The 71,329-nt window shown below is 43.1% G+C and overlaps 2 protein-coding genes across 13 annotated transcripts; one reads left to right on the top strand and one right to left on the bottom strand.

The window, feature by feature from the left end:
- Positions 1 to 22,087: 22,087 nt before the first annotated feature.
- On the bottom strand, positions 22,088 to 29,378 carry HNRNPDL (heterogeneous nuclear ribonucleoprotein D like). 10 transcript variants are annotated; one of them, XR_001444761.3, is made up of 9 exons: positions 28,163 to 29,378; positions 27,197 to 27,365; positions 26,937 to 27,098; positions 26,333 to 26,464; positions 26,051 to 26,165; positions 25,335 to 25,505; positions 24,901 to 24,993; positions 24,430 to 24,534; positions 23,492 to 23,747 (listed from the first exon to the last, which is right to left on the bottom strand). XR_001444761.3 is itself a non-coding variant. In NM_001260709.1 (8 exon segments), coding segments are annotated over 7 exon segments (1,263 nt in total). In that variant the 5' UTR covers positions 28,606 to 29,130; the 3' UTR covers positions 22,088 to 23,747; positions 24,901 to 24,922.
- Positions 29,379 to 29,523: 145 nt separating this feature from the next.
- ENOPH1 (enolase-phosphatase 1) lies at positions 29,524 to 69,919 on the top strand. 3 transcript variants are annotated; one of them, XM_028848464.2, is made up of 6 exons: positions 29,524 to 29,828; positions 53,108 to 53,209; positions 55,954 to 56,156; positions 60,232 to 60,364; positions 62,806 to 62,929; positions 68,831 to 69,919. In XM_028848464.2, exons 1-6 carry the CDS (start codon positions 29,745 to 29,747, stop codon positions 68,968 to 68,970), a joined length of 786 nt encoding a protein of 261 aa, XP_028704297.2. In that variant the 5' UTR covers positions 29,524 to 29,744; the 3' UTR covers positions 68,971 to 69,919. The 3 variants fall into 3 exon arrangements, with proteins under 3 accessions (XP_028704297.2, XP_077859578.1, XP_077859579.1); XM_078003452.1 differs by having other exon boundaries at positions 68,126 to 69,919; XM_078003453.1 differs by lacking the exon at positions 29,524 to 29,828 and adding an exon at positions 30,152 to 30,315.
- The last annotated feature ends 1,410 nt before the right edge of the window (positions 69,920 to 71,329 follow it).

Here is a 71,329-nt window from a genome sequence, read left to right as displayed (position 1 = left end):
CAGGAGGTGGAGGCTGCAGTGAGCTGTGATTGCACCACTGCACTCCAGCCTGGGCTACAGTGAGAACCTGCATCAAAAAAAAAAAAAAAAAAGATAGGGGCCGGGCATAGTGGCTCACACCTGTAATCTTAGCACTTTGGGAGGCCAAGGCAGGCGGATCATGAGGTCAAGAGATTGACACTATCCTGGTCAACACGGTGAAACCCCGTCTCTACTAAAAATACAATAATTAGCAGGGTATGGTGGCGCATGCCTGGAGTCCCAGCTACTGGGGAGGCTGAGGCAGGAGAATCACTTGAATCCGGGAGGTGGCGGCTGCAGTGAGCCCAGATCACGCCACTGCACTTCAACCTGGTAACAAGAGCGAGACTCTGTCTCAAAAAAAAAAAAAAAAAAAAAAAGATAGGATTTGGGGAAGAGAGACATTTAGGTGAAAATTAAATAAAGATAGGATCAAAGCAAAATAGGGTTGTATGTAAAGTGGGACAACATCAGATCTGGACTGCAAATGAGAACAGGTTCCTATTTCTTTTATTTATTTTTTCTTTTCTTTTTCTTTCTTTCTTTCTTTTTTTTTTTTTTTTTTTTTTTTTTGAGACAGAGTCTCACTCTGTCACCCAGGCTGGAGTGCAGTGGCACAATCTCGGCTCACTGCAGCCTCTGCCTCCTGGGCTCAAGCGATCCTCCTGCCTCAGCCTCCTGAGTAGCTGGGACCACAGGCACCCGCCACCACACCCAGCTAATTTTGGTATTGTTAGTAGAGACAAGGTTTTGCCATGTTGGCCAGGTTGGTCTTGAACTCCTGACCTCAGGTGATCTGCCTGCCCTGGCCCCTCAAAGTCCTGGGATTACAGGGGTGAGCCACCATGCCTGGCCATGGTTCCCATTTCTTTGGGTACTAGAAAGTTAAGGTGGAATGTTGTTTTCAGAAAGTCCTCTGAAGCTTTGCACCTGGATTGGAAATTGAAGTTGCTTCTTTGTGCCTTAGATGTTCCAAGTAAGGGTGGCATATTTCATTCTTTCTGACACAATTTCAAACTGGTTTCTAGTCTATCATTTCAGGGAACCAAGCTTCTCAGTCAGAGAGAAAACAGTAGTCACTCCAGGAAGCGGGTGTTTTGATGCTTTAAAGCTACAGCATGTCCTTGAGGGAAAGATTATTTCTCTTTAACTTTGCAGCTAACTTTATTTGTATGTGTCCTCCCAGATTCATGCATAGCAGGGCATAGTTTTATTTTCTCAGTCCCAGTTAATTTATTTTCTCGGTTTTAAAGTCTGAAGAAATGGGCCAGGCACCGTGGCTCACTCCTGTAATGCCAGCACTTTGGGAGGCTGAGGTGGGTGGATCACTTGAGGTTAGGAGTTCGAGACCAGCCTGGCCAACATGGTGAAACCCTGTCTCTACTAAAAATACACAATTAGCTGGGCGTGGTGGCAGGTGCCTGTAGTCCCAGTTACTCAGGAGGCTGAGACAGGAGAACCGCTTGGACCTGGGAGGCAGAGGTTGCAGTGAGCCGAGATCATGCCATTGCCCTCCAGCCTGGGTGACAGAGTGAGACTGTCTCAAAAAAATAAAATAAAATAGCCTGCAGAAATGGTGAGATAGTGTTCTCTCTAACACCATTCAGGACAGAAAGAAAAAAAGAAAAAGAAAATGAATAAGCATTGAGATTTTACAGATCAACTCTTACTAGTCTAACATAGTTAAGGGATATGGACTGGTATGTAGATGGTCTTGCTAAACTTTTCCACAGGAATCCAAGCTAGGGAAAACACCTTTGAACACAATACTGGCATGCAGGTTGATGTACAGAAAAGGGCACAGGCTGTCTAGCCAGCCAGGTTTGAATTCTGTCTCTAATGGGACAAGACATGGGCAAATTATTTGTCCCTGCTGAGGTTTTCATTAACAGATGTTCATGGAGCTAGTTACTCTACACACTCTAAACTGGATTTCTCTCATCAGGGTTATTGTGAGAATTAAATATGTTAACAGGCAAATATATTTAGCACTGTTCCTGTCCCCCAAAATATGCTACCCTGAGTCTTGAAATGTAAAGAAAAGTCTGGAGGAGGAGACTGTTGACTTATTGGCATTCAGGATCCTAACAAATAGGGGCAGAAATGATTGCAGCTTGCATGAGGGGAGCAGGAGTCTAAGGATAATCTTTAAGAACCAGAGACATATGGTATTTTTCCTAAAATGACCTTTTTCATATATTAATATTTCTGAAATCAGGATATAATATAAAATCTATTACGTATATTTAATAGGGTATTTCTTAATTTCGACTAGAATAGATCACTTTTAAAAATATATATATATTCTTTCTTTTTGCAGAGATGGGGTTTCACTACATTGTCCAGGCTGGTCTCGAGCCCCTGTGCTCAAGCAGTCCTCCCGTATTAGCCTCCCAGAGTGCTGGGATTATAGGCGTCAACCACCACACCCAGTCTAACATGGATAGATCTCTCAATGGTTGTTATTTTCTTTTAATTTCTAATTTTACTGCATTGCAAATAGTGAAATGGCCTGATTTCTGTCTTTTGAAATGTGTTGTAATTTTCTTTGTGTCTTAAAGCATAATCAGTTTTTTATATTTCCTTTTTTTTTTTTTCTTTGAGACAGAGTCTTGCTTTGTTACCCAGGCTGTAGTCCAGTGGCAAGATCTTGGCTCACTGCAACCTCTGCCTCCCAAGTTCAAGCGATTCTCCTGTCTCAGCCTCCCTAGTAGCTGGGATTACAGGCATGTGCCACCATACCCAGCTAATTTGTGTATTTTTTTCAGTAGAGACAGGGTTTCATCATGTTGGCCAGGCTGGTCTCAAACTCTTGATCTCAGGTGATCCCACCTGCCTTGGCCTCCCAGAGTGCTAGGATTACAGGTATGAGCCACTATACCTGGCCTATATCTATGCCTTTAAATCAAACTTGCTCATTACATTACTTAAATCTTAAATAGCCTTATTTTTATTTATTTGATATGTTTATTTTGTGAGAGATGTGTGTTAAAATCTCCCATTATGATTCAGAATTTGTTCAATTTTCCTTGATTACTAAAAGTGTTGGCATATTGTTTGGTTCATAAAGATTCAAAACTATCGGCCGGGCGCGGTGGCTCAAGCCTGTAATCCCAGCACTTTGGGAGGCCGAGACTGGCGGATCACGAGGTCAGGAAATCGAGACCATCCTGGCTAACACGGTGAAAACCCGTCTCTACTAAAAAATACAAAAAACTAGCCGGACGAGGTGGCGGGCGCCTGTAGTCCCAGCTACTCGGGAGGCTGAGGCAGGAGAATGGCTAAACCCGCGAGGCGGAGCTTGCAGTGAGCTGAGATCAGGCAACTGCACTCCAGCCTGGGTGACAGAGCGAGACTCCGTCTCAAAATAAATAAATAAGATTCAAAACTATGATATCTGCCAGGTGTTTTAGACTTTTATTAATATGAAATATCGCACATTATCTCTGTTACAGCTTTTTACCCTGAATGCAGTTTTCTCTGTTACCAAATATTGTTAGTACTGCAGTTCTGTATGTTTTCTAATGCCAATATTTTCAGTCTTCTTGTATCATTTTCTTTTGGGTATGTCTCCTAGAAACAGCACATCCAAGTCTTCTGTTTATTTTTCCTTGTGTATTTTTTAGGTGAATTTAATTCATTGACACTGTGATAACTGTTATGTTTGGGCATATTCTGGTCATCTTATTTTGTACCTTCAATTCATCATGCTTTCTTCTTGGAGTATTATCATTTCTTTCTTTCCAGCTATGGTGGACATACTGTAAGGTGGTGTCCCGTTATCCCCACTTCTAATATTCATGCATTTGTGTAGTCCCCTGCCTTGAGTGCAGGCAGCACTTGTTACTTGTTTCCAACCAACAGAATATGGCAAAGGTGATAGGATGTCATTTGTTTTTTTTTTTGTTTGTTTTGTTTTGTTTTGTTTTTGAGACGGAGTCTCGCTGTGTCTCCCAGGCTGGAGTGCAGTGGCGTGATCTCGGCTCACTGCAAGCTCCGCCTCCCGGGTTCACGCCATTCTCCCGCCTCAGCCTCCCAAGTAGCTGGGACTACAGGCGCCCGCCACCACGCCCGGCTAGTTTTTTGTATTTTTAGTAGAGACGGGGTTTCACCATGTTAGCCAGGATGGTCTCGATCTCCTGACCTCGTGATCCACCCGCCTCGGCCTCCCAAAGTGCTGGGATTACAGGCTTGAGCCACCGCGCCCGGCAATAGGATGTCATTTGTAATGATCTTACCCTACTTGAGATTCTGTCTTGCTATCAGACTCCCTCTAGAGACTCTTTTTGCTGGCTTAAAGTGGATCAGAATAGTGTTAGGTTTAAAAAAGAAACTTATATCGTACCTCAGAGTATTATTTTATTTTATTTATTTATTTATTTATTTATTTATTTATTTATTTTTATTTATTTATTTTTTTGAGACTGAGTCTCGCTCTCTGGCCCAAGCTGGAGTGCAGTGGAGGGATCTCCCTTCACTGCAAGCTCCGCCTCCTGGGTTCACGCCACTCTCCTGCCTCAGCCTCCTGAGTAGCTGGGACTATAGGCGCCCGCTACCACTCCCTGCTACTTTTTTGTATTTTTAGTAGAGACGGGGTTTCACCGTGTTAGCCAGGATGGTCTCGATCTCCTGACCTCATGATCAGCCCGCCTCGGCCTCCCAAAGTGCTGGGATTACAGGCATGAGCCACCGCGCCTGGCCTAAAATTTCTTTTTTGAGACAAGGTATTGCTTTGTTGCCCAGGCTGGAGTGCAGTGATGTGATCCTGGCTCACTGCAGCCTCGACCTCCTGGGCTGAAGCTATCCTCCCGCCTTAGCCTCTGGAGTAGCTGAGACTACAGGCACACACCACACACTGAGGCGGGCAGAGGCTGAGGCAGAACGGTTGCTTGAGCCCAGGAGTTTGCAGCTGCAATGAGTAGTGAATGTACCACTGCACTGCAGCCTGAGAAACAGAGCAAGAGAGCCTGTTAAAAAAAATACATAGGGCCAGACACGGTGGCTCATGCCTATAATCCCATCACTTTGGGAGGCTGAGGCCGGTGGATCACCTGAAGTCAGGAGTTCAAGACCAGCCTGGCCAAACATGGTGAAAACCCGTCTCTACTAAAAATACAAAAAAATTAGCCGGGCATGGTGGCGGGCGCCTGTATTCCCAGCTACTTGGGAGGCTGAGGCAGGAGAATCGCTTGAACCTGGGAGGCAGAGGTTGCAGTGAGCCGAGAATGTGCCAGTGCACTCCATCCTGGGCAAAACTGTGAAACTCCATCTCAAAATAAAATAAAATAAATAGATAAGTTACAAAAAAAAAAAAAAAAAAAAAAAGGCCCGATTCTGATTAAATAATTTCAGAGAAATAAAAAGAACATTTATGGCCGGGTGAGGTGGCTCACGCCTATAATCCCAGCACTTTGGGAGACCAAGGCGGAAGGATCACTTGAGCCAGGAGGTTCAGGCTGCAGTGAGAGAGAAAAGATGTTCATGAGAGAACATGAACCAGAAAAGAAAATAAATAAATAAAAATTTTAAAAAGAGATGTTATTTTTAAAATAAAATATATGTATCATCAATTTTACCATGTGCAGTTTTAGGTAAAATCATTTTTATTTGATGTCATTACTAACAGTAGTATTCATTTTAAATTTGACAAAAGACTGAGGCTCACTCTGTTGCCCAGGCTGGAGTGCAGTGGCGTGATCTCTGCTCACTGCAACTTCTGCCTCTCAGGTTCAAGCAATTCTCCTGCCTCAGCCTCCCGAGTAGTTGGGACTACAGGTGCCCGCCATCACGCCGGACTAATTTTTTGTATTTTAGTAGAGACGGGGTTTCACCGTGTTGTCCAGGCTGGTCTCCAAACCCTGAGCTCAGGCAATCCGCCCGCCTCGGCCTCCCAAAGTGCTAGGATTACAGGCATGAGCCACTGCGTGCCCGGCTGATAATTTGCACTTTTTCTTAGAAAATCCATGAGAAATAATGAGTAATTCCTTTTTCGTCATTCGGGCTTTATCCATTGTGCTAGATGCTCTAATACATTACTAATCTAATTTTCCCACATACTTATTAAGCTTCTGTATAAAGTAGTAACTGTCCACACTGTGACGAATACAAATAATAAATCATGGTATATTAAATATTCTCAATGGTCAAATTGACAGTCAAAATACCCTGCTTCACTGTCAAACTTATAAGGCAAATAATCCAATTTTTTTTTTGCGTTTTGGGAACTACTAATTAGTTCAGTCATATTAAAATGTAAAGAAAGAAAACTAGGCCAGGCACACTGGCTCACATCTGTAATCCCAGCTCTTTGGGAGGCCTAGGCGGGTGGATCATGAGGTCAGGAGATCGAGACCATCCTGGCCAACATGGTGAAACCCCGCCTCTACTAAAAATACAAAAATTAGCCGGGCATGGTGGCGGAGGCCTGTAGTCCCAGCTACTCGGGAGGCTGAGGCAGGAGAATTGCTTGAACCCGGGAGGCAGAGGTTGTGGTGAGCCATTGCACTCCAGCCTGGGTGACAGAGCAAGACTCCCTCTCAAAAAAAGAAGAGAGAGAGAGAGAGAGAGAGAGAGAGAGAAAGAAAACTAAAGGAACTTTAAGTTACCATTACATCTGTCTTAAGCTAAAAAAAAAAAAAAGTTAAGACCAATGTTGGCAAATATAACAAAATCAAATTAATTAATACAAAAATTTTACAAGTGGCTCTGTAGATTATTCAGTCTTTTTGGAGAGCAATATGGCAACAGTGATAAATTATACTACTTTGGGAAATGTACAACAAACAATTATTGCAATCCAAAAGAATAGGGATATTGTACAATGAGGTTTATAGTATAGTCTTCATAACAAAACTCTGAAAACTAAATTTTATCCATGATGTTATAAAAGCGGTGGAATGTATACAAAATATATACTTATCTATGAACATTTAGTTTTTTTTTTTTTTTTTGAGATGGAGTCTCGCTCTGTCACCCAGGCTGGAGTGCAGTGGTGTGATCTCGGCTCACTACAAGTTCCGCCTCCCGGGTTCACGCCATTCTCCTGCCTCAGCCTCCTGAGTAGCTGGGACTATAGGTGCCCGCCGCCACGGCCGGCTAACTTTTTGTATTTTTAGTAGAGATGGGGTTTCACCGTGTTAGCCAGGATGGTCTCGATCTCCTGACCTCGTGATCAGCCCGCCTCAGCCTCCCAAAGTGCTGGGATTACAGGCTTGAGCCACCACACCTAGCCAAACATTTAGTTTTTTACAGTAGTTGATGTCATTTACATTTTCCCACATTTATACCACGTTCTTTCCCTTTCATTCATTTACGTATCCCAGGGGATTCTATGTGGGATCACTTGTCTTCTACAGTTAGTATTAGCTTTAGAATTTCTGTTGGTGACAGCTTTCTGGTGATTATGTGTTAATTTTTTTCTTGCAGAAGATTATCAGATGTCTTTTATCACCCCAAATCTTTTTTTTTTTTTTTTTTTTTTAAGAGACAGGGTCTTACTCTGTCTCCTATGTTGGAGTGGAGTGGCACCATCATAGCTTACTGCAGCCTTGACCTCCTGGGCTCAAGTGATCCTCCCACATCAGCCTCCTGAGTAGCTGGGACCATAGGCACGCACTACACTCAGCTAATCTTTTAATGTTTTGTTAAAACAGGATCTTGCTATGTTCCCCAGGCTGCTCTCGAACTCCTGAGCTCAAGTGATCCTTCCCTCTCAGCCTTCCAAAGTGCTAGAATTACAGGCATGAGCCATTGCACCTGGAGTCACCTCCAATCTTAAAATAATTTTGACTGATTGGCAATTCTCAGCTGTAGTTATTCTCAACACATTCAGCACATCATTCCACTGTTAACTGTTTTTCACAGTTTCTATTCAGAGGTCAAAAAAGTCAAAAATCAGCTTTACTGTTGCTCCTTTTTCTTTTCTTTCTTTTGTTCTTTGTTTTCTTTCTTTCTTTCTTTTTTTTTTTTTTTTTTTTGAGACAGGATCTTGCTCTGTCACTCAGGCTGAAGTGCAGTGCCATGATCACGGCTCACTACAGCCTCGACCTCCTGGGCTCAAGTGATCCTCCCATCTCAGCCTCCAAAGTAGCTGGGACTACAGGTTTGTGGCCACCTTGCCCTGCAATTTTTATTTTTATTTTTATTTTTTATTAGAGATGAGGTCTCCCTATGTTGCCCAGGCTGGTATTAAACTCCTGGGCTCAACCAATCCTCCCACTTTGGCCTCCCAAAGTGCTGAGATTACAGGCAGGAGCCATTGCACCCAGCCAGTTGTGGGGTGTTTTTTAGATAGTCTTTATCGGGTGGTGGAAGTTCCTTCTGCATTAGTCTGCTCAGGCTACCATAAGAAAATACCACAAATTGGGTAGTCTAAACAACATACATTTGTTTCTCATAGTTCTGGAGACTAAAATCCCAAGATCAAGGTGCCAGAAGGATTGGGTTCTGTTGATACCTCTTTTCCTGGCTTGTAGATGGCTGCATTCTCACTGTGTCCTCCCATGGCCTTTTCTCTGCATTTGTGTTGGTGAAGTGGGGGAGATCTGATGTCTCTTCCTTTTCTTATAATGAGAGTAGTCCCCTCAGATTAGGGTGCCACCCATATGACCTCATTTAACCTTTATTTCTTTTAAGACGGTGTCTCGCTCTGTCACCCAGGCTGGAGTTCAGTGGCGCGATCTCGGCTCACTGCAACCTCCATGTCCTGGGTTCAAGCGATTCTCCTGCCTCAGCCTCACGATAGCTGGGATTACAGGTGTGCGCCACTATGCCTGGATAATTTTTGTATTTTTAGTAGAGACGACGTTTCACCATGTTGGCCGGGCCGGTCTCGAACTCCGACCTCAAGAGATCTGCCCACCTCAGCCTCCCAAACTGCTGAAATTACAGGTGTAAGCCACTGTGCCCGGCCTCATTTAACCTTCATTACCTCCATAAAGGCCCTGTTTCCAAATACAACCACATTGGAGGTTAGGGTTCCAACATGTGAATTTGAAGGGGGAACACAATTCACTTGATAACACCTTCTATTTCTAGTTTGTTGTGTGTATTTGTTTTTATCATGGAAGGGTATTATATTTTGTCAAGTGCTTTTTCTGTATCTGTTAAGGTTAGCATGTGGTTTTTCTTTATATTAATATGGTATGGTATATTGATTTTCAGATGTTAAACAAACTTTGCATTCCTGGGATAAATCCCATCTGGTCATCGTGTATAATCCTTTTTATACGTTGCTGGATTCAGTTTCCTAAGTTTTAGGGTTTTTTGCTTTTGTTTTTGTTGAGACAGAGCCTTACTCTGTCACCAGGCTAGAGTGCAGTGGCGTGATTTTGGCTCACTGCAACCTCCACCTCCCGGGTTTGAGCAATTCTCGTGTCTCAGCCTCCTGAGTAGCAGGGATTACAGGCATGCGCCAATGTGCCTGGCTAATTTTTGTATATTTAGTAGAGATGGGGGTTTCATCATGTTGGCCAGGCTGGTCTCGAACTCCTGACCTCAAGCAATCCACCCACCTCAGCCTCCCAAAGTGCTAGGATTATAGGTATAAGCCGCCATGCCCAGGCTTGGGGTTTGTTTTGATAATTTTTGTGTACATATTCATAAGAAATATTGGTCTGCAGTTTTCTTGTTATGTCTATGTCATTCTTTAATATCAGAGTAATACTAGCCTCACAGAATGAATTGCAAAGAGTTCCCTCTTGTTTTTTGGAAGAATTTGTAAGAACTAGTGTTAATTCTTCTTTAAACATTTTGGTAAAATTCACCTCAGAAGCATCTAGTCCTGGGCTTTTCTTCATGGAAAGTTTTTTTTTTTTTAAATTATTAATTCAATCTCATTACTCGTTGTATATCCATTCAGATTTTCTTTTTGTTTTAGTTTTTATTTTACTTTATTTTTTTGAGACAGGGTCTTGCTCTATCACCCAGACTGGAGTTCTTTAGATTTTCTATGTCTTCTTGAGTTAATTTTAGTAGTTTTTGCTTTCTAGGAGTTTACCCATTTCATTTGGGTTATCTAATTTGTTGATATACAATTGTTCATTGTATTTTCTTATATTCCTTTTTATTTCCGTAAGGTCTGTCTTGATGTCTCCTCTCTTATTCCTGATTTTAGTTATTTAAGTCTTCTCTCTTTTGTTATTGGCCAATATAACTACTGGTTTGTCAATTTTGTTGATTTTCAAAAACCAACTTTTGGTTTTGTTGATTTTCTCTATTGTTTTTATATTCTCTATATCATTAATTTTCACTTTAATCCTTATTAGTTCATTTCTCTGCTGGCTTTGAGTTTGATTTGTTCTTCTTTTCCTAGTTTCTTAAAGTGGAAAATTAGTTATTGATTTGACATCTTACTTTTTATTTTATTTTGTTATTATTATTTTTTTGAGACAGGGTCTCACTCTGTTGCCCAGGCTGGAGTGCAGTGGTGCCATCTCAGCTCACTGCAACCTCTGCTTCCCAGGGTAAAGTGGTCCTCCCACCTGAGCCTCCTGAATAGCTGGGACTATAGGCACAAGCCACCAAGGCCCTGCTAATTATTGGTATTTTTTGTAGAGACCAGATTTTGCCATGTCACCCAGGCTGGTCTCAAACTCCTGGCCTCAAGCGATCCACCCGCCTTGGCCTCCCAAAGTGCTGGGATTACAGGTGTGAGCCACTGTGCCCAGTCCTAATATTATTTAAAAAGCAAGATGTCAGGCCGGGCACAGTGGTTCACACCTGTAATCCCAGCACTGTGGGCAGCCGAGGTGGGTGGATAGCTTGAGGCCAGGAGTTTGAGATCAGCCTGGGCAACATGGCAAAACCCAGTCTCTACAAAAAATACCAAAAATAAGCTCACATGGTGGCACATACCTGTAATCTCAGCTACTTGGGAGGCTGAGGCAGGAGAATCACTTTAACCTGGGAGGAGAAGGTTGCAGTGAGCCAAGATTGCACCACTGCACTCCAGCCTGGGCAACAGAGCGAGACTCTGTTTCAAATAAATAAATAAATAAATAAATAAATAAATAAATAAATAAAATATAGGAATTTACACCTATATATTTTCCTCCATGAACTAACTTAGCTGGATCGCATAGTTTCATATGCTGTTTTACTTTTGTTTTTGTTTTGAGATGGAGTCTTCCTCTGCTGCCCAGGTTGGAGTGCAGTGGCATGATCCTTGGCTCACTGCAAGCTCCGCCTCCTGGGTTCAAGTGATTCTCCTGCCTCAGCCTCCCGAGTAGCTGGGACTACAGGCGCCTGCCACAACACCTGGCTAATTTTTTTTTTTTTTTTTTTTTTTGTATTTTTAGTAGAGATGGGATTTCACTGTGTTAGCCAGGATGGTCTCAATCTCCTGACCTTGTGATCCGTTCACCTGGGCCTCCCAAAGTGCTGGGATTACAGGCAAGAGCCACCGCGCCGGAGCTGTTTTAGTTTTTATCCATCTCAAATCACTTCTCACTTTCTCCTGTATTTCTTCTTTGACTTACTGGCTATTTTGGAGTTTGTTGTTTAATTTCCACATACTTGTGAATTTCTCAAATTTCCTTATGTTAGTTAAGTCCTTATTTGATTTCATTGTGGTCACAGAAAATACTCTGTATGACTTCAATCTTTCTAAATTCAGGCTTTTAAAAAAAAATAATGTAGCATACAGCTTATGCTGGAGAATATTCCATGTCCATTTGAAAAGAATGTGTGTTCTGCTATTGTTGGGAGACGTGTTCTATAGATGTCTATTAGGTCTGGTTGTTTTAGTGTTTAGTCTGTTGTCCTGAGTCTTCTGTTTCCTTGTTGATTTTCTGCCTGGTTGTTCTATCCATTATTGAAAATGAAGTTTCATTGTTTACAACTGTTGTTCTTCAACTCTGTCAGTTTCACTTAATGTGTTTTCCTTAAATGCTCTGAAGCAGTAAGACTCCAACCCTTTGCTGAGGGGCTCTCTGAGTGTACTGGGGTAGTATGACTTTGATGCTCTAGCAGGCTGGTAACAACTCTGCCTTAGCTTTCCCTTCCTGCTTGTGTAGACCCTCACGGTCAAGCAGCAGTGAGAGATTAGCCCCTTCTCAGCTGTTTCCTGGGCATGTGTACGGCTCTGGCCATGAGTATGGCCTTCTAGAGTCCCAAGAATGTGTTGGAGATTTTTAAAGCCCTCAATGGATAATTTATCCCCCAGTTTTTCTTTCTTTTTTTTTTTTTTGGTAGTCTCTAATTAGCCCTAACTCATATTCCCATCTCAGATGGGTGTGATGTTAAACAACTGCCATCGAATGTTTTTGAGACTCAATCTAGGGCTATGGCTTTTTGCATAGAGTGAGCTCTGAGTCAGGTGAGATAAGGACAAATTTGAGTATAGAGCTTGTTTCAGTGAATAACCAGGTAGGTCAAATAGCTGCAATTCTGTAGGAATTGGTGTTTGTGGGGTGCTCTAAATCTATTGTGTCCCAGTGGTTCCTAAGCATCCGGTTTTTGTACTCACTGTAGTTGCAGAGATGTTGGTTTTCAAGGCTACCATGGAGCTGGAGAGAGAAGGATGAGAATACACAAAGCGCCCTATTCTTACTGAAATAAAACCCTTTTTTGGGGGTGCGGGGGTGCGGATAGTCTCACTCTGTGGTCCTGGCAGGCTGCAGGGCAGTGGCATGGACATTGCTCATTGCAGCCTCTAACTTCGGTCTTAAGCAATCCTGCCTCAGCCTCTTGAGTAGCTGGGACTACAGGCATGTGCCACCATGCCCAGCTAATTTTCTTTTTTTAGACGGAGATTCGCTCTGTCACCTGGGCTGGAGTGCAGTGGCACGATCTTGGCTCACTGCAACCTCCGCCTCCCGGGTTCAAGCGATTCTCCTGCCTCATCCTCCTGAGTAGCTGGGACTACAGGCATGTGCCACCACGCCTGGCTAATTTTTTGTATTTTTGGTAGAGACGGGGTTTCACCGTGTTAGCCAGGATGGTCTTGATCTCCCTACCTTGTGATCCTCGCATCCGAAGTGCTGGGATTACAGGAGTGAGCCACCACGCCCAGCCAATTTTCTTTTTTTAATTTGTTGTAGAGATAGGATCTTTCTTTTTTTTTTTTTTTTTTTTTTTGAGACAGAGTCTCGCTTAGTCGCCCAGGCTGGAGTGCAATGGCGCAATCTCGGCTCACTGCAAGCTCCGCCTCCCGGGTTCACGCCATTCTCCTGCTTCAGCCTCCCGAGTAGCTGGGACTACAGGCGCCCGCCGCCTCGCCTGGCTAATTTTTTTGCATTTTTAGTAGAGACGGGGTTTCACCGTGTTAGCCAGGATGGTCTTGATCTCCTGACCTCGTGATCCGCCCGCCTCGGCCTCCCAAAGTGCTGGGATTACAGGCGTGAGCCACCGCGCCCGGCCGAGATAGGATCTTTCTATGTTGCCCAGGATACTCTCGAACTTCTGGCTTCAAGTGATCCTCCTGCCTCAGCCTCCCCAAATGCTGAGATTATAGGCATGAGCTACCACACCTGGCCTTGAAATAAAGCCTTTGAAAAAAGGTACTCCTTGGATTGTTGCAAGACTATTATCCAGAGTTCTGAAAATGCTGATTTTGACCATTTTTGCCACTTGTCCTCATTGCTTTTGAGAGGTGAAGCCAGCTGGGCTTCCAGGTGGGCTGGGGACTTGGAGAATTTTTCTGTCTAGCTAAAGGATTGTAAACACATCAATAAGCGCTCTGCGTCTAGCAGAAGGTTTGTAAACGCACCAATCAGCACTCTGTAAAAATGGACCAATCAGCACTCTATACAATGGACCAATCAGCAGGAAGTGGGCGGGGCCAAATAAGGGAATAAACGCTGGCCACCAGAGCCAGCAGTGGCAATCCCGGGGGTCATGTTCTATACCATGTAAGTTTTGTTCTTTCGTTCTTCACAGTAAATCTTGCTGCTGCTCACTCTTTGGGTCCTCACTACTTTTATGAGCTGTAACACTCACCGTGAAGGTCTGTGGCTGCACTCCTGAAGTCAGCGAGACCATGAACCCACCGGGAGGAACAAACAACTCTGGATGTGCGTCACCTTTAAGAGCTCTAACACTCACTGCGAAGGTCTGTGGCTTCAGTCCTGAAGTTAGGGAGACCATGAACCCACTGGACACATCTGAACATCTGAAGGAACAAACTCTGGACACACCGTCTTTAAGAACTGTAACACTCCCGGCGAGGGGCCGCGGCTTCATTCTTGAAGTGAGGAAGACCAGGAACCCACTGGAAGGAACCAATTCCAGACACCCTTTGACAGAGCAGATTTTTGGATGTCCTTACTCTGCTATTGTGGAAGTGCTTCTGATTAATATGTTTGTTAAATATCCATTCTTAATTCCCATGGGTTTTTTGTTTGTCTTTGTTTTAGCTAAGAGTGATTTTAATAATGACTCAGGCTCTGCAGGGGGGTTGGAAAGCCACACTTGGAAACTGTCATCCAGGAAATATTTTCAAAATCACACCAGAACTGGATTCATAAAGACACCTGTTTCTGCTGCTGCTGCTGCTACTGTCTTGCTACACACAGATACTGCTCCTTTCAACATTATCAATGTAGATACTGGATGTTGTTGCTAGAACCACTGCTTCTTCTGAAAACTCATTGCCACCATGGCTGCTCCCTATCTCAGCACTGATTCCACGAAATTCCTACTTCTTTTGATTCACCAGCTTCAGGCTCAAAGTCCAATGCAAGAGAATTCTAATCGATAGAGCTGAGTTAACATGTCTATGCTCTGGGTATCAGGGAGCCGGGGAAAGTGATTTTTAAATTTCTATATTGGGTGGTACTCTTGGTACACCATGACTCATAGGATGGGAATTCTTCAAACATGGGGAAGTAACTCTCTATTTTCCATAAAACCTGTACAATGTCATAATAAAAGTGATTTGTACTTAATTTTTTAAAAGTTTTAATTGACACAATAATTATACATATTTATTGGATACAATATGTTTCAATACCTGTATACATTGTGATCAAATCAAGGTAATTAACATACCCATCACCTCAAACATTTATCATTTCTTCGTGGTGGAACATACAAAATCCTTTCTTCTAGCTATTTTGAGATATACCTTATTTTTGACTGTGGTCACCCTACTGTAAAATAGGATACCAACACTTACTCTTCCTTTTTTTTTTTTTTTTTTTGAGACGGAGTCTTGCTCTGTCACCCAGGCTGGAGTGCAGTGGCCGGATCTCAGCTCACTGCAAGCTCCGCCTCCCGGGTTTACGCCATTCTCCTGCCTCAGCCTCTCGAGTAGCTGGGACTACAGGCGCCCGCCACCTCGCCCGGCTAGTTTTTTTGTATTTTTTTTAGTAGAGACGGGGTTTCACCGTGTTAGCCAGGATGGTCTCGATCTCCTGACCTCGTGATCCGCCCGTCTCGGCCTCCCAAAGTGCTGGGATTACAGGCTTGAGCCACCGCGCCCGGCAACACTTACTCTTCCTAATCGCAGCTTTGTACCCATTGACCATCCTCTCCTCATCCCCTCCTTCTCCCTACCTTCCCCAGTCTCTGGTAACTGCTGTTCCATTAACTACTTCTGTGAAATCAACTTTTTTAGATTCTACATGTAAATGAGAACGTGTTCATCTTTCTGTGTCTGGTGTATTTCACTTAACATAATGTCTTCTAGGTTCATCCATGGTGTCACAGATTTGGGAAGTTTCTTCTTTTTATCTTTTTTTATCTTTTTTTTTTTTTTTTTGAGATGGAGTTTCACTCTTGTCATCCAGGCTGGAGTGCACTGGCACGATCTCAGTTCACTGCAACCTCCGCCTCCTGGTTTCAAGTGATTCTCCTGCCTCAGCCTCCTGAGTTGCTGGGACTACAGGTGCACACCACCACACCCGGCTAATTTGGGGTTTCACCATGTTGGTCAGGCTGCTCTCAAACTCCCAACCTCAGGTAATCCACTCCCCTTGGCCTCCCAAGGTGCTGGGATTACAGGTGTGAACCACCGTGCCTAGCCCTACCATATTTTCTTTATCCATTCTTCTGATGATGGACACTTAGGTTGATTCTATATCTTGAGTATTGGGAATAATGTTGCAATAAACACGAGAGTGCAGATATCTGTTCGACATATTGATTTCATTTTCTTTGGATATATACTTAATAATGGGATTGCTGGATCATATGGTAGCTCTGTTTTTAATATTTTGAGGAGCCTCTATACTGTTTTCCATAATGGCTGTACTAATTTATATTATCACAAACAGTGTGAAAGGGTTCTCTTTTCTCCACATTCCTTGCCCACACTTACCCCTTTTTTTTTTTTTTTTTGAGACAAAGTCTGGCCCTATTGCCCAGGTTGGATCCTTTGTCTTTTTGATCATTAATTTGCACTTTATATTCTTGCTTACTATAATAAAGGTTGCTTACCACGTCTCTTTTAATCTTAGATCCACCTACATTTCCCACTTCTTTTCATGTCATTTACTTGTTGAAGAAATGGGACATTCTTACGAATTTTCCACATTTTAGATTTGGATGGTTGCATCTTCATGGTAGTTTAACATGTGCCTTTATTTCTTTTCCTGATGACCGGTAGTTGGTTCTAGATGTGGCTGCTTTTAAGGTTTTGTTGTTGATTTTTTTTTTTTTTGGTTTTGCCATAGTGCATCTTCATGGAGATTTTTATTTTTCCTAATTGCAATTGTAGGGTATATTGAATTTGTAGATTCTATTGTCACTTCTGGAAAATTTTAAGCCATTACCTCTTGAAATGTTGCCTCTTATTCTCACTTCTAATTTTTTTTTTTTTTTTTTTTTTTTTTTGAGACGGAGTGTTGCTGTGTTGCCTAGGGGCTGGAGTGCAGTGGCACAATCTTGGCTCACTGCAACCTCTGCCTCCCAGGTTCATGCGATTCTCCTGCCTCAGCCTCCCGTGTAGCTGGGATTACAGGCATGCACCATCACACCTAATTTTTGTATTTTTAGTAGAGGCAGGGTTTCACCATATTGGCCAGGCTTGTCTCAAACTCCTGGCCTCAAATGATCTGCCCGCCTTTGCCTTCCAAAGTGCTGGGATTACAGGTGTGAGCCACCATGCCCAGCCAGCATTTTTGGTATTTTAAAAGCCTGTTAGATGTTACATTCATTAAAAAATGGACACAAGTTAACAGAAATATTCTTGATTTGGCTGCCATTAAATTAACTTGGTATGATGCAGATAATCAGATTGTAAGTTCTGACAGCTATATATCTTTGATTAATAGAAATGTTATTACATAATGAGAGCAATATATTTGACAAGTAAAGCCATTCAAAACACATTGTCTATAGGGAGAAGAAATTTAAAGGGTTTCCTGGTGATGAAATATTGAAACTATTCTATAATATCATTTAACCCCCACTACTCACACCCTCCTTTCATTCCTCTGCTTGCAGTATCTATGAAAAAATATATGCCCCAGATGTTTCATGGTCCAAGGGCAATCTAAATAGTGAGTCAATTTCATAGGCCATGTCTTTCATGGGAAGAGTAGTTGCTCCAGATTATCCAGGCTCAAATTCCATTAGAGGAACAAGAATGGATCAATTGTAATATAATCCAACTTTGCTACGATAGATCTCAACACTCAGAAACCAAGTGTATTAAAGATTACTGACTGCCAGGCGCGGTGGCTCACGCCTGTAATCCCAGCACTTTGGGAGTCCGAGGCGGGCGGATCACGAGGTCAGGAGATCGAGACCGTCCTGGCTAACACGGTGAAACCCCGTCTCTACTAAAAAATACAAAAAATTAGCCGGGCGTGGTGGCGGGCGCCTGTAGTCCCAGCTACTCGAGAGGCTGAGGCAGGAGAATGGCGTGAGCCCGGGAGGCAGAACTTGCAGTGAGCCGAGATCTTGCCACTGCATTCCAGCCTGGGTGACAGAGCGAGACTCCATCTCAAAAAAATAAGTAAATAAATAAATAAAAATAAAAATAAACAAAAATTAAAAAATAATAAAGATTACTGACCAATCTTAATGCTTAAAGTATGCCTGATAGGAGTTTTATAGTTTAATAGACTGCAGAATGTAATCAGCATTGGTACATTCAATTAGCTGACTTCCCCATTTTAAAATCAGGGGATTAAAGCTAAAGCTGGACGTGGTGACACATGCTGGTAATCTCCCCACTTTGGGAGGCCTAAGTGGGAGGATCACTGGAGCCAAGGAGTTTGAGACCAGCCTGGGCAACATAGTGAGTCTCTATATCTAAGACAAGAAAAATAAAAAAGCTTTAACTTGGGCAATATAGCAAGACCTCATCTCTACTAAAAATCAAAAAAATTAGCTAGGTATGATGGCATGTGCCTGTGGCCCCAGCTACATGCAAGGCTGAAGTGGGAGGATTGGTTGAGCCCAGGAGGTTGAGACTGTAGTGAGACGTGATGGCATCACTGCACTCCAGCCTGGGCAAGAGTGAGACTCTGTCATCAATAAAACAATCCCCTGTGTTCACCAGCCAATACAAATACCCAGGTGGAAGGTGGAGAGCATATGAAGAAACCCTTTGTGCAACCTCATCAACTACAACAAATTCAATCAATTTTAGTCAGTTTGTTACCATAAAAGCCAACAGCTTCAAGAGCATTTTAGAACAGTTTTCTAAGTCTCTAATTTTCCTGAAACTACATTGAAAATATTTATAGACATGCATTTTTTGGGTTTGAAGAGAATTCACTTTTGGTCAGACTCCCAAAAGGAGATTACCATTGGAACAGTATGAGAAAAACTTGCAAGTGAAGTTTCTCACATTTTCTAGCTTGTGCTGGTCTTTAAGAAACCAAAATTAGCCTTTTTGGTTATTTGGATTTTAAGGGACAAGATTATGTTGAATATACTTTTTCGAGACGGAGTCTTGCTCTGTCTCCCAGGCTGGAGTGCAGTGGTGCTATCTTAGCTCACTGCAACCTCTGCCTCGTTCAAGTGATTCTCCTGCTTCAGCCTCCTGAGTAGCTGGGATTAGAGTTGCCCACCACTACGCCCTGCTAATTTTTGCTAGAGATGGGGTTTCACCATACTGACCAGGCTGGTCTCAAACTCTTGACCTCGTGATCTGCCCGCCTTGGCCTCCCAATATGTTGGGATTACGGGCGTGAGCCACTGCGTCCGGCTGAATATACTTTTTCAAACTACACTTTAGTCTCACTACCCTCTAAGATTATGATACAGTTCCCCGAATTGGTACATCTCTTTGAGTGGTAAGTCTCTTTGAAGTGGTAAATCTCTTTAAAGGGTAAAACCAGAGATTAAACTGACACTTAAGAATAGCACAATTCTGGCAGGGCACGGTGGCTCATGCTTGTAATCCCAGTACTTTGGGAGGTGGAAGCGGGTGGATCACCTGAGGTCAGGAGTTTGAGACCAGCCTGACTGACATGGCGAAGCCCTGTCTCTACTAAAAATACAAAAATTCTAGCCAGGCATGGTGGCAGATGCCTGTAATACCAGCTACTTGGGAGGCTGAGTCAGGAGAATCGCTTGAACCTGGGAAGGGGGGGTTGCAGTGAGCCCTGATCAGATCACTGCACTCCAGCCTGGGCAACAAGAGTGAAACTCCAACTCAGGGAAGGAAAAAAAATAAAAAACAGCACAATTCCAAGCTCATTCTGGTTGGGTTTGGAGGGTGGTAGGGGAGGGAAGAACAGCAGAAGTTAAGGTCTTCAAAATGTTCAGCCTTGGCCGGGCACGGTGGCTCACGCCTGTAATCCCAGCACTTTGGGAGGCCGAGGCGGGCGGATCACAAGGTCAGGAGATCGAGACCACGGTGAAACCCCGTCTCTACTAAAAATACAAAAAATTAGCCGGGCACAGTTGTGGGCGCCTGTAGTCCCAGCTACTCGGGAGGCTGAGGCAGGAGAATGGCGTGAACCCGGGAGGCGGAGCTTGCAGTGAGCCAAGATTGCGCCACTGCACTCCAGCCTGGGTGACAGAGCGAGACTCCGTCTCGAAAAAAAAAAAAAAAAAAAAAAAAAAAGTTCAGCCTTACTCTGTAATACCCAGAACATCACTATATCCTTTCCTACAGTTTATAAAAACTAGTAAAGTCAAAGGTGTATTTTTTATTTTTTGCTATTAACTAAATCTTGCTGAAATTCCATATCTATTTCAAGACAAATGTAAGACCCCAACCAATCCTAAGAGAACAGCCTATATATTTTTTTTTTTTTTTTTTTTTTTTTTTTGAGACGGAGTCTCGCGCTGTCACCCAGGCTGGAGTGCAGTGGACAGATCTCAGCTCACTGCAAGCTCCGCCTCCCGGGTTCACGCCATTCTCCTGCCTCAGCCTCCCGAGTAGCTGGGACTACAGGCGTCCGCCACCTCGGCCGGCTAGTTTTTTGTATTTTTTAGTAGAGACGGGGTTTCACCGTGTTAACCAGGATGGTCTCGATCTCCTGACCTCGTGATCCGCCCGTCTCGGCCTCCCAAAGTGCTGGGATTACAGGCTTGAGCCACCGCGCCCGGCCAGAACAGCCTATATTTTTATAAACAATATTTTCAAAAAAACCCCAGTATTTTCTAGTGACTATAAAAAATACATAGAATTTGCATTGTGTTTGCTTAAAAGTTGAGACCACAGATTAGATGCCAACTCTATTTGGCTGAAAGTTTAAGGAAAGGGGGTTTTCTATGAATGACCCTTTGTAACTACTCAACACTAGAATCAATTGAAATGGTATACACACACATCTATAACTAAAATTATTCATACACTTACATGTTTTTGAATCACCTTTTAAAAAAATTGAGACTGGGTCTCATTCTGTTGCCTAGGCTAGGTAGAGTGCAATGGAGCGACCATAGCTCAACTGCAGCTCAACATACCTGGTCTTAGTCTACTTTATTTTTGAGAGGTTCTCACTTTGTTGCCCAGGCTGGAGCACAGATCTCACTGCAACCTCCACCTCCTGGACTCCAGCGATCCTCCCGAGTACAGCACCATGCCTAGCTAGCTAATTTGTGTTTTTAGTAGAGTTGGGGTTTTGACATACTGGCCAGGCTGGTCTTGAACTCCTGGAATCAAGCCATCCACCTACCTTGGCCTTCCAAAGTGCTAGGATTACAGGCATGAGCCCACTGCGCCCAGCCAGCTTAGTCAGCTCTTTAATTGGTGAAGTTTAGCATCCTGCTATTTTTTGAGACAGGGTCTCACTTTGTCGCCCAGGGTGGAGTGCAGTGGCACAAACATGACTCACTGCACCCTTCATCTCCCTGGCTCAAGCAATCATCCTGCCTCAGCACAAGTAGCTGGGACTACAGGTGTGCACCACCACATTGGACTAATTTTTGTAGAGACTAGGGTTTTGCCATGTTGCCTAGGCTGGACTCAATGCACTTGCCTTGGTCTCCCAAAGTGCTTGGGATTACAGGCATGATCTACAGCACGCAGCCTAGCATCCTGATTGACATTAAATCAAATCTTGGTAATGGAAAGTGGCTTAATTGTTCAGATATGCCCTTATATTAAATTTTGTGAAGATTAGTGAGGCTCTCTGCCATTATGAAAATAAAGATGCACTGAAGAGTAATGGAATAAGCTATGCTTATCCATGCTAGCATCCCAACAGACATCTCATTTTAATAGTCCTCATACTATAAAAATGAGCGAGATTACACATTAACATGTTAACCAATGAAATTACTAACGTCTTTTGTTAGGATAACATCACACTGAATTTGGTCTAAACAATGCAAAAGGCAAATACAATGTATGAAAACATATACAAACCGAGTATTTGTTTGTTATAGGTACTTCAGAAGAATTCATTTCTATCCCCTCCCCAATAAACTTGTCCAATTACTTTGTTCTAAATTAATGTTTGGGAATGAGATCTTGATACTAGCTTCACAGTTCATCCAACCTAAGACACTTAGCCTAAGAGTATCTATTCAAATTTGCATCAGTTGGTGAACTGATGGGCCCTGAAATCTTAATTAAATCTAGAGTTCAAAGCCCCTGCAAGAAAAATCAAGTGAATTCTTACTCCCCCTTCAATTGTTTGTAAAACATCTCAATCATCTCTAGATGTAATATATTTTTTCTCAGTCATACATATCAAGACTTGATTAAAAGTTTGGATTTTGTTTAAAAAGCCTTTATTCATTTTTTGATCAGGGAAAAGGACAATCTCAATGTCAACTTGTCACCTAATCATAAATTTGAACTTACAGGATTCACTACCCTAGACACTGCACCTGACAACACAACTTAAAAATGAACTTCCTTCCATTCCCTAAAGTTGCATGTTGAATGAACAGAATCCCTTCTAACAACCAACACTGGTACTTGGCCTAGGTGTGTGTGAGAACAAATAGCAAAACAGCAGCAAAAAAATGCCAAGAGCATTATAACGTGATAGCCCAAGAAGTATAATCATTGTAACCAAGTTGTAAGCACCAAATTAAAAAAAAAAAAAGGGGCTCATCAGCATAAGAAACACGTTTTGTGAGATCACCCGTGTGAGATCAACTACTCTGCCTGTGAACACATCTGCCAATCCCAGTAGCTAACACTGAGGCAAAGGTCCCAAAATCCAACTACACTGAATGCAAAATTCAAAGCTTTTATTTATTCCAGGTCTTCTCAAACCTGGATATAAAACGGCTTTTCAGTGCACCCAGAGGGTCCACTGTAATGACTCAAGTCACATTTGGATTGACACACCTAAGATACCTTTTCCACTATTCCTATGTCTGAATATGGAAATGTTTAACTACTCAGTTCATGCACTGTTAAAAACTAGATTTACTATCAAGACTTTTTCTAAACTCACACAGCATTAATAGCTAACTGTAATACAATTTCCTCAGAATGCCCAAACAGAAAACATTTTGTTCAATCTTGTGGTGACTGCGAGAAAACACAACTAAATCTTTTGCCACTATTTCAAATTTTAATCTAACTTTTGACCACACTCATACCTTTCTACCAAAATCCTTGAGTTATAACTACTTTAAATGCTCTTAAACCATAGATCCTACCAGTTTTACAGTGCTCCTGTGTGCATCTGAATTTTTATCAAGAATTAAGTGATTGTGTTATGATTACAAAGCTTTTACCAGGTGACCACTGATTAAAGCCAAAGTAATTAGCGATTCAAAAATGGCTTTCCAGAGACAGGCACAAAGTAAAAGGAGCTAACAATTTTATTACAATCCAGAAGAAACATGGTCTACTAGAAAGCTTCTACTAATCACAACACTTACGTCTTCCTCTCAGGACAGTCTTCAGATAACCAGAGGGGAAAGAACATTGTTCAAAGGTGTGGTAGAAACCTCACTTAACAGGGAGAAGATGAAGCCTTAAGAGCATAGAATACACCTACAAATTGGGGAAGAGGGTGATGCTGGCTGGCTATTTATAAAGGACCACAGTTTCTCCGTATGAACCAATACTCTCTACAAAATCAACTGTGCCTTAATTATTGCTTATTTTAAATTACATTTTTACAGAGCTATGTAGTACCTGACGCAAAAAAAGCAATCACATAAGGAAGCATTTATTTGAAGTTTAACATGAAATGATACAAATAAAATGTGTATAAACAAATCCACATTGAGTCATAACACAGATAGCAAAGGACAAAGTAAAAACAAAGAAAACTAATTGGCAGCTATATACAGTTGGACACAATCGTGTCTTGTACACTAGAAAGTCTTTTACAAAATAATCATCTTAGATCAACAGAAGACCAATCTTCAATGTCGTCCTGCAAGATGGGTTACTTTAACATCTCCTCCTAAAAACAAAAACAAAATACCAATTAGATTTGTGCAACTCTGACAAGCTTTTAAAGGTCCACTTTCATGAACTGTTTTAAGTCCTCACTTTATTCTTTTCTTCAATAATTAAAGATCATATGCATATTTATTGGCAAAATACAGTTTGGGTAGTCAATAAACTCACCCTGGAGTTCCCAAATAATAATAAATTCAAATCTATTCAGGAAAGAATCTGGGAATACAATCTTCCCATATTCACAGGTTCAACTATGCTAGATTAAGGTCTACTAGAAGCATCTCTAGTAACCCAAGTAAAATGCTATCACAAACACCAATTTCTAATAAGCTTATTACAAGAACATAAATTGAATTGTGCATATGATCTTTAATTTATATCCCAGATTTAAAAGTTCTTGTTTTGGTTTGTAGATTTCACTATTAGCTATAAAAAGAAAAAGCAAGCATTAAATCTTAAAAGAATGAACACTTAAAATGAGGCTCCACAATTGAAATACAACACTAAACAGAAGACCAAAATGATTAAGCTGTAAAAAGGCATTTATGTATTTTAACTCCTGTAAAAAACCATTTAAGTTAAGTTTAGACACTTAATCTCCAAAAAGATTAAAAAAGAAGCCAAAGTCTGAAGTTTTCCACTTTAATCTTTACGCTGGTACATGAAGTTGGAAGAGACCATACCACAGGACAGCGTTTTCTGGTGTATGCCTTGCGCTCTGCCCGCAACGTGCGACCCCCAGAGATAGACGTGGTCAGGGTGACACACGGCCTGCAATGAAGTTCCCGCTGGCGGGTACAAACAAGGTATAATGTCAGAGTTAGAAGACAACATTCTTGTTTTCCTTAAGTTGTACCCATTTCAGTACTTTACCTGTTAATAGTTCTAAAATGTTTAATTATTCCTCTAGACCACCTGGTACACAAAAGCAAACAGAAAAACTCTTAAGTTTTTCTGCAATACTAAAGAAAGTGAGATAAGACTTTAAAGTTAAAGATCTATAGACACTTTAGGCAAAACAGGCTCATAAAGCAATTAAAAAAAATCAACAATTTAGTAAGAACAAGCTACATAGTATTTTGTTTTTACGTTTGTCTATTGATCTTTAAATTAAATTAGACATTTCTACTGTTTTCCTGTACTCTTATACACACCTGTTTTCTCCAATGTTCTCCTTTAGTATGGCTGGTAATTGTTTTGGTGATTGCCACCCCCTCGAGATGCCTTGCCATAAGTGCTCTGTTGACCTATTTTGAAAACACAGAAATTTCATTAAGATAGTTTTCTACAAAACTGTTTCTTTACAAACACACTGAGAAATGATTAAATCTACAAATCTTTGCATGCTAAATAAAAAGTATTAAAATATTAAGATATTTTAACACCCATTATAAGCTAGTCGTAAATCATACATCCTAGTTCATTTATAACCACCAGACTATGTTAGTATAATCACCCTATGATTGTAACATGCCTCAAACACTTAACTCCAAACAGAAAGCCCGTACACACAATTTCAGAACAGGATTGTATGTTAACAATGAATTTTAATACCACTGGTTTATAAAATTAAGTTAAATATTCTTACCACTGTAGTCTGCATATCCCTGTCCATATCCATAGTTCCCATAGTTATACCCAGTATAATCATATCCGCCATAGCCACTATAGTTTTGATCACCACCATAGGCACTATTGTAATTTCCATATCCTTGATCATAATAGTTATTAAATCCTTGGTTCCAGTTTTGGCCCTGACCTGAAACAATGCACAATGATCGTTAGGAAACAACTTCTGACCCCCAATTCTAACATAAAATGATGCGTTCTTGTCTCTCACTCTGCAAATCTTAAAGGGCAGAATGGACATATATAGCGCTATCTGCTTGAAAAACTATTCTTCCAGCTGTTATTAAAAAAGGGGGGCAGAAAGTCCAATTGTGCCAGTATCAAACTTCCTAAATTTAATGGAAAATCATTCAATTTTCCATTAAAGCTGAAGACAGGTATACTGTTCTGTTTAAAACAAGGACTCCTGCCCAAGAAAACCTATCACGCCATGGCGCATCATGTAATGGTACACTTTTCCTGTCAGTGATGACACTAATTGTCAAAGTGGCCATACTTTTAACAGTTTTTTGAAACCAGTGAGCTCACAACAAAAACCACCACACACAACCCCCACTAAGCTGAACATTTTCCTCCCGCTGGAATTGTTTTAAGTTTTAGTTTCGTACAGGACTACTCATATTTAGCAGTATACAGCTTAAACCATGGAGTCATATTCCAAGAATTAAGTCTCACCTCGGCCACGACCCCTCGTACCACCTCGGCCACCAGCCGCAGCACCTCTTCCACCTTTTTGTTGTTGCTGTTGCTGCCTATATACCTCTTTGGGTTGTGCAACTTTGATTTCACACTATAAACAAATTAAAAAACACGAAAATAGAATTTTTACTCAAGTTCTAAAATTTAATCATTTTATTTTTCTCAAACACATTGAGAAATTTCAAAAACTAAAAGATAAAAAAATAAAGAAAAAAGAAATCCTTAAAATTTTCATTTAAAGTACTTAAATGGCTTTACCTTCCCAGAACCAATTTGATGGTATCTGCTTTCTAACAATTTTTTTACTGGCTCTTCATCGGTGTATGTGATAAAACAAAATCCTCTTCTCTCATTTGTTTTTGTATCCATGGGAAGTTCAATATTTTCAATCTGAAATCGAGATGCACACTCAAGGTCATCCCATAATTGTAAAATGCTACCAGAGTGTCAGAATGCCACAGGTACTTTTCAGGCTTCAACTTAAACATGTTATTCTTATCAGGTGACTTCTATACAGACATCACTGCTTTATGATCAACATCAGCCTTCAGTGATTTGTTGTATATTTGAAGCATTGAGAGAAAAGTAAAACATCCTTTAATATTATTTTGTACCCCAAAGATGCCACTAACTAACAAGTCCAAACACCGACCACATTTAAGTGCCCATGTTTTGGCTAAATTAAGATAGTTGGGTTTCCATCAGAGCAGCAATCAAATCAAGGTACAGTCCCTGGAAGCGACTTGAGCAGTCATTTAATCCTACCCTCACACGAAACATGAATCTGCCCTGTATAAATCGGACCAGGATTAAACATTTTATAAACACATCAAGCTTAACATGTGTAAACATAATCACACACCTCTCCAAAGGCTCCAAAATATTCTTTAATTTGTTCTTCAGAAGTATCCGGGCTCAATCCACCCACAAAAACCTTTTTGGGGGGTTCTTTCCCTTTTAAAGCTTTGGCCCTTTTGGGATCTATCAATTTGCCATCCAGTTTGTGTTCTTTCAGTTCCAAAACCTACAAGACAGATTTATTTAATCTGACAGCAGCATATAACCCCCAGAAAAATGTGCAAAACACTACAAAAGCAGCACAATGCAAAACACAGTTCCTACCTTATCAACACTAGCAGCATCTTTGAAAAGCACAAATCCAAATCCTCTTGATCTCCCAGTGACTGGATCTGTTTTAATTGTGCAGTCTACAACTTCCCCAAATCGAGACAAATACTCTGTCAGATCTTTTTTGCTTGTATCCCAGCTCAAGCCTCCAATAAACATTTTACTAGAAATAAAAGGTTTTTTAAAAAATTAACAGTAACTCAAATGGTCCTTCAGTTCTGGAATTAAATCGTAGAATAAAAACAGGAACATTTATCCCCTAAGTGTAAGCAATTTAATCCATGTTTACATTTAATCTATTTCACACAAAAATCCCAATATCCCAACAAAGTTACTCAAACCAGCGGACAGCTCGCTCTCCGCACTACATAAAGCAAAACTCAAAGGAGACCAATAAAATATAGTAAAGGTTCTGCCCAGATTGCTTCAGCTACAAGGCCCAACTTCCTAGATGAATCCCTCACATCTTATCTTAGGTCCATCCTCGTCCTCAGCTGTCAAGCCAACGTTCCACCCAGAGAACTCATCAATCATAATACGTTTTGTGAATCTGGGTACCAGTCGCCTGCTTGTGCCCGAACTCAGAGTCCTCTAAAACTCTTCCCAGGAAAACCGCGCCGAGTGGTAACAGACACACAATGAAGAGGCGTCGGCAGCTGCAGCGAGCGGCGCTGGGAGGCCGGCCCCTCCCCCCCGGGTCCCACGCGGCGCCTGCGCGCTCGGGACAGAGACGCCGCCGCCCTCCTCCTCCAACCCCTCCGCCCTTCCCCCACTCTTCCCGGGTCTCTCCAGTCACCCCCTCGATCTCTTACTTTCCTCTTCCCTCCAAGCTAGTGGGGCCCAGAGGGCACGCGGGGAATCGACTCTGAGAAAGAATGGGGGCAGCGCGCGGCTCACGAGGGACGAAGGGCGCGTGCGGCGCGCTGGGGGAGGGGGAGCGGGGGAAGAAGCGTGCGGTACCCGTCATCCTGCTGATTCTTGCTCGCGTTTATCTTGGATCCCTCTGCGAATTCTTCTATGTTGCTGTACTCGTTCATATCCTCCATAGTGGCGGAGCTGTTGGCAGGGGGGTGCTGGCGCGCAGTCCGGGTCGCGGCAGCAGCGGCGGCGGAGCGTTGTATGGAGCTGGATTTAAAATGGCGGCGGAAGAGATCCGGGCGCCGCCTGCGCCCTCCCTTTATAGTCGCCCCGCCCGCCAATCGGGAGGGCTGCTGGGCGGTGACGTGGCGCTGGGCCCGGCGCGCCCCCTGCCGGGCGGAGCTGGGAGCGAGTGAAGGGAGGAGCGGGGCTAGCTGCCGCGGCGCCCGCGGCCGCCAATGGGAGAGGCTGCGGGAGGCTAAAGTAGCGGGAGCGGAGGGGAACAATGGCGGCGGCACATGGGAAAGCCGGGGCGGGACCTCCATCGCGGCCCTCCCGGCAAGGAGAGAGGCCACGCGTGAGGGGACGCGGGCTTGGGAGAAGAGAAGAATCAGAAGAGAAAAACGAAGGGGCGTAAAGTCCTGGGGTCAGCAGTCCCGAACAGAGCCGACGCAAGGCCACAGTCCCTCTTGCCTTGGGAGCCTTTGTCTCTGGCGTCCGGTCCAGCCCACTCCTACCAAAGAGCCGTGAACCCCGCCTTTTTCTGCCCTCGGTTCGCCAGTGCGGAGCCGCTGCGGCGGCCGCTGCTACCGACTAGCACCGCGGCCGGGCTACTCCGGAAAAAGGCGGACTGCGCCCGGCGCTGGCGACTGAGGCGGCGAGCGCGCTCGCCCGCCGCGCGCACGCGTGTTTTGTCCTCGAGCTGGCAGGAACCAGCCGAACAGGAAGCGGGCGCGCGACGGCCCCTCCGGACAGCGCAGCGCGGGCGTCTCTTCCGCTGTGGCCACGGGCGCGCGGGCCGAGGGGGCGCAGCGAGGCCTCCTGGCTGATCGGCCGAAGCCCGAGCCCCGCGCGGCCTCTCTGGCAGGCTGAGGCCGGGAGGAGGGGCGGAGGCTGGCCAGATGACTGTATCTATGCAAGGACGGAGGCGGTGGGCGGGGAGGGGGCTGGATGCAGTAGAGGGCAAGGGGCACTCACATCCCCGGCGCGCCACTCGCGGGGCTCCCTTCTGCACGTGCCCCGGGCCTCTCCCGCTCGCTCAACCTGTCTGCGGAGGGCGCGCTCTCGCGCATCCTGCTCCCGCGTTCGCTTCTTTGTTCCCGCCCACGCGAGGCCCATTTTGACGGATCGCGTTCGAGGCCCGACGGCGACCAATTGGCGCTGGGCTTTCGCACCCCGCCCCGCCGAACCCAGCACGGCCCGCCCCTTTTCCTGCCCACGTGGTCTCGGGCTCCTGCCCCGTCCTGCTCACGAGTTCAGGGGCTCCTGGGCGGCCGCCTTTTCCAGTGCCAGGTGTGCAGAGGTGTTCTCTTCCCTACGCGCGGCGGGCTGCACTTGGTCGCTGACTCCAAGATCGCGCGGGGCCGTCGGAAGCCCAGGACGGTACCGGGGGCAGCAGCCGCAGCCGGCGCCGCCCTCCACCCTCCCCGACTGCAGGCCGAGTCCCGTAGCATCCGGAAGGGAAATGGTCGTGCTTTCGGTCCCCGCCGAAGTCACCGTGATCCTGTTAGATATCGAAGGTACCACAACCCCGATTGCTTTCGTGAAGGTGAGGGGCGGAAGGGAGCGGGGATGTTACTTCTCCTTAAAAACAGTTATTATTTTTTTCTAAGTATTGCAGGCCTTGCATTAGAGACGAGGGTTAGGAGAGGCGCTGTGGCTTTGCCTCTTCTGTGGAATGGGGAGGGAGGAGAGAAAGCCTGCGGCGGGTGGCGGGGATGCTTTTCCTCGCGGCACTAGCTTCTCCCTCCCCCGCCCTTGGGCTTGGTTGGATCCAGATGGGTGGGAAGGGATGGAAGTTGAAGCTAAAAATCGCCGAAGGGCAGGTAAGCCGGGGCGGGGTGTGACCGTGTGGGCCTCCCTACCCGGCAGGTGTGCACCCGGTCGCTTCCGCCGGTGAGCGCAGCCTTTCTGCTCCGTCGGGCCTGGTGTGGCAGCGGCAGCGATTTAATGGTCCTTGAAGCTTCTAATCTCAAAATGGAAAGACTGAAGTGTCAAGAGGAGTCTTCAGGTGGCCCTGGTGTCGGGCAATCAAGGTTCCTCTTTGCCCCTTCCCACTCTTGCTGTTAGTGGCCAAACTGCACGCTGTATTACTTTACTCTGTTAGGCTCTGTGGTCCACAGCGCTGATTTTTTTTGAGCGATAGGACACGTTTAGATTCCGTTCACTTTCCTCAGAAAACCGTAGAAGCTTGAAGCTCTTATCCAGAGCGTTCCTTCTAGGATGTCATTGTGAACCAGCACTTGTCTGCACCTCAGCTTACAACTTAGCGGATTCCTTCTTTATTCTTTGTCTGTTAGAATAAGTAAATATGAAATGTTACTTTAATTTTTGAAAGAATTCCTCAGGCCTTGTCTTTTTATTTGGCTCCCTGAGGTTTAAGAATTCATTGCAGGCCGGGTGCGGTGGCTCACACCGGTAATCCCAGCACTTTGGAAGACTGAGGCGAGCGGATCACGAGGTCAGGAGATCGAGACCATCCTGGCTAACACGGTGAAACTCAGTCTCTACTAAAAATACAAAAAATTAGCCGGGCGTGGTGGTGGACGCCTGTAGTCCCAGCTACTCGGGAGGCTGAGGCAGGAGAATGGGTGAACCCGGGAGGCGGAGCTTGCAGTGAGCTGAGTTAGAGCCACTGCACTCCAGTCTGGGCAACAGAGCAAGACTACGTGTCAAAAAAAAGAAAAAAAGAAAAAAAAAGAATTCATTGTAGATACAAGTACTTCTTCTTAGAGGTGCTTGCATACACAATCATAGTCGAGATATACAAAGTATATTACAAAGTAGGAAAAATCCATTTTCCAAGAAACCGAGCAGCTTGGGTTTTAAATTCTATTTTAGTTTACATTTTAAAAAAATTACCTGTGAATGAGGCTTTTTTTTTTTTTCTTTGAGACAGTCTCACTCTGTTGCCCAGGCTGGAGTGGAGTGGAGTGCAGTGGTGCAGTCACAGCTAACTGCAGCCTCGACCTCGCTGGGCTTAGGGCATCCTCCTGCCCCAGCCGCTGGAGTAGTTGGGACGGAAGGGAGAGCCACCATGCCTGGCTAATTTTGTATTTTTTGTAGAGACGGGGTTTTGCCATGTTGCCCAGGCTAGTCTGGAATTCTTGGCCTCCCAAAGTGCCAGGATTACAGGCATGAGCTAAGGCGCCTGGCCTGAATGAGTTTCTTGATGTAGGTTATAATATAAAATCCATGTATGCTTTTAGGACACCAAACATAACAACCACTTAAAATTCTTTTAGAAGAATCACAGTACCTTGACATCTTAGCATAGGTTCAGAAGAAATCGAGTTTAGCATTTTCTCCACGGTTTTCATTTTTGTTTTGAGGCGGAGTCTCGCTCTGTCACCCAGACTGGAGTGCAGTGGCATGAGCTCAGCTCCCTGCAACCTCTGCCTCCCAGCTTCAAGCGATTCTTCTGTCCCAGCCTCTCCAGTAGCTGGGATTACAGACATGTGCTACCACATCCAGCTAATTTTTGTATTTTTAGTAGAAAGATGGTTTCACCAGGCTGGTCTCGAACTCCTGACCTCAAGTGATCCACCCACCTGAGTCTCCCAAAGTGCTGGGATTACAGGCATGAACCATGGCGCCCGGCCTCTTCCCCACATTTTGTTTTGTTTTTTTGTTTTGTTTTGTTTGAGACAGAGTCTTGTTCTGTCTCCCAGGCTGGAGTACAATGGTGCACCTCCGCCTCCCGGGTTCAAGCGAGTACAGTGTTGTACCTCCGCCTCCTGCCTCAAGCGATTCTGGTGCCTCAGCCTTCTGAGTAGCTGAGATTACAGATGTGCACCACCACGCCCGGCTAATTTTTGTATTTTTAGTAGAGACACAGTTTTGCTATGTTGGCCAGGCTGGTCTGACTTCAGGTGATCCGGCCTCATTGGCCTCCCAAGAGTGCTGGGATTACAGGCGGGAGCCACCGCGCCTGACCTTCTCCACATTTTTAATCACACCAGAGACCTTTGCGGAAAATTCCAGGACAAATACTGATGATTGATTAATTTCCTTTTTTTGGATTGTGACAGAGTAACTGCTTTCTTGGTTTTCAGAGAAAAAAGGAGTCCTCATTTTTGTTATTTATAGTTAACAGCTCACTCGTTCCATTCTGACTCTCTCTTGCTTTGTACTGTCATCAGGAGACCAAAGATAAGAACAGGAGAGGTAGTGATGTGGCATTAGATCATTAGATACTACCATTATCTGAAGGTAGATTTAGGGAATAAGAAACCTCATACAAAATCAATTTTGCATCAAAACATAATACCCCTCCCCCACCTTTTCCCCCAAGTGTGTCTTCTGCTAGATGACATTATGAGCCACTTCTTGGAATCTTTGTGTCTGTGGCAGACTTATTCTGAAATCCGAAAATAAAAATGTCTTAGTTGCCTGAATAAATTTTTCTGAGTTTGACGCTAGGCAATGTGCAAATTCAATGCAGGCTGCAAAAGAATGATTCAGGGATCTCATTTAAAGGATAATTTCTTATGCCCTGTCCTATAATACTATCTATTGTTAGTTATTAATATTGTTGATCTATTATAATCTAATCTATTATTATGATTTGTTAGACATGCATTTATCAAAACCATTGTTCCTAAAAGTATGTTTAAAAGAAAGGTCTATGTGGATGTTTGGTAATTATGGTAATTATGTAATAAAGGATTCCATTAAATGCACTTTTGGGAAATGCTAGTCAGAATGAATGCAAATAGATTTCTTTATTGCATGACTGCTCAGAACCTTCAGTATCATACATATATACACACATACACACTTTGTGAGATTTCAAGAGAGTGACATTTCACAAATCTACCTGAACAAAAAACTTAGTAGAGTATCTCAGTGACTAATCTTTTAAATACCTTTTAAAGAGATGCTGAGTTACATTCTTGAATCTGAGCACGGACGGAGAGGTTGAGCATGGGAGTTGAAAGATAATCTACTTGGAGCTTTAAAGTCAGAGTAGGTGTGTGAACTTGTAGCCCTTCCTCCTGTGGAATGATGGAAGGAAACATTGAGTACTGTATACATGCAGTACTCGATCCTTGACTCATTCTAAAAGACTGTGTACGCACTGTGTCTACACTTTACTTAGGATGGAACTGAGGCTCTGAAAAGTTGAAGAAGATGCCTGGGATTTGAACTCAGATTGTCTTATTCATAAAAACTCTTATTTTTTCCATTACTGCACTCAGCCTTGGAAACGGGACCCTCCTGTTTGTCCTGTCTCCTTTGCTTGGCTGCTGTGTATGTTAAATGACACAGTTAGTATGAGAGTCCTTTAATCAACGTGAAGTATTGTACTATAAAAGTATATGGTAACAAGCTGGATGCGGTGGCTCGGGCATGTAATCCCAGCACTTTGGGAGGACAAAGCAGGTGGATCTCTTGAGGTCAGGAGTTCAAGGCCAGCCTGGCCAACATAGTGAAAGCCAGTCTCTACTAAAAATACAAAAATTAGGCCAGGTGTGGTAGCTCATAATCCCAGCCCTTTGGGAGGCCGAGATGGGATGGGTGGATCACTGAGGTCAGGAGTTCAAGACCAGGCTGGTCAACATGGGGAAATCCCCGTCTCTACTAAAAATACAAAAATTAGCCAGGCATGGTGGTGAGCACCTGTAATCCCAGCTACTTGGGAAGCTGAGGCAGGAGAATCACTTGAACTCGGGAGGCAGAGGTTGCAGTGAGCCGAGATTGTGCCACTCCCTTCCAGCCTAGGCAAGAGAGCAAGACTCTGTCTCAAAAAAAAAAAAAAAAGAAAGAAAAAAATTAATAAATAATTCAAAAATTAGCTGGGCATGGTAGTGCGCGCCTGTAATCTCAGCTACTGGGGAGGCTGAGGTGGGAGAATTGCTTGAACCTGGGAGGCAGCAGTTGCAGTGAGCTGAGATAGTGCCACTGCACTCCAACCTGGGTGAAAGAGCGAGACTCTGTCTTAAAAAAGTATATGGTAACAAATTTTCAGTTTATACCACGTCTTTGTGTCTTGCCTGAGGATCATTGCAACTTGTAGGGAGTAGAGCTGCAGCAGAGCCCAGTTTTCCTTAGATGTTCCCGCTGCATCTAAGTCCACCACTACCATTCTTGCCCTTTACCACAGGACACATACTTCTGGTGTTTGTTCTTTTTTGCTTTTGTTTTTCTGAGACCAGGTCTGCCTCTGTCCCCCAGGCTGGAATACAGTGGCACGATCACAACTCACCGCAGCCTCGGCCTCCCAGGCTTAAACAATCCTCCTACCTCCAGTCTCCTGAGTAGCTGGGACCACAAGTGTGCACCACCACGCCCAGCTAACTTTTTTTTTTTTTTATAGAGATGGGGTTTCACAGTGTTGCCCAGACTAGTCTCAATCTCCTGAACTCAAACAATCTTCCCTTCACGGCCTCCCAGAGTGCTGGGATTATAGGCATGTGCCACCATGTTCAGCTAATTTTTAAAATTTTTTGCAGAGATGAGGTCTCACTGGGTTGTTCAGGCTGGTAAAGCATTTTCAGAAATAGTGAATTCATTCTTGATTATTTAACTGTGCTTATAATTTATGTCCTCTTAAATATATTCTAATAATGTATTTTAGAAGATAATAATTGGGGGGAGTGTTGCAGTTGACATCTTTCTTATGAAAACTGCTATATTAAATTATGGTCTTTCTAGGAAGGCAGCTTGAAGTCTGATAGTTATCTCCCAACTTTGGTTAAACATCCATTTGATAAGTATTATTACTTGTGTTATTGCCAGCATTGAGAAGTGTATGATGTGCACTCTGCCCACACGATGAAACAGCTAGAATAAAGCCTACAAGGATGGCAAATTGGAAGCATTCTTCTACCTGTACTATTTATTACTGACACCAGTAACTGTAATAGGATCTCTTTCCCTATCTTCATTCAGTCTACAGATTTAGGCTTTTTCATCTGCAAGGGTGGGTTACTAGGATATGTTTTGTTTATAAAGGTGGTGATGAAGGTTAAATGCAAAAGCCTTTGAAAATTATGAAGTCCTATAGAAACACTGATTATAACGCAGGAAGTATCAGACTGGAGGAAATAGAAAGTACTTATGAAGGAAGGATTGGTAAGGAAAAGAGGGAACTTACATTTCCTGAAACCCACCATGCTTCCAATTACTTCCACCATGTTTACTCCCAGTTAGTCTGCTCCTTATTGCCCTACCCAGAGATACATTAAAAATAAGATGCAGGATATTGTTGATCTCTAAGAATTTGTGGAAGCACTGGAATGGCAGATAAGTAGTTATTGATGGGTTGATAAACCACTGCCCCCTTCTCCCCAACCTTTTCTACTGCTTAGGGCAGTGTTTCCCAACTACATTCATGGTAGTATGTGAGAGGATTTTTGTTGACTCGGCTTGAAACAAGGTGAGGAGTCTTTGGAGAATCACTGTCTTGCGTATATCAAGAGGTGGATAGAGCCTTAGCCTTGGTAGTTCACACCTGTAATCCTAGGACTTTGGAAGGCCGAGGTGAGAGGATTGCTTGAGTCTAGGAGTTGAAGACCAGCCTGGGCAACGTAGCATGACCTTGTCTCTACTAAAAATAAAAAAAGTTAGCCAGGTGTAGTGGCATGTGTCTGTGATCACAGCTACTCCGGAGGCTGAGGTAGAAGGATCATTTGAGTCTGGGAGGTCAAGGCTGCAGTAAGCCATCATTGTGCCACTGCAGTCCAGCCTGGATGACAAAGCAAGACCCTGTCTCAAAAAAAAAAAAAAAAAAAAATGGTGGATAGAAAGCACCTCTAGCCTCCTCTGGAAGGAAACTGTCCCACCTAGCTGGGAGGGGCCTCACCTAGGATTCAGGAGACCTGGGCTGCCTACCACACGAGCCTTAGACAATCTGCTCACCCAGCCACCTGTTAGTTCCCTAAAGCTGGGACTGTCATGTTCATCCTACTCTCACACAGAATATATTGTAATGATTATCATCATCATCATCATCGTTGGAACTGAAAGAATCTGCATTAAGTAAATAATTCAGGCTGGGCACGGTGGCTCACCCCTGTAATCCAAACACTTTGGGAGGCAAAGGTTGGAGGATCACTTGAGGCTAGGAGTTTGAGACCAGCCTGGGCAACATAGCAAGACCATGTCTTAAAAAAAAAAATTATAAAAATAGCACCTCTGGCTTTGATTTCTGGTTCCTTATTTTTCTAGAACCTTCAGTATTGTAGCATTAGCATAATCTTTCCAGCCTAATCAATCCTTCTTTCTTTCCTTTCCCTCACATTTAATTGAATACCTGTCATGTTCCAGGATATGGTAGGGATCCAGAGTCCTTAAGACCCAACCGTCACCCTCAGGGAACCTAGAAAGGAAGACAGTTACATAAATAGGTTACCTTTGCACAATCACAGTCCTCTGTAGTCTCCCATTGGCTGTGAGATGAGAGCTCAACAAATTGGGTTTTCCAACTTTCTATCCCTCTCTTCCTTTACACTTTACATAGCTGAACATGCACATTCCAATCATGCCCTTTCTTGCTGCCACCATTCTTCCAACTTGGAATGTCATACCTTTTCCTCCCCAAGTGTGGGGCTCATGCACTCATTAACTTAAAAAAAAATTACTTATTGTGCTAAGCTGTGGGAATATGGAAGTAAGAGCTACCTCTGCTTGTAAAGGACCTATTTAAGCACGTCCTCTGTACTCATTGCCAGTACCATGTATAGTGTTTGCTACTGGAGCCAGTAGCTGACTTGTGATGTTGCATGTGTGTCCTCTTTTCCAGGCTATATGGAACGCTCCTCAAGGGCAAGGACCAGAGCCTCACACAGTGCTTACATATCAGGCATGCCGTACATGCTGGGTGATGGTGATATGCATTCTGGAATGGGTGTGGGAGGGACTGGGATTCAGTTTCTTCCACACTCTACAATCCTTGCTATTTCAGATTTCCTCAAGGTGGTACTTTATTGTATTTGGACGATTTAACTGAAAGTGTTTCTAGAGTGGCATTGGAATTCATTGACTCAACATTTCCAAAACCTACAAGTTTTAGAGGATGAAACCAGCTGATAATGGAAATTAAATGTCATAAAAGAGAAAATTTTATTAACAAAATTAAGATAAAAAGTGAAATATGTTATTCTATAGAAACTTGCATCTGTTAATGTAAGACTAGAGGAAAGGTTTTCCTACCCTCCCCAAATATTCTTCCTAGAAAATTAGTTCACCTTGATTATAAAATTGCAGATAAAGAAGAGTATGATATAGAGAGTGAAAGCCCTGATATGCTCCTACCACCCAGAGGTGACCATTAAGAGTTTGGTGAATATTCCTTCTGTTTTTTTCCCTAGGTACATAGTAAAGTCATAGAGATCTTTGAAAGATATATAGTCAGACTGATTGAGCAAAAGGGGTTGGACATGGTGGCTCACACCTGTAATCCCAGCACTTTGAAAGGCCGAGGCAAGGAGATTACTTGAGTCCAGCAGTTAAAGACCAGCCTGGGCAACATAGGGAGACCCCATCTCTACAAAGAATAAAAAATTGGCTGGACATGGTGGTGTGCACCTATAATCCCAGCTACTCAGGAGGCTGAGGTGGGAGGATCACTTGAGCCCAGGAGGTAGACTGTGGTGAGCCATGATTGTGCTACTGCATTCCAGCCTAGGTGACAGAGCTGGAATGCAGTGGCATGATCAAAAAAATAAATAACAATTTTTAAACGGGGCACCAATTTTAAGCTATAACCCCTATATTTTAAATACATAGGCTGGATTTTATCTTGCTCATACAGACTTAAAATGATACCCTGTGTTTAGCCCTGAAAAGTGCTTGCTGCTTTGTCTGATGGGTCTTAACATTTTCTATCCTTACAGCTTACCCTGTGTTACCACTCCACTAAAGAAAAAAAAGTATTCTTTTTTACAATAAAAGGTTATTTCTATATGAAACTTTGAATTTCACATTTATCAACTCATTTTATTTTCAAAATTGGTTTTGGTGGAGGTGCAGGTCAGAAGAGGAATGGAAACCAACCCGCCCTAATCCTATTGCACCATTTTCCCATCAGCTCACTAAAGAGTTGTGTGGAAACTTGGTAGCTTTATCCTCAGAGGCCTTCCTGGCTCCTCTCTGGACCTTTCCTAGGTGACACCATTTCAGGAAAATGGGTTTCTTTTCGAAGACAGAACATGTTTAGGACAGAAGGGGGTTGTTTGCCTTCTACGTATGTGCATGAGGGGTTCATTTCTTAGCTTGATTTTCTTTCCAGTGATTCATAATGTGACCTTCTAACAAGTTCATTTTCTTAAGTCTAAAAAGTGTGGACCTGATACCCTTTACTGAGTAAAGAGAAACTAAGGCGTGCGGTTTGGAAACTAATGGTAATTTCAGCATTGAGACCTTGGGTGGGACTTTGGAGCTCACTATCAGAACAGTGTTTGACAGTTAAGCTTGTGTATACTTGGACTCCAAGAGACTCGATAACTCCCTGGGCTGGTCTCGTATGGGTCCAAGTCGTTGTAAGTTCAGGAAGCTAATTAGATCCCTTTGATGGGGGTAAAGATGTACATCCCCTGATCTGATAGGGGGTAGATTCCAGGGATCTGACTCTACAAACTCAAAAAGAAAGACCTGATTGATAAACTGTAATCCCAGTTTGTTAATTTGTACTTAAACTTTATGTGCCTTTGAAAAATGGAGGAAGTAGGAGCTCCTATTTCATAGGGTTATTATGAAGATTAAAATGACATTATTCAGGCCATGCATTATCAGTAAGTTGAGTAAATTTTGAATGCTTCGTGGTGGCAGTGGTGAGAAGTGATTGGATCTGAATACATTTTGAAGGTAGAACTGATGGAATTTGCTGATGGATTGGTTGGATGTGGAGTTTGAGAGAAAGAGGAGTCAAAGATGACTCTAAGGTTTTTGGCCTGAGCATCTAGAAGGATGGCTCTGTCATTTACTGTGATGTGGTTATGTAGGGGGAGAAGGAGGATTAAGGGATGGAATCAAGAGTGTGGTTTCAGACGTGTTTAGTTTGAGATACTTAATAGACATCCAAGTGGGGATATTGGGTAGGCATTTGGAAAAGGTCCAAGCCAAAGGTAAGAATTTGGGGATCATTAGTATAAATGGTATTTAAAGTCATGGAATTAGATAAGATCACAAAGGAGTGATTATAGGTAGAAAAGAGAAGTGCTTGTCATACTAAGTGCTCAGTAAATGTTGGCAATTACTCCCATTACTATAACTTCTTGAATTATTATTGCTGATACTTTATAGGAAATGTTACAGAACTGCTGGGTGAACCATAATCTCTCATTTTCTTAGTATGAAACCTCTTTGGGGAATCAAAGCTATATTAGAAATTTCCATAAAGAATATGCTGTCAAGATCCAGGGAGTTAGATGATCCTAGTGAGTAGTGTTCCTTGAAGTCATTCACCCGTGAGAGCTGGATGGCTTCAGGTGTTGGGGATTGATAGGCCTGGGTTTGAGTCCTGGCTTTACTCTGCACCCGCAGTGAAACGTCTTTGAACCTCAGTTTCTTCATCTATGAAAAAGGGCTTACCTTGCAAGGATGTTAGGCAGATTCAAGGAGATGAATGTGAATGCCTTCCTTTCCCCTCCACTGTTAAGGACTAGGACTCTGGGCCAGTCAGTTTCCCTCTCTGGAACTCATTGGAGATAATGGAGATATTCTGTCTCTTTTGTGCTGCTGCTTAAAACCTTACTCCAATTACTAGCCCTTCTGTACTGATAACCATCCCTTGTTCAGTGTGATTCATTGCACTTAATTAGATAACAGCATATCTTTTGTTAATTATAATTTAATCTCCTTAATGGGATTATCTTTTGTCTTATCAGCACAACATTGATTGATTCATTTTGAATGCACATGTGAAATCTGATGTTCATTCCTGAAGGGGTGGCCTGCCCCTCCACACCTGTGGGTGTTTCTCGTTAGGTGGAACGAGAGACTTGAGAAAAGAAATAAGACACAGAGACAAAGTATAGAGAAAGAAAAGTGGGGGCCCAGGGGACCGGCGCTCAGCTTACAGAGGACCCACGCCGGCGGCGGCCTCTGAGTTCCCTTAGTATTTATAGATAATTATCTTTACCATCTTAAAGATAAGGGAGTGGCAGGACAATAGGATCATTTTTAGGGAGGAAATTAGCAGTAAGACATAAGAACAAGGATCTGTGACATGAATAAGTTTAAAGGAAAATCCTGTGCCTTGAGATAAACCTTTTAGCAACATTGTTTCATCCTATCACATGGGGATAAACCTTGGACAATACCTAGCTTTTCTAGGAACAAAGTCACACCCTGCACGCCCAAAATCCATTAAACCTTGAGTTACCACAGCACATGTCTCTTGCAAGGACAAGGTTGGGGGTAGGGTCACAGATTAACAGCATCTCAAATACAGAACAAAATGGAGTCTCTTATGTCTACTTCTTTCTATATAGACACAGTAACAGGCTGATCTCTTTCTTTTCCCCACATTTCCCCCTTTTCTTTTCAACAAAACCACCATTGTCATCATGACACCGAGATTACATACTTCACAAAGTAACAGAATATCACAAAGCAAGTGGAGGCAGGATGAGATCACAGGATGGTGTTAAAATTAAAATTTTTGGGCATGCATAGTCATGGATAACATCTTATCAGAAAACAGGGTTTAAGAGCAGACAACCTGTCTGACCAAAATTTATTAGGTGGGAATTTCCTCATCCTAATAAGCCTGGGAGCGCTACAGGAGGCCGGGGCTTATTTCATCCCTTCGGCTTCAACCGTAAAAGGCGGCACGCCTCCAAGGGGGTCGTTTATAGGCCTACCCTCAGAGCGCATTCTCTTTCTCAGGGGTGTTCCTTGCTGAGAAAAAGAATTCAGCGATATTTCTCCTATTTCATAATGAAAAGAGAAGAAATATGGCTCTGTTCCGTCCGGCTCACCGGCGGCCAGTTCAAGGTTGCCTCCCTTGTTCCCTGAACATTGCTGTTATCCTGTTCTTTCTCCAAGATGCCCAGATTTCATATTGTTCAAACACACATGCTCCACAAACAATTTGTGCAGTTAAGGCAATCATCACAGGGTCCTGAGGTGACATATATCCTCCTCAGTTTACAAAGAAGATGATAGAATTAAGAGATTAAAGTAAAGACAGACATAAGAAATTACAAAAGTATTAATTTTGGAGAACTAATAAATGTCCATGAAATCTTCACATTTTATGTTTTTCTGCCGTGGCTTCAGCCAGTCCCTGCATTCAAGGTCCCTGACTTCTCGCAATGTTCTCCCTCCCTTTTCCTCTATATAAATGTGCCATGGTGATGAAGGCTTGTTCGTTAGTCAATGGTGCTCGATTGCGGTGTTTCCGTCTCCGTGGAGGCGCTTTTCTTTGCATCTCCGATGGGTTCATTGTAGAACTTCAAATGTTTAGTGGGTATCCAAACAGGAAGCTGATTTTCTCCTGGTGAAACACAAGCAAAACCTCTTCCCCAGGTTATCACCTTCCCTATTTCCCATGTCTTATTTTTGTTGTCTTTCCACCAAATCAGTTTTCCTTCATGTGGACTGTTCTTTTTACCAGTAAGATGTTGTTCTGCAGAAGTAGTAGTCTGATTTCTATAAATGTTTAAAAAATTTAAAGTATAGAGTGCTAGATTAAGCTGCATCTGAGGAGTGGTATACTCCTTACTGTCTCCCCCTTTTTTTTGTTTAATTAGTTGAGTTTTGAGTGTTCTATTAGTTCTTTCAACTATGGCCTGTCCTTGGGAATTATAAGGAATTCCTGTTGTATGTGTAATATTCCACTGATTTAAGAATTTTTGGAAAGCTTTACTACAATAACCTGGTCCATTGTCAGTTTTAATTTTTTCTGGAACTCCCATTACAGCAAAACAAGATAATAAATGTTTTTTAACATGGGAAGTACTTTCTTGATTATCTGGTCCTAAACAATGTAAAATCATTGTACTTTCGTACACTTCTGAAGCTGTGCCTGCGCCGACAAGTCTTGTAACAGCCTTTTGTTTAGGCCAATTTTTTGGCCACTGATTTAAAGCAATGACAGAGACATCTGCTCCAGTGTCTACCAACCCTTCAAACTGTTTTCCTTGAATGATGGCCTTACACACAGGTCTGCTCTCAGAGACCAGACTTGCCCAATATGCAGCCTTTCCTGTCGGATCAGTGCTTCCGAACCCTCCTGTTCTTTTTATCTCACTGTTTCCAACTTTAATATAAGGTAGGAGTAATAATTGAGCAATCCTGTCTCCTGGACTGGCACTCCAAGGAATTGAGGAACTAATAACCAATTGAATTTCGCCTTTAAAGTTTGAATCAACCACACCAGTATGAATTTGAACTCCTTTTAGATTTAAACTTGATCTTCCTAAGATTAGTCCTACAGTCCCCTCAGGCAATGGGCCATATACCCCTGTGGGGATTTTTTGTGGAGGCTCCCCTGGAAGCAGAGAGACTGCTTGTATGGTGCATAAATCTACTGCTGCACTGCCGCTTGTGGCGGGGGATAATTGCTGTATTGTGATAACTGGCTTATTCCCTGAGACACTTGTGGCAGTGGGGGTTGTTGTTCCTGAAAACCCTGAGGAACAAAGGGCTGAATTTGGAATGCCCCAGTTTTGTTGCGGGGCCTGAGGCTGGCCCCTCCTCTCGTTTCCCGACAGTAGTTGCCCATTTTTATCAAATTTAGAACGACATTGATCACCCCAATGTTTTCCCTTTTTACATCTTGGACATAGGCCAGGTGGCTCTTTATCTGTTCTTGTAGTAGCTTGAGTAGTTACATTTTGTTTATTTGAGACTAGGCAATTCTTTTTTAGATGACCAATTTGACCACAATTATAACATCTTCCCCCAAATGTTCTAACCTGTCCTCCTAAAGCAACTCCTGTGATTGCTTGAGCCATAAGCATAGCTTTATGCATAGCTCCTCCAATTCCATCGCAGGCCTTAACGTACTCCGAGATTACATCTGATCCTGCGGGAACCCTTCCTTTTAATGGCTTAATGGCTGATTGACAATCAGGATTGGCGTTTTCATATGCCATCAACTCCACTATGACCTTACGGGCATTCTCATCGGTAATTGACTTTTGAGCAGCATCTTGAAGTCTTGCTACAAAATCAGGGTAGGGCTCTTTAGAGCCTTGTCTTATTGTATTAAAGGAGGGACAGGCTGTTCCTGGGTCTTGGATTTTCTCCCAGGCCCTAAGGCAGATAGCCCTGATTTGCTCAATGGCCTCATTTGGCATTATTACTTGTTGGTCAACAGTGCTCCAATTTTGACCTATTCCTAATAGTTGATCTGCATCTATGTCAATTGGAGGATTGGCAGTCCTATTTTTTCTGACCTGTACTTGTGCCCCATCAATCCACCAAGTCTTAAATTGTAAAAACTGAGAGGGTGAGAGTGAGGATTTTGCCAGAATCTCCCAATCATAAGGAATGAGTCTATGTCCATGAGCAATGGAATCTAATAATGTTCTCATGTAAGGAGAGTTGGGTCCATACTGTTTTACTCCCTCTTTCATTTCTTTTAGCATTTTTATAGAAAAAGACTTATATCTGGCTTCAGCTACGGGAAGCTCTCCCTCTTGGGCCCCTTCTCCAGGTGGTCTTGCTTCTAATATTACTGGGAATTGCCACGCCTCAATATCTCCTTGTTTTCTTGCCTCATCAATAATTTTATGTAACGCACTACCCTGTGTACTAGGCGGTGCTGTAGGATTAAGTCTTATGGTGGGCGGCTGAGGATATGGCGCCCTGCCCTGTGGCGCTAGAAATGTTCCTGGCTGTCCACACGGATTTTCTGGGGGCAACCGATACTGCAGTTCGGCTGGCGGCCAGTATTGATAGGCTACTGGCGGCTGGGTCTTATCTTCTACCGGCTGATATTGTGGACACTGCATTTGGAGTGGCATTGCCATGACAGAGACTCTATCTTTTTCTATTTGATCTTCTTTTGGAGTTTGTACTTGTTTAACCTGCATTTGAGGTTGTAAAGTTACAGGCATTTGAGCTGCTGGAAGAGCAGTTGGCCATCGTGGTTTAGACTCTGATGGCTCTGCTAATTCTGGATTTTTTTCTTCTAATTTTAACGTTTCAGGATATACTACCTCCTGTAATTGATTATTGTCAACATTTTGCGTTGACCGAGCCATAGCCGGCTCTGATACACATTCACAGTGTGAACTTTCCTTTCCTTTCCGGGATTCTATCCCTGCCTCTTTTTCACAATCTACTGCACAGCTTTTAGGGACATCAGAAATTGGAACGCTATCTTCTTCTGTTTGAAATGGTTCTAAAGCTACTTTAATGATGACCCAATCATTCCATACTGTGAGCGGAATGATTTTACCTTCCCTGCTTGCTTGTTTTAATTCTTTGCCAATTTTTTCCCAGTCTTTTAGATCTAAAGTTCCCTGTTCTGGAAACCATGGACAAAACTGCTCTATTGTTTGAAATAGTGTAATTAGATTTTTGGTAGAGACTTTAACTCCCCCTCTTTTTAAGAGAATTTTAATAAAGCTGCGATAAGAGGCATATTTACTCTTAGTTTGCCCCATTGTTACCCTAGGTTCTTCCGAGCGCACAAGCTTACCGCAAGGCTGACTGTAGACGTACTCGGGAGTCTCTCGTCGACTTGTCCTCAGTGACCACGCTCCAGCGTACCTTCACCTTAGAGAAAAGCTTCCACGTTGGGCACCAGATGAAGGGGTGGCCTGCCCCTCCACACCTGTGGGTGTTTCTCGTTAGGTGGAACGAGAGACTTGAGAAAAGAAATAAGACACAGAGACAAAGTATAGAGAAAGAAAAGTGGGGGCCCAGGGGACCGGCGCTCAGCTTACAGAGGACCCACGCCGGCGGCGGCCTCTGAGTTCCCTTAGTATTTATAGATAATTATCTTTACCATCTTAAAGATAAGGGAGTGGCAGGACAATAGGATCATTTTTAGGGAGGAAATTAGCAGTAAGACATAAGAACAAGGATCTGTGACATGAATAAGTTTAAAGGAAAATCCTGTGCCTTGAGATAAACCTTTTAGCAACATTGTTTCATCCTATCACATGGGGATAAACCTTGGACAATACCTAGCTTTTCTAGGAACAAAGTCACACCCTGCACGCCCAAAATCCATTAAACCTTGAGTTACCACAGCACATGTCTCTTGCAAGGACAAGGTTGGGGGTAGGGTCACAGATTAACAGCATCTCAAATACAGAACAAAATGGAGTCTCTTATGTCTACTTCTTTCTATATAGACACAGTAACAGGCTGATCTCTTTCTTTTCCCCACAATTCCTAAGGTTTCAGTTTTCAACTTACATCCCTTGTGTGGGTCCAGCCCTGTTTACCCCCATGAAGATGAGGACAGTAGGATTTTAATTCCTGAGACCATGTGGCAGCCAGAACACAGAAACTTCTTGATAGCTCCTACTATGGTCTTCAGGAAGCCTATTTGAGGAGCAATTCTAATACCACAACTGCTGAAACTATCTGGCAGATAGCATGGACCACTCCAAGAAGTAGCAATTTTCATTGTTAGAAGTATTTAAACAAAGCTTGGTGTATTAGTCTGTTCTCATGCTGCTAATAAATACATACCTGAGACTGGGTAGTTGATAAAGGAAAGAGGTATAATGAACTCACAGTTCCACATGGCTGGGGAGGCCTCATGATCACGGTGGAAGACAAAGAGCAAAGGGACGTTTTACATGGTGGCAGGCAAGAGGGCATGTTCAGGGGAGCTCTCCTTTATAAAACCATCAGATTGCCGAGCGCGGTGGCTCACGCCTGTAATCCCAGCACTTTGGGAGGCCGAGGCGGGTGGATCATGAGGTCAGGAGATCAAGACCATCCTGGCTAACATGGTGAAACCCTGTCTCTACTAAAAATACAAACAATTAGCTGGATGTGGTGGCGGGCACCTGTAGTCCCAGCTATTCCGGAGGCTGAGGCAGGAGAATGGCGTGAACCCGGGAGGCAGAGCTTGCAGTGAGGCGAGATTGCGCTACTGCACTCCAGCCTGGGTAACAGAGCGAGACTCCCATCTCAAAAAATAAATAAAATAAAATAAAACCATCAGATCTTGTGACAGTTATTTACTCCCAGCACTTTGAGAGGTTGAGATGGGAGGATCACTTAAGCCCAGGAGTTCAAGACCCGCCTGGGCAATGTAGTGAGACTCTGTCTCTACAAAAAGAAGAAGAAGAAAAAAAACAGTAAATTAAAAAAACCAAAAAAACCTAATATATTACATTCTCCTAATATTATTATCACAGACATCTGACAGTAAACATCTGTGGGAAGACTGCATGGGAAGGCTAACTTTAATAGAGAAAGATGCTAGGTGGCAAGATCATCAAAGTAAGTGTATTTGAGCCAGGGAAGAAAAGTGGCTCAGCACAAATGTGGTTCTTCAGATTGATCATAGTATAGCTAATTCACTACCTGTGCTGATAAGCTCTGTTCTGTTGAAGTCACAGTCTAGTCACTCTGATTGGAATTTGGATTTTGCTAAATTCCTCAGTCATACTGCCTCAGATAACTGGCTCTTCTTGTCCGTTGCATGTAATTTCCCGTAATTTTATTCTCTGGATACAGCCTTTAATTATTTTTCTTTGTAGGCGGTGATTTTGTTTAAAACACTGTCAGCAGGCCAGCTTGGTGGTGGCTCCTGTAATCCCAGCACTTTGGGAGGCCAAAATGGGGGGATCTCAGAGGTCAGGAATTCAAGACCAGCTGGCCAACATGGAGAAACCCCGTCTCTACTAAAAATACAAAAATCAGCTGGGCGTGGTGGCGCACACCTGTAATCCCAGCTACTCAGGAGGCCAAGGCAGAATTGTTTGAACCCAGGAGGTGGAGGTTGCAGTGAGCTGAGATCGCACCACTGTATTCCACCCTGGCTGACAGAGCAAGACTGTCTCAGAAAAAAAAGAGAAAAAAGAAAAGCACTGTCGGCAATCTCTGATTTTTTTTTTTTAACATTTAATTTTGCTAACTTTTTGCACTATTAAGGTTGTACATTTTTATTGTAGAAAAGAGATACGCAAAAAAGTTTCTTTTAATGTCATAACCCAGAGAGAACCTTTGTAAACATTTTTCATGTTCTCTTATATTTTGTTCAGTGTGTTAAATATCCCCCTAAATAAGATTATGCTTTACATACTGTTTGTAACCTGTTTTATTAATTGTTTGTATGATGTGATTTATATTTAGGAACCATCAAGCCACTTAATTTTGTTTGTTGTTGTTGAGACAGAGTCCTGCTCTATCGCCCAGGCTGGCATGCAGTGGCGTGATCTTGGCTTACTGCGACCTCTGCCTCCTGGGTTCAAGCAATTCTCGTGTCTGGGATTACAGGCGCCAGCCACCACACCTGGCTAAGTTTTTGTTTTTAGTAGAGACGGGGTTTCACCATGTTGGCCAGGCTGATCTCAAACTCGTGACCTCGAGTGATCGCTGGCCTTGGCCTCCCACAGTGCTGGGATTACAGGTGGAGCCACCGAGCCCGGGCCTATGTCTCTATTAATGTTAGAGAATAAAAAGCAAAATAAATTTATGTGGGGCTGGGCATGGTGGCTCATGCCTGTAATGCCAGCACTTTGGGAGGCTGCGGTAGAATAATTGCCTGAGTCCAGGAGCTTGAGATGAGCCTGGCCAACGTGGCGAAACCCCATCTCTAGTAAAAATTTAAAAAATTAGCTGGGTGTGGTGGCTCATACCTGTAGTCCCGACTACTCAGGAGGCTGAGGTGGGAGGATCACCTGAGCCCAGGAGGCGGAAGTTGCAGTGAGCCAAGATCATGCCACTGCACTCCAAAAAAAAAAAAGAAATAATAGCCCACCAATGGGGGCCGGGTGCGGTGGCTCACGCCTGTAATCCCAGCACTTTGGGAGGCGGAGGCAGACGGATCACAAGGTCAGGAGATCGAGACCATCCTGGTCAACACAGTAAAACCCCATCTCCACTAAAAATATACAAAATTAGCCGGGTGTGGTGGCAGGTGTCTGTAGTCCCAGCTACTCGGGAGGCTGAGGCAGGAGAATGGCGTGAACCCGGGAGGCAGAGCTTGCAGTGAGCCGAGATCGCCCCACTGCACTCCAGTCTGGGCGACACAGCCAGACTCTGTCTCAAAAAAACAAACAAAAAAAATAGCCCACCAATATTGCCTTTGTTTTGTTTAATTTGTTTTCTAAAGAATATTAAGTTCTCAAGTACTATAAATCATTTGCGTTGTATAGTTCCCTTGGAGGGCTTTTAATATTTATTATTTTTATTATTTTTTGAGACAGTCTGCCCGTGTCACAGACTGGAGTACAGTGGTGTGATCTGGGCCCACTACAACTTCTGCTTCCGGGTTCAAGTGATTCTCCTGCCTCAGTCTCCCAAGTAGCTGGGATTACAGGCTGGTGCCACCGCGTCCAGCCTTGGAAAGCTTTTTTTTTTTTTTGTGGGAGACGGAGTCTCTCTGTGTCGCCCAGACTGGAGTGCAGTGTTGCGATCTCAGCTCACTGCAAGGTCCATCTCCCGGGTTCACGCCATTCTCCTGCCTCAGCCTCTCGAGTAGCTCGGACTACAGGCGCCCGCCACCGCGCCCGCCACCACACCCGGCTAATTTGTTGTATTTTTAGTAGAGACGGGGTTTCACAGTGTTAGCCAGGATGGTCTCAATCTCGTGACCTCGTGATCCCTCCCAAAGTGTTGGGATTACAGGCGTGAGCCACCGCGCCCTGCTGGAAAGCTTTTAAAGTAGTTTGTTTATGTAGCTGTATTCTCAGCACTATTCTTTTCTTTCTTTCTTTCTTTCTTTTTTTTTTTTTTTTGAGAGGGAGTCTCACTCTGTCACCCAGGCTGCAGTGCAGTGGCACAATCTCAGCTCACTACAACCTCCGCCTCCGGGGTTCAAGCGTTTCTCTTGCCTCAGCCTCCTGAGGAGCTGTGACTATAGGCGCGCACCACCACGCCCCGGCTAATTTTTGTATTTTTAGTAGAGACGGGATTTCACTATGTTGGCCTGGCCTCTCAGCACAATTTTTAGGAGGTACCTTTTATTACCTGTTTTATTCAAAGGAGATAAGTAAATATTGTAACAACAGTTTGATTTTTACTAATTCTATGACCTTTTCATTAAAACAACCACGTGAAGATAAAGCATATCCGTAGGCCGGGCGCGGTGGCTCACGCCTGTAATCCCAGCACTTTGGGAGGCGGAGGCAGACGGATCACGAGGTCAGGAGATCGAGACCATCCTGGCTAACACTCTGAAACCCCGTCTCTACTAAAAATACAAAAAATTAGCCGGGCGTGGTGGTGGGCGCCTGTAGTCCCAGCTACTTGGGAGGCTGAGGCAGGAGAATGGCGTGAACCCGGGAGACGGAGCTTGCAGTGAGCCGAGATGGCGCCACTGCACTCCAGCCAGGGCTACGGAGGGAGACGCCGTCTCAAAAAAAAAAAAAAAAAAAAAAAAAAGCATATCCATATTTGAACTTCTAAACATTTACAAGGCAACTAATGTATTTTTTTTGGGGGGGGGGAGTGGGGACGGAGTCTTGCTCTGTCGCCCAGGCTGGAGTGCAGAGGCGCAATCTCGGCTCACTGCAAGCTCCGCCTCCTGGGTTCACGCCATTCTCCTGCCTCAGCCTCCCGAGTAGCTGGGACTACAGGCGCCCACCACCACACCCGGCTAATTTTTTGTATTTTTAGTAGAGACGGGGTTTCACCGTGTTAGCCAGGGTGGTCTCGATCTCCTGACCTTGTGATCCTCCCGCCTCGGCCTCCCAAAGTGCTGGGATTACAGGCGTGAGCCACTGCGCCCGGCCAAGGCAACTAATGTAATTAGATCTTCAAAATTTCTTGGCTCTTTCAGTAAGCTATCACTGAGCTGTGTAGAGTAATATAAATTGCTGCTTGCACAGTGTCCCCTGTAACATCTAGTGGAATTTAATCATATTCCCCTACAAGGCAAATAACTCTAGTTCTATAGGCTTTTGTTGTATGTACTGCTAAATCACGGTAACTCCTTAAGTGCCTGGTGTACTGAAAATATTCCCACGTTTATTTGTAGAATCCTGAGTTTATTGTAGCATATTTGTCATACTATAGTGTTCTGAAATTATCTGTAAGTGGATCATAATGAAGATAAAACATTTATCATCAATGGGTACGGTGGTTTATGCCTGTAATCCTAGCACTTTGGGAGGCTGAGGCGGGATGATTGCTTAAGCCCAGGAGTCAAGACCAGCCTGAGCAACATAGCGAGATCTTGTCTTTACAAAAAAATTTTTAAAAAATTGGCAAGGCATGGTGATGCACACCTGTAATCCTGGCTACTCAGGAGGCTGAGGTGGGAGGATCTCTTGAGTCCAGGAGTTCTAGACAGCAGTGAGCTGTGATTGTCACCACTGCATTCCAGCCTGGGTGACAGATCAAGACTCTGTCTCAAAAAACAAAAATTCTTATAATGTATGATAGCACATGCCAGGCTATTTTATAAGTAACTTGAAGGCATTGTATTTGTCTTACAGATATTCTCAATAAGTATGTTTAAAGATTGGATAAAATTTTCATAATTTAGTTGATTATTCCATGTACATACATTTATGCAGTAACCCTTTTGCACTAAAATAGTACAGTCTGCTAACATGTTGACTGCAAATAATTTTTTTTTTTTTTTGAGTAGGAGTCTCGCTCTGTCACCCAGGCTGGAGTGCAGTGGTGCAATCACAGCTCACTGTAGCCTCAACCTCCTGGGTCAAGTAATTCTCCTGTCTCAGCCCCTCCAAGTAGCTGGGACTACAGGTGTGCATCGCCAGCCCAGCTAGCTCTTTAATTTTTGTGGAGACAGGGTCAGGCTGGTTTTGAACTCCTGGATTCAAGTGGTCTTCCTGCCTTGGCCTCCCAAAGTGCTGGGATTACAGGCATGAGCTACCATGCCCGGCAGCAAATAATATTTATAGTCCAGATGTTATACTAAATTCTAGCTTTGTGTGATGACTCAGTACAGTGGCGCATTTTATAGATGAGGGGAGGGGCATATTGGATGATCAGGAAGGAACTCTAAAGTAATCTCCAACTTCTAAAGCTGTTCCCAAATGTTCAGTATTGTTTGAAACCTTGCACCTTTTATTTCCTTGAGTTCTCTGAGAAGATTGGCTATGGTTCATAACTCCAGTGTCCTGCTCTCTGTAGGTTCTCAGGAAAGTTGAATTAATAAGTTGGTTCTGCTTGTGATTTATCTTCTGGGAACTTCTCTGCTATTATTTATCATGAAATTTGGGTGATCCTTGCTCAGTTTAACTGTGTGTGCTGGAGAATATGTTAAGAATATATTGCGAGGCACAGTGACTCACGCCTATAATCCCAGCACTTTAGGAGGCTGAGGCCAGTGGATCATTTGAGGTCAGGAGTTCAAGACCAGCCTGGCCAACATGGTGAATCCCTATGTCTACTAAAAATACAAAAATTAGCCAGGTGTGGTGGCAGTTGCCGTAATCTCAGCTACTTGGGAGGCTGAGGCAGGAGAATCTCTTGAACCTGGGAGGCGGAAGGAGGTTGCAGTGAGCCAAGATCTGCAGTGAGCCGAGATCTCACCACTGCGCTCCAGCCTGGGCAACAAAGCAAGTCTCCATCTCAAAAAAAAAAGAAAAAAAAAAAGAACGTATTAAGTGGTAAGATATCAGGTGCCTTCCATTAGACAGTCCAGTCCTCCAGTGACTTTGCCTCATATTATTCCTGTGTAGCAAATGAGAAAACTGGCTCAGGAGCATAAGTTATTTGAACACAGCTAGTAAAAAGAAGAGGTAGAAGCCTGACTGGGAAAGAAATTCCTAATGCATGGATTACTGACAGGTTATTTATTACTAAATTGTTTTGTGTATCTTTTTTTTTTTTTTTTTTTTTGAGACGGAGTCTCGTTCTGTCCCCCAGGCTGGAGTATAATGGTGGGATCTCGGCTCACTGCAACCTTCGCCTCCCAGGTTCAAGTAATTCTCCTGCCTCAGCCTCCCGAGTACCTGAGATTACAGGTGCCCGCCACCACATCTGGCTAATTTTTGTATTTTTAGTAGAGACAGGGTTTCACCATGTTGGCCAGACTGGTCTTGAACTCCTGACCTCAGGTGATCCGCCCACCTCGGCCTCCCAAAGTGCTAGGATTACAGACGTGAGGCACCACGTCCGGCTGCATGTCACTTTCTTATAGGATACTCCAAAGGTAGTCTGGTTACCAAGAAAGAGTCATGGTGATCAAGTTTGTTTGTTTGTTTGTTTTTAAATACTTGTCATGCATGGGTACCATTCTTTTCAGCAGATTATTTGAGTGATATGTACAATAACGTGGTATGCATTGGGGATATAGCTGTGAGCAAGACACACTTGATCCATGTACTCAAGGACCTTTGGTCTAGCCATCTAGTTCCATAGTTGGGAGACTTTTTCTGTAAAGGACAAGACAGTGAAGATTTTACGCTTTGCAGGCCCTATGGTCTTGGTTGCAAATACTGAATTCTGCCATTGTGATGTAAAAGTAGCCACAGACATTATTTAAATAAATGAGTGTGGCTGTGTTCCAATAAAACTTCATTTACAAAAATAGGCAGTGGACTTGATTTGGTCTGCAGGTTGTAGTTTGCCAACTCTTGGTCTAGTTTATTTGTTTCTTGGCCTCTGTCTCTCTTTCTTGCTCTTATATTCACAGCAGCAATTTTTATAAAGAGTTCCATTGATTTATTTGTTACAGTTATGTAAGGTAAGATTGTGGAAGAACTGGATCTTGCACAACTGATACAAGCTAACTCTTGTATTTTCTTTTACTCTTTTATCCAGGACATTTTATTTCCTTACATCGAAGAAAATGTTAAAGAGTATCTGCAGACACATTGGGAAGAAGAGGAGTGCCAGCAGGATGTCAGTCTTTTGAGGAAACAGGTTGGAACATTTCTGGCTTACATTCCCAAGTGTCTTAGAAATGAGAGTACCTGGAGATTTAGAACATGCTATGAGCATTTTGTAAAATAAGTGCCCTGGTTTGATAAGGGATGGAAGTTGCAGTGACTTAGTGAGTTGCCTGCTTAGGAATTCACAGTACATAATTAAAGGCTGGATCATGTCAGTTTGTTGTTTCTGGAGTTGCTCTTTGTTTTTTTTCTTTCTTTCTTTTTTTTTTTTTTTTTTTTGAGATGATGTCTCGCTTTGTCGAACAGGCCGGAGTGTGGTGGTGCGATCTTAGCTCACTGCAACCTCTGCTTCCTGGGTTCAAGCGATTCTCCTCCCTCAGCCTCCCGAGTAGCTGGGACTACAGGCGCCTGCCACCATGCCCAGCTAATTTTTTGTATTTTTAGTGGGGATTGGGTTTCACCGCATTGGACAGGCTGGTCTAGAACTCCTGATTTCAAGTGATCCACCCTCCTCGGCCTCCCAAAGTGCTGGGATTACAGGCATGAGCTTACCACCCCCAGCCCACCCAGAAAGGGCTTAAGTTTACAAATATATGGCATTTTTAGGCAATTTAAATAGCTCTAGAAATAGGCAACTCTAGGCTGGGCATGGTGGCTCACACCTGTAATCTCAGCACTTTGGGAGACTGAGGTGGGTGGATCACTTGAGGTCAGGAGATTGAGACCAGCCTGGCCAAAATGGTGAAACCCTGCCTCTACTAAAAATAAAAAAATTAGCTGGATGTGGTGGCAGGCACCTGTAGTCCTGGCTCCTTGGGAGGCTGAGGCAGGAGAATTGCTTGAACGTGGGAGGTGAAGGTTGTAGTGAGCCGAGATGGCGCCACTGTACTCTAGCCTGGGCTACAGAGCAAGACTCTGTCTCAAAAAAAAAAAAAAAAAAAAAAAAAAAAAAAAAAAAAAAAAAAAAGTCCTTCCTGGGTAGAATGCAAAAGGTTTTGAGCAGTCTCTACATTTTTTATTAACATCTCTATATTAGTCTGTTCTTACATTGCTGTAAAGAAATACCTGAGAGTGGGTAATTTTTAAGAAAAGAGGTTTAATTGGCTCACAGGTCTACAGGCTATACAGGAAACATAGTGGCATCTGCTTCTGGGGAGACCTCAGGAAGCTTCTAGTCATGATGGAAGGCAAAGCAGGAGCAGGCGTCTCACATGGTGAAAGTTAGGAGCAAGAGAGTGGGGAGGGGAGGTGCTACACACTTTAAAACAGCCTGAACTCATTATTGCGAGGACAGCATCAAGGGGGATGGTGCTAAATAAACCATTCATGAGAAGTCTATCCCCGTGATCTAGTCACCTCCCACTAGGCCTCACCTCCAACATTGAGGATTACATTTCAATGTGCAATTTGGGCAGGGACACACATCCAAGCTACGTCATTCTCCGTGACAGTACTTCATCATTTTGCACTCCCTCCTTCCTCACTGCAGGCCCCTGCTGCCCCCTCTCCAGTGCTCCTGGGTCCTCACACCCACACTTCTTTTCCAGACTCCTCACCCCAGCTCACTCTGACCTAGCCCTCATACCTCCTTTGGTCTCCTGTGCTTTGTTCTGCTCTCTTCCCACCAGTCATCAGTCTTTTCCTTCCGCATTGTGTGCTACGGAACTCCTGCTCTGTTGTTTTTCTTGTTAAAATTGCTTCAATGGCAAAGATCTTAAAAGGTCTGCAGAGCTAACTCACTGGCAGTTATTTTCTAGTTAGTTCTATATTGGATACTGTGGAATGCTCTCTGTAGGTGTTTTACTGTTAGGAATTAGGATTCGAAATGTAGTTATGTCCTTTGGGCATGGAATATTTGGGTTTGTTTAATTTTCTGGATAACTCAGGGTTAATCTGAAATACAATGAGTCCTTACTTAATGTTGTTTTTAGGTTCTTGGAAACTGACTTTAAGTGAAATGGCACTTAAATTTCAATTTTCAATTTTAAACCAACTATAACAAAACCAATTTTTTTCCCCACATAAATGTTATAACAAAATGATGTTGAAGGAAATGACATTATTTGAGAAGGTCATGTCACTTGAAGTCACAGTTTCCAAGCACCTTTTGAGGATGCTTTTGATGATGTTAAATGAGGACTTACTTTACTTTCCTCCCTTACCTTTTTTTGTTGTCAAAACCTCGTTGAAACATACATACATAGTCCCCCATTATTGTATATAAATATGTATATATGTATCTTTAGAAATTGGACTGCTTTGTCACAAGGTCATTGTTCTAAGTGGCTATTAGGATTTTTGCAAGATGTGGGAGATCATAGGAGACTGAATGTGAACCAACCTCATTACTTCACTAGCTTCTTTTCACTGAATTCCAGGCATAAACTAATTTATGAGATTTTCTTTGTTTCTTTCTCAATTAGTTATAGTGCAGAGAAAATGATCAGATTGAGTTAAAATCCTGGTTTGTTGATCCCAGTAGTGAATCAACAAATCAAGTCTTAATTCTATCTTTATGTGCTCTCTCTTCTCATAAACAACATGCCTGTCAGTTTAAATTTCAGCTTTTAGCAAAAGGAAAGGTAATGCAAATTTATTAATCCACATTCTTTTAGGAATAATTTGTATCAGCTCCAAAGTATATGCTATTTCAATTTGCAGCCATACTAGGGCTAATGATGGAGAAAGTTGTTCTGCTGGGGTTTTGGGTCTCGTTTTAAATGACTCTTTTTTGAATAAGCAAAAAACAAACATCATGTTGTTTCTGACTTAAAGGCTGAAGAGGACGCCCACCTGGATGGGGCTGTTCCTATCCCTGCAGCATCTGGGAATGGAGTGGATGATCTGCAGCAGATGATCCAGGCCGTGGTAGATAATGTGTGCTGGCAGATGTCCCTGGATCGAAAGACCACTGCACTCAAACAGCTTCAGGGCCACATGTGGAGGGCGGCATTCACAGCTGGGCGCATGAAAGCAGAGTATGTGCTCGAGTCAGCCTAAACATTTCACCAGTCCCAAATCCAAATATGTTTTTTCACTAGTCCTCCCTTTCCAGCGTAAGTCACATGATTGGTAAAATAGATAAAAATCCACATTCTTCTTAAGTCTAACAAGTGAGCTTTGTTTCATTTTTTCAAAACTGGGCTAAAATATTTCAGCTGACTAGATTACCCGGACCTGCCTGTCTGGTCTTGTGGGTTGGTTGAAAGACTTGTCAAAGTCTCCGTTTAAAATAGCTTCCTAGAAAATGGTGATTTCCTTGAACTAAGTCATATTTGATTCTTAGCACATGAGTGACAGCTCTATTGGGCTGCTTCCCTGGACTGTGAATTACCTGCTTTTTGCTCTATGAGACATAGGAAATTGTTTCCCCATCATGTTGAGGTTACTCAGAGGATGTCCTCACTACCACATTCTTCTTTGCTCTTTTGAGCAACTTCACAGATTCTTTGAGTCTTGGTTATGGAGTTCCTAAAAGCACTCCAGCCTGAGGAGACTTTGGAGTATTATACTACTGAGAAATTCTTGATTGATTCAGACAGGATCCCACTCTGTTGGCTGGAGTGCAGTGGCATGATCATGGCTCACTGCAGCCTTGACCTCCCCCAGTTCAGGTGATCCTCCCACCTCAGCCTCACAAGGAGCTGGGACTAGGCATATATCACTATGCCCGGCTAGTTTTTGTATTTTTAGTACAGATGGGGTTTTACCATGTTGCTCAGGCTGTTCTCAAACTTCTGGGCTTAAGCGATCTGCCTGCCTTGGCCTCCCAAAATGCTGGGGTTACAGACATGAGCAACATACCTGGCCTATTTTTTTTTTTAGAGCTGGGGTCTTGCTCTGTGATCCACACTGGAGTGCAGTGGTGCCTTCATAGCTCATTGTAGCCTTCAAGTGATCCTCCCGCCTCAGCCTCCTGATTAGCTGGGACTGCAGGCATGCACCGCCACATTTTTGTAAGAGGTGTGGTCTTGCTATGTTGTCCATACCATATTGCTGAGAAAGTCTTTTCATTTGTTTGTTTTTGTTTTTGCTTTGAGACCGATTCTTGCTCTTCACCCAGGCTGTAGTGCAGTGGTGCAATCTCAGCTCACTGCAACTTCCACCTACTGGGTTCAAGCGATTCTCCTGCCTCAGCCTCTGGAGTAGCTGGGATTACAGGCGCCTGCTACCATACTAATTTTTGTATTTTTAGTAGAGATGGGGTTTCACCATATTGGCAGGCTGGTCTTGAACTCCTGACCTCAAGTGGTCCACCCCGCCTCAGCCTCCAAAACTGCTAGGATTATAGGTATGAGCCACCTCTCCCAGCCTATTTTTGTTTTTGGAGACAGAGTCTTGCTCTGTTGTTCAGGATGGAGTGCATTGACATAATCTCAGCTCACTGCAACCTCCGCCTCCCCGGTTCAAGCAATTATTTGTATCTCAGCCTCCCGAACAGCAGGGACTACAGGCCACCACACCTGGCTAATTTTTTGTATTTTAGTAGAGACAGGGTATTACCATGTTGTCCAGGCTAGTCTTAAGCTCCTGAGCTCAGGGCAGCCTACCCACTTTGGCCTCCTATAAAGTGCTAGGATTACAGGCATGAGCCACTGTGCCCGGCCTGCTAAGAAATTTTTTTATTTTTTTTGAGACGGAGTCTCGTTCTGTTGCCCAGTGATCTCCGCTCGCTGCACGCTCTGCCTCCCGGGTTCACACCATTCTCCTGCCTGAGTCTCCCGAGTAGCTGGGACTACAGGCACCCGCCACCACGCCCAGCTAATTTTTTGTATAGTAGAGACAGGGTTTCACCGTGTTAGCCAGTATGGTCTCTATCTCCTGACCTCGTGATCCGCCCACCTCGGCCTCCCAAAGTGCTGGGATTACAGGCGTGAGCCACCATGCCCAGCCGTGAAATTCTTAATAAGACTTTGCCTCTAAGGATTTTGGGCCACTGCCTGCTGTAAACCCTAAGATCCAAGATTGTTTCCAGCTGCGTATATTTCTTTTGTGTTTCTATCAAATGAGATGTTGTTTCTTTTTTTTTTTTTTTTTTTTTTTTTTTGAGGCGGAGTCTCGCTCTGTCGCCCAGGCTGGAGTGCAGTGGCGCGATCTCGGCTCACTGCAAGCTCCGCCTCCCGGGTTCCCGCCATTCTCCTGCCTCAGCCTCCCGAGTAGCTGGGACTACAGGCGCCGCCACCACGCCCGGCTAATTTTTTTGTATTTTTAGTGGAGACGGGGTTTCATTGTGTTAGCCAGGATGGTCTCGATCTCCTGACCTCGTGATCCGCCCGTCTCGGCCTCCCAAAGTGCTGGGATTACAGGCTTGAGCCACCGCGCCCGGCCGAGATGTTGTTTCTTTATGTACTTTACAAGGAGCTTCTACCTTTTAAAGGATAGACTGGAATTTCAGGATATGCCAGTGATCTGGGAATATCAGCCAGGTTCACTTTGTAAAGCACTCAAAAAAGTGGAGACAGGAGACTGTGCACCCGGTAGTTAGCCCTTACTTCTCTTCATCTTGGTTCCTTAATTATACAACTAACTGCTGAAGACAGGAGAAATCCTGTCTCCATGAGTGCAAACTAGTACTCAGAATAACATACTTATATGTCTACTGGTTTTGAATATGTTGATCTCTTTCCTTCAATTAGTGCAACATATTAAGCATGTTAATACATACAAAGCGGAAGACTCCACTGACATTTTCCAGGTAATTTTTTAAAGATGACTGGTTCTACAACCCAGGTTCTTTGTGCTTCTCTTTTCACCTTTCTCCTGTGATGTTAATTTCCTCCATGAATATGGAAGACACTGTGGAATTGGTAAAAGAGACAGTGTCAGAAGTCAGAAAAAGACACCTTTGGCTGACTGGTGTGAGATGGTACTAGTCTCAACTAATTTGTTACGTAATTTTTTTCCCCATATAATAAAACGTTGTTTTCTTAGTTCTCAAGAAATGCAGGCCAGGTGCAGTGGCTCACGCCTGTAATCCCAGCACTTCGGGAGGCTGAAGTGGGTGGATCACTTGAGTCGACGAGTTTGAGACCAGCCTGGGTGACGTGGCGAAGCACCATCTCTACAACAAATTAAAAAAAATAGGCCGGGCGCGGTGGCTCAAGCCTGTAATCCCAGCACTTTGGGAGGCCGAGACGGGCGGATCACAAGGTCAGGAGATCGAGACCATCCTGGCTAACCTGGTGAAACCCCGTCTCTACTAAAAAATACAAAAAACTAGCCGGGCGAGGTGGCGGGCGCCTGTAGTCCCAGTTACTTGGGAGGCTGAGGCAGAAGAATGGCGTAAACCCGGGAGGCGGAGCTTGCAGTGAGCTGAGATCTGGCCACTGCACTCTAGCCCGGGCGACAGAGCGAGACTCCGTCTCAAAAAAAAAAAAAAAAAAAAAAAAAAAAAAAAATATATATATATATATATATATATAGTTGGGGGTGGTAGCACCTGCTTGTAGTCCCAGCTACCTGGGAGGCTGAGGTGGGAGGATCACTTGAGCCCAGGAGGTGGAGGTTGCAATGAACTGAGATCACACCACTGCACTCCAGCCTAGGTGACAGAGCAAGACCCTGTCTCAAAATAAAAAAAGTAATTCCATTTTCTAGCTAATCATAAGTTTGTAGCTTTGAGCCTTCAAACTTTGTTTTGATTATTTTGGGTGCAGATCTTTTTAAAAAAGCATTTCCATGCTTTAACCTTTCTTTGTCATGAAGAACATCCGAAATTATATTATTGCTGTTGTTTGCTTTTTTGAGTTTTTTTGGAATTTAAAAAACACTTTCCCATTTCATCCTTTTATCTGTAGTCCCTTTTTACTGTCACTAGTGGCTGTCTGTTCAAAACTATCCTCCTTTCCACATAGATTGTTGCTTCTAACCTGCTGTGAGCCTGGAACTCGGACAATACGTTTATTAGAACTGCAGGAGTTTGTAGTCTCAGGGAGCTGCTTCTCAGGTTACCATTTGGGCACAAATAGAGAAACATATGGCATCTGTTTCGACAGGTTTTCATCTGGCTAGATGAGGTGTTCCTGTATTTTAACTTAGTGGTCTTCCCTCTAGGTTCTTTGCAGATGTAGTTCCAGCAGTCAGGAAATGGAGAGAGGCCGGAATGAAGGTGTATATCTATTCCTCAGGGAGTGTGGAGGCACAGAAACTGTTATTTGGGCACTCTACGGAGGGAGATATTCTTGAGGTAGGTTACCTAGTTTACTTTGTTTTTTGATGCTATCAAAGCATGAAATAATGAATGTTAAAGAAAAACTAATTGGAACTAATAGAATGCTTTTTTTTTTGATTGTTTAAAGTTAGGTAAGAAGAAAATAATCACTTTTAATTATATTGTATTTACAGTTTCTTCTATATAAGGTTGTTACATAAAGTTTATTCTGTGTCTTCAAAAATAAAATCAGTTAGGATGCAAAACAGGATTGTGCAGTGCTGAGAAATACATAAAGACTTTTTGAATACAGCAGAGGACAAGGTGCACTCATTTGTTTCTGGCTCTTTGAAGAAGTATAGATTTTGTTTAAGAAGAAACAGCATATTATAGGAGAACCAGGCACATTTTTAAATGTAGTGATAAGGTTGTCACCTGTTGCATTTCGTGTACATGAGAAAATTCTTGCTAGCTCCTCTGTGTCATCATCCCTGCGCCCCCTGGAGGATGGGGTGATCAATGAAAGAAGTGACTACATGTAGGGTTTTAAAAAGAAGTGCTGATTAGCTGAATGTAGACCAAACTTACAGTAGGTAACTTGAAATATAGACAACTTAAAATAGGTTACTTACAATAGGTAACTTGGCCAGATACTTTTTTTTTTTTTTTTTTTTTTGAGACGGAGTCTCGCTGTGTCGCCCAGGCTGGAGTGCAGTGGCCGGATCTCAGCTCACTGCAAGCTCTGCCTCCCGGGTTTTTACGCCATTCTCCTGCCTCAGCCTCCCGAGTATCCGGGACTACAGGCGCCCGCCACCTCGCCCGGCTAGTTTTTTGTATTTTTTAGTAGAGACGGGGTTTCACCGTGTTAGCCAGGATGGTCTCGAACTCCTGACCTCGTGATCCGCCCGTCTCGGCCTCCCAAAGTGCTGGGATTACAGGCTTGAGCCACCGCGCCCGGCCTGCCAGATACTTTTTAAAAATAAATATTTACCAGCCAGGCGCAGTGGCTCACGCCTGTAATCCCAGCACTTTGGGACGCCAAGGTGGGTGGATCATGAGCTCAGGAGATTGAAACCATCCTGGCTAACATGGTGAAACCACGTCTCTACTAAAAATACAAAAAAAAAAAAAATTAGCCTGGCGTGATGGCAGGCGCCTGTAGTCCCAGCTACTCGGGAGGCTGATGCAGGAGAATGGCGTGACCCGGGAGGCGGGGCTTGCAGTGAGCAGAGATCGTGCCACTGCACTCCAGCCTGGGCGATAGAGCGAGACTCCCGTCTCAACAACAAAAAAAATTTTACTTATTTTAACCTACAATAGGTAACTGGAATATAGACTGAACTTGCAATTTTAACTTATAATAGGTAACTTGAATGTAGACCACACTTACAATAGGTTACTTACAGTAGGTAACTTGGCTAGAAAAGTTTTTAAAATAAATATTTATTGAGCACCTATCATGTGCAAAGAACACTTTGGCTTTGGAGGTTGTCATATTCTAATTTTAGGATTTTCCTACTTTCTTATTTTTAAATCAAATATTAAATCAATAATGAAACCCTTTAATCCTTGGTGACTGTTCTCTTAATACAGATACAACTTCTTTTCTGCTCTCTCTGACAATCATGACAGGACAAAAGTACCTACTAAGTTCACTAATAAGAATTTTATTCTCTAGTTACTAAGTGAGGCAAACTGCGAGAAAAAGAAAATATGCAAAATCAATCTTGACTTTAAAAAAAAACCTTAAAATTACTTTTTATTTATTTATTTATTTATTTATTTTTAGCTTCCCATAGGCCAAACCCAGTTTGTCTTTGAGTGCTTACTATGCTTGTTTTTAGTTTGTGAAAAGTTCTGAAAACATTCAAAAAATCACATCTTAGTAACTGACCCTAAATATGGACTTATTTTAATTACTGTTGCTAAAATTAGCAAGTTACAGATTTGACTCCAATTGTTTCCAAGAGGGCAGAGACATAGATGAGCCCTTGGGTAGAATTTCAAAATGTTTTAATTAGAAAATGAGAATTTCTTGTAAGTAAAATAATAGCTTATTCATAAGGCAGGTTAGAGAAATTTTTTCATCATAAGATTAAAGGATAGTGTTCAGAATCTTTCATCAGGAGTAGAATTCAATCCAGTAAGTAGTTGGAGTGCAAATCATCTTTAAGGGTAGGATGTAGGGCATATTTATTTTAAGCTATTTCAGATGTAAAATGAATGCTAGTGAAAACCAGGTAGATTATAAAATGACCTTATGTATATTAAGCTGCTACTTTTCTTCTTCCAAATGTCTGTTGCCATAAAATCTTTATTTTTACTTTGTGTAGCCTCCATAAAGTTCCCTATTAAGTAGATTTTCAGTAAATACTGAACGAATGAAGTAACTGTGATTATCATGTGTTTCAGAGAAAGGCATGAGGGGCACTGCAAGTGTATTTGTATTGTCAGTCTTTTGCCTTCTATTTGTTCAGCTTGTCGATGGTCACTTTGATACCAAGATTGGACGCAAAGTAGAGAGTGAAAGTTACCGAAAGATTGCAGACAGCATTGGGTGCTCAACCAACAACATTTTGTTTCTGACAGATGTTACTCGAGGTGAGTAATAGACTTCTTATACTCCAGGATATGAACTGAGCCTGGCACTACAAATACATTGCCTCTTTAAAGAAAGTCTATATGGGGATCGTTGAAAAATCAGTTTTACAGTTTTATATAAAGAAACTGTCTGGTTCATGTTTGAATTTAAAAAACAGACAAACGAAAAAAAAACAGCAGTGAAGGTAGGCATGGTGGCTCATGCCTGTAATCCCAGCACTTTTGTGGTCTTAAGCAGGAGGATTGCTTGAACCCAGGAGTTCGACCCTAGCCTGGGAAACAATGTAAGACCCCTGTCTCTACAAAAAAATTCAGAAAGTTAGCTGGGTGTGGTGGCTCACTCCTGTGGTCCCAGCTGCATGGGAGGCTGAGGCAGCGGGATCAACTGAGCCCAGGAGGTCGAGGCTGCAGTGAGCCGTGTTTGCACCACTGCACTCCAGCCTGGGTGACAGGGCAAGACTGTCTCAAAAAAGAATGAACCAACTCTGGGGGTTGCACGTGGGGAAGTGGCATTGAAAAGACTAACTCTTCTCGTTTAACTCCTTGTCCATGATCTCCCACCTATTGCTATGTACACACACATACACATTATGACACAGGAAATTAACAAAGGAAGACTTACAGGAATTGTCATGGGAAGGAGCACGCAGGCGGAGGTGTGAGTATAAGGGGTGGTTAGTTGACAATAAAGTCACTGTAGACCTGCATCAAATGCGGTTAACAGTAGTAAGATCAGCTATATGCACCCAGCCAAAATAAAGAGAGAGAGAAAGAGAACTGTAATTAGCTTAAGCAATTTTGCCCATCGTTCCAATTGGTGCACTTCCCCATTGTGAGTAGGTGAGTCACCCCTGCCAGATGGTCTTCGTTCCCCAGGAATCTCTGAGGTTGTGAATCTCAGGCTTTGTTATACATGATTCACTTCAGAGATGTATATATTTTTTACTCAGCATGGCTGTCTTTGTTGTTTATAGTAACAGTAGCATGTATATTATTACATTATGGGTTGAATGCACAAAACAGTGTATACCATACTTTGTTGGTAATATACATTATTTCAAGAGTAGTTTTTTTTTTAGACAGGGTTTTGCTCTGTTGCCCAGGCTGGAGTGCAGTGGTGCAATCTCAGCTCACTGCCTCCTGGGTTCGGGCAATTCTTATGACTCAGTCACCTGAGTAGCTGAGATTATAGGTGCGCACCACCACCCCAGCTAATTTTTAAAATATTTTTAGTAGAGATGGGGTTTTGCCATATTGGCCAGGCTGGTCTCGAACTCCTAACCTCAAGTGATCCTCCTGCCTCCGCCTCCCAAAGTGCTAGGATCACAGGTGTGAGCCACCGCGCCTGGCCTTCAAGAGTAGTTTTGATCAAATGGAAAACATACTCGAGCATCTACCTAAGAATGTGAGTCCTCTAGAGAATTACAGAAGGAGAAAGTAGTGAATGAGGAAACAAGCAGGTGAAAGGTAAAGAGTGCTGGAGGAAGGTGGCCTCTGCAATTTTTACTGAAAAGCCCCTGGTTGGTGAGGCTTTCCCCTGGCTCCAACTTGTGATTGCGCATTTATTCTCCTTAGAGTGTTAGTGCATTACCTACTGAGCCTACTTTTGGTGGGTTTATAATTTCCCTTGCATTTGAGGGCAGCTCCACATACTTGTGTTTCTTCCATTCTGCGATGGGTTGCAAGTTTCTCCGGGCCTGAAATCATACCTTCTGTTTACCCCCAAAGCAGGGCTTTGTGTACTGTGCAGCTGCTCTTGGCAAACTGTGTCTGTGACAGGAGGCTGGGGAAGGGGATTAGGGAAAAGGAACAGAGGAGAGGAGGAGGATGCTCTTTTGCTTAGTCAACTCCACATGACTCCTGGGGCCTCCTGGTAGCAGCTTCAGCAGTCTGTAAGCAAGAGTCCTCTCTCCAGCCCTCCCTATCTGTTACTATAGAACTAATGTCACTCCTGAGGTTTTCAGAGCTAGGACCCAAAGGAAAATCCAGGCTCTGGTAAAGGTGCCTTACCTGAGGTAGTGTGTTTGAACTGTTCTTTCTCTTCTGCTGACCCTTGAGCTTTTGGTTTATTGAGATAGGCAAGAGTTGTAGGTATATATGCAGATACTAATTTGCTAAGCGGTTTTAAAAAAAATTAATCAGCATAGGTCATCTAATATCTAAAAAAGTTTTAATAACTTTTTCTAGAGAAATAGAGGCAGAGCAGGCTTAATTTTACCTGACATACAATAGACATTCAGTCATTATTAATGTCTTTGTTAAATTTCAGTCCTTGGTTAATCTAGACTGGAATTTTATTTTATTTATTTATTTATTTATTTATTTATTTATTTATTTATTTATTTTGAGATGGAGTCTGGCTCTGTCATCCAGGCTGGAGTGCAGTGGCCAAATCTCAGCTCACTGCAAGCTCCGCCTCCCGGGTTTACGCCATTCTCCTGCCTCAGCCTCCCGAGTAGCTGGGACTACAGGCGCCCGCCACCTCGCCTGGCTAGTTTTTTGTATTTTTTAGTGGAGACGGGGTTTCACCATGTTAGCCAGGATGGTCTCGATCTCCTGACCTTGTGATTCGCCTGTCTCGGCCACCCAAAGTGCTGGGATTACAGGCTTGAGCCACTGCGCCCGGCCTTATTTATTTTTATTTTTATTTATTTTTTGAGACAGAGTCTTGCTCTGTTACCCAGGCTGGCGTGCAGTGGCACAATCTCGGCTCACTGCAACCTCTGCTTCCCAGGTTCAAGCGATTCTCCTGCCTCAGCCTCCCGAGTAGCTGGGATTACAGGCACATACCACCACGCCCTGCTAATTTTTGTATTTTTAGTAGAGACGAGGTTTTGCCATGTTGGCCAGGCTGGTCTCAAACTCCTGACCTCAGGTGATCTACCCACCTCAGTCTCCCAAAGTGCTGGGATTACAGGCGTGAGCCACCACACTTGGCCTGGAATTTTAAATCTGGATGTTAATTGACGAGATTTGAAAACTCAAAAGATTTGGCAGGGATCAGCCCATGTCCTGTGTGTCCAAGCATTTCTACAAACTCTCAGCTCATTTTTTTCTACTTTCTGGAAAGCTTTATATTTACATATCTGATTGCACTGGAGGAGAGACTGACAGATGCACAGACACAATGCTTCAAGGGTCACTGTATAATGACTAGGTAGCCAGGCCATGTGAAATGTACTGTCAATGAGCATTAGCCTTAGCAACAACCATTTCACCTGGCCTCTACTTTGAACTCTCTGTAAATGTTTGCCTATCATTTTTCTGTATAGAAACCTTTTCCTGATTTGAAACTTCACTATACCCTTGTGATTTTGAGGGACTTAGAGTGGTAGGGTCGGGGGTCATTACTATCAATGAAGGGTAGGTATGTGTTATCAATTCCTGTGAAGAATGAGAATTTGAAAACCTTTTACTACGTTTTGCTTCTTATGAAAAGGAAATAGGCCTTGTTCTGGTGAGTTTAGCTGATTTAATCTGTGAATTGTTTTTCTTTAACCATTCAGGCTGTTGGAGATAAAAGTCTGTAGTTTTGTTTATATTTAATTTCCCTAGCACTTTGGATAGTAAATTTCTGCAGGCTTAGAATTAAGGGTCTGCTTTGTGGCGAGTGCTCTGCTCAGAGCCAGCCAATTCTGGGATTAAATGCACAGTTCAATTTGTGATCCCCGGACCTTTGCTCTATCTCCATATTAAGAATTACAACCCCTGTCCTTAGACCACTTACAGTTTCTTCATATTCTTGTAGCCACTTAGTTTTTGTATTTGGGATCACATAGTAAGTCTATAATTTCAGATCTTCTCACTTAAGCCTTTTCCTCAGTTGTAGTTGTAGAAATTATTCCTAATTTTGGAGAATAGAAATAATCCCTAAATTGGCTTCAAAATGAAATTGGCTCCCTTTGATTCTCTGTAAGGCAGTTTTATTCCTGCCCTTTGTCTTCTGCTGGCCCCATACATGCTTAGGCAGTGGGGCCAGAACTTGGGTCATTGGCAGATGGGATGAGGCGGGGAGCTGTCTGCCTTCTCGCTCTTTTCTCTCTCTCTGGTCCTGTTTTGGTACCACATGCCTTCCACTCCTGAGGCAGAATGAAAAACTAAGTTAATATCCCAAATAATGGCTGGGCGCGGTGGCTCACGCCTGTAATCCTGGTACTTTGGGAGGCCAAGGCGAATGGATCATTTGAGGTCATGAGTTCAAGAACAGCCTGGCCAACATGGTGAAACCTTGTGTCTACTCAAATACAAAAATTAGCCAGGGGGTAGTGATACACGCCTGTAATCCAAGCTACTCGGTTGGGGGCTGAGGCAGGAGACTCACTTGAGCCTGGGAGGCAGAGGTTGGGATGAGCGGAGACCATGCCACTGCACTCTAGCCTGGGCGACAGAGAGAGACCCTGTCTGAAAAAATAAAATAAAAATAAAATCCCAAATAATACCCAAGTATGAAAATGTATCTCAGTATTATAATAGTAGAGCAAATAGATGCTTAGGGATAAAACTTGCCCTGTGGTGAATTAGATAAGAAGCCTGAATATGGAACAGCCACTCGTAGTGTCAAGTCCCACGTGGATTGTGATGGCTCAACTTGGTCAAATTCCCGGGTTGCCAGTCACGATGAAAACTTTGCTCAGGGCAGTCAGGCTAGGAAGTAGGGGTGAGTGGAAGCTAGCTGCCTTTCTCCAGTGGCATCTGCAGAGGTGGGCTGAAGAAGGCATTCCCACTCAGAGAGGGGAGTCTTGAATACTGTTGGCTCTGGGAAGGTGACAGGCCCTTTCATAGGCAGCACAGAAAATAGGCTTGAGGTGGGTGGGTGGGTGAAGAGACAGCTCAGCCCCAGTGTGTCTCCTGGGAACTTCTTAACTCTCTCAGCATGACTGCCCTGCAGTTAATCTATTCAGGTGCTGTGACTCTTCTCCAAAGGCTGAGAAACTATTGGGGATTACTCTTATACCAAATCTAAACTCCACAGGATGTATTCCAGATTTCTCACCAGTTTTGTTCTATCTGTCCTAGTAAGCGCCATCTCTCTTATCACAGTCCAGTATCCTGTTTCCCACTCTAACTTGCTCCGTTCTAGGCTGGGAGCATGACATATTTAGGGTCTGGAGGTAAGAGCAGATATCTTGGGCTGATTAGACCATAGGATTCCATTTGTCCCATTATCTTCTTTGTGTTTTTATTTTTTTGATACAGGGTCTCTGACACCCGGGCTGGAGTACAGTATTGCGATCTCGGCTCGCTGCAGCCTTGACCTCCTGGTCTCAAGCAATCCTCCCACCTCAGCACTCCTGAGTAGCTGGAACTACAGGCACACACCACCACGCCCAGCTAATTTTTCTATTTTTCTGTTTTTGTAGAGAGAGAGTTTCGCCGTGTTGCCCAGGCTGGTCTTGAACTCCTGGACTCAAGTCTGGCGTTCAAGTGAACTCCTGGGTCCACCTGCCTAGGCCTCCCAAAGTACTGGGATTATAGGTGTGAGCCACTGTGCCCAGCCCCATATCATTTTAATTGGTATTACCAACAGCCTGTCCTTTGGGAAATAGCTCAGTTCTCGGTATGGGCTGATGGGAGGAAGTGGAGGAAAGGTGTAGGACAGAACATGGCTCCATCCTTCTGCATTCATAAGTACTTAATAAAGCTCAGAAGTGTAGGATACACTGCCATTCTCTTCTGTCAAGTTACGTATTTTTAAAATTTTTATTATGGAAAAATTAAAACATATATAAAAGATAATAATATAGTCAACCCCAGGGTTCCCACCTTTTAACTTCAACAGTTATCAAATCAGGGCCAAATTCATTTCTTCCATCCCCACATCCCCCTGCTGGCTTTGATGCAAATCTCAGACATCATTTTTTGGTGTTTCTGACACACACACACATCCTTTGATTTTCACAGAGGCCAGTGCTGCTGAGGAAGCAGATGTGCACGTAGCTGTGGTGGTGAGACCAGGCAACGCAGGATTAACAGATGACGAGAAGACTTACTACAGCCTCATCACATCCTTCAGCGAACTATACCTGCCTTCCTCAACCTAGAGGAGGGTTGTTAAGGCAGACCGCACTGTTCCCAGAGTTGTCCCTGTAGTGTCTAGGTTTATTCTAATGGTCAAAGTAACTTACTTAAAAAACATACATGTACACATAATATGCAAGTATGTATATATGTGTATGCTCAAATTAACTTCCACAGGTACATAAGTGAAAGAAGTCTCAGTTCAGTGAACACAAAACTTATTTAAAGATGTTTTATATGTAGAAATTGTTTGAAATCATACTCTAACCCTTAGTGAGGGCAAAGTGTAGTTGATAGAAGAAATTGCTGAAAACCAATCTAATGTGCTATGTTTATCAAGTCATGTACTAAAATGGAAAGCTAGTTTTGAGAGATTATTCAGAAGCCTTGTTATTTTAAAAATGAAATATTTCAAAGACTTATTTCTAATAATAATTCATTGCCCCTGTTTGTGATTTAGAAGATTATAACAGCTGTATTTCATATTTGCATCCTTATATATATCAAAGACCAAGGTATTTCCTTCTGCTCCAAAAGATGAAAATTGGGAAAGAAAACTCACTTGAGTCTTGATCAAACAAGTGTCTTTTAAGAAGAAACTTGGTAATCATTGTGGCACCCACAGCAAGCTGTTGCCTTACCAGTGAAAAAGGTGCACTGATGTAACAGCTAAAACAGAGCTGTGTTCTTCATGGAACAGTTCTAATCCTGCCGGGTGTTATCGTTATATATTTTATAGTTACCTTTCTAACTACTTAGCACCGTTTGAGAATATGTTAATTGCTATTTACTATTTAAAAAGTTTTACTGAAATCAGTCCATAAGATTAAGATGAGCTCTAATACGTAAGATTTTCCTCTGGAATGGATGTGAGAAATGTAAATTTTCTAACAGCAGTATTTATCCTGGTTTAATTCTAATAGGATGTCTGTTAATTTCATGTTGTGATTAATAAAAGCATTTTCTTCTTCACTCAGTTTTATATAGGTTCCTGAACTCTATCCACATGCTGCCATAGCAAAAGAGAAACTGAAAAACAAGAATATTTAGCTCTTACCTTAATTGTGTATGATGTGTGTGTTTTAATGGAGTGCCAGTGGCAATTCATTGGTTATTATTTGAGTTATGTATACATATAAGGTTACTATTCCATTTGGATAGTAAGCATTCAGGATATGAGTGGAGTTCCTTACATTTTTGAGAATCTTAACTTTGAGGTCTATAAGGTAATGCTTGAAGGAGGGAGTTAACTTTCCTAACTAATCAAGAAAAACTCATGAATCCTGGAGGAGTAATTTTAAAAATGCTTTGAATAAGGAAAAAGAAGTCTTAGAACTATGAGAGGACAGGGGATATAAAATATTTTATGTTAATAATTTTGATCTAGTAGCCAATTAAGAAATCTAGGGATTATGAAAATATATGAGTAAAAAAGAAAGGAAATGAGTTTAGGTAAATCTTAGAAATGGGAATAATTTGTAAATGATGATGAAACCACAAATGGTAATAAAAGGATGAACTTGATACCTTTTTTGGAAAGCTCATAGGCAGATGGCAGAAAGGGGTATATCTTGATACTTAAGGAGTAATTGGAAAAGGAAGAAATGAGAGAAGATTAGGCACTGGGATCTAGATTAGAAAGGAATTGAATAACACGGAAGGCACACAGCATCTAGCCAGCAGAGGATTGAGGTGGAGAGGCATTTTACCACCTATGTACACTGAGTAAGGAGGACAGAAAATAAATAGATTTCAGGAATGAAGAGAAAGTTGAAATACCAGATTTATTTTGCAAAGTAATGGAAAACTAGTTGAGTGGAATAGTTTTTAGATCCTGAGAAACCCATTCACAAATGATGGAGAAAGGTCTTAGGAAGAATTTGAAAGATAAAGTAGATTGGCAAGAGAGGAAAAATAGCTATTTAAGAATGTAAGTAGTGATACACAATGTACACATGTACTGAAACACCACCGTGTACCCCATAAATATGCACAGTTGTTATGTGTCATTAAAAAACTTTTTTTTTTAATGTGGATAGTAAGCTAGAAGGTGAATTCAGATGAATTCATAGTCCTTATGAGGGAAAGGAAGGAAAAAAACCTCTGGAATTTCTAAAAAGAGGACAAAGGCACTAAATTTTCTCAGCCTCTTATTTGCAGAGAATACGGGGGACAAAGGCCTCTTAAAGTTGTGACTCTTTTTATTCCTGTTTATTAATCCAGATGTGCTTCTGTTGTTCTCTTTCCTACAGTGGCACTGATTTCCAATCTTGGATCAAAGCCCAGGTTGGTTTTTTAGAAGAGAAGCCTTTGACAGAAGATTCTCTAATCTTATCAACATATTCTGGAGTAGCAGGACTTCCTTTTGGTCTTCTGGAAAGC

This window comes from Macaca mulatta, chromosome 5 (genome assembly GCF_049350105.2).
Source record: "Macaca mulatta isolate MMU2019108-1 chromosome 5, T2T-MMU8v2.0, whole genome shotgun sequence".
NCBI lineage: Eukaryota > Metazoa > Chordata > Mammalia > Primates > Cercopithecidae > Macaca > Macaca mulatta.
Note: the sequence above shows the minus strand (reverse complement) of the source record. Positions and strands in the feature narration are given on the sequence as shown.

Bases quoted from the DNA above. Each gene is read 5' to 3' on its own strand.
- HNRNPDL (XM_028847961.2), bottom strand. From the start codon at position 28,605: ATGGAGGTCCCGCCCCGGCTTTCCCATGTGCCGCCGCCATTGTTCCCC. The intron at 26,166-26,332 runs GTAAAGCCATTT...ATTTGTTTATAG, and splicing joins ATCAAATTGGTTCTGGGAAG to TGTGAAATCAAAGTTGCACA. The intron at 24,994-25,334 runs GTAAGAATATTT...TTTTCAAAATAG, and splicing joins GGGATATGCAGACTACAGTG to GTCAACAGAGCACTTATGGC.
- ENOPH1 (XM_078003452.1), top strand. From the start codon at position 29,745: ATGGTCGTGCTTTCGGTCCCCGCCGAAGTCACCGTGATCCTGTTAGAT. The intron at 29,829-53,107 runs GTGAGGGGCGGA...TCTTTTATCCAG, and splicing joins CCCCGATTGCTTTCGTGAAG to GACATTTTATTTCCTTACAT. The intron at 60,365-62,805 runs GTAGGTTACCTA...CTATTTGTTCAG, and splicing joins CGGAGGGAGATATTCTTGAG to CTTGTCGATGGTCACTTTGA.